The following is a 72,089-nucleotide window of genomic DNA, read 5'->3' on the forward strand; positions in this document are numbered from 1 at the left end:
CTTCACACCATTTTATATAAAGTGTCCTATACATGCTCCCTACACCAAACCTGCAGGAAGTGGAGACTATGTATCATTTGCTAGCACTAACCACCCTAGGATTTTGCTAAGGAAAGTAAGTTGTCTACTTTAAGTACAAATGTATAAATTTATCTTGACAACAGTCAAAAAGATTCCTGTTACTGGCTTTCAGATTTGCATTTATTTAAAGCAGAAACACTATTCTTGTTGCGCATCAATATGGTGGTGTATTAAAACATGCTTTCAATCCAAGGAGAACACTCTGGTGTTAGAAAGGAAATTCAGAGAGGAAGATTTTTTTTAATGTATTGGATGCAAATTGCAGAGTACATGATTGGAACTACATGTTCAAAATCAATGCCATTTCCCATACAAAAATCACACTTCAGTAACAATGGAAGGGGGGGAGAGAATAAGAAGTTATCACTGCGCAAAAATTTATTTGAAGTTCTTCTGATGGTCATTAGGGTTTTAAAGGAGTGGAGGGCTTAGAAATTCTTAAGTCATTTGCAATCATTTAAGGCTACATGTTCCTGAAATGACAGATGATTGAGGAATTCCCTTACAATTAGAATTCAAAAAAAATTTTTTTTTAAAGATTTATTTATTTATTGGGAAGTCAGATATACAGAGAGGAGGAAAGACAGAGAGGAAGATCTTCCATCCGATGAGTCACTCCCCAAGTGAGCGCAACAGACGATGCTATGCCGATCCAAAGCCAGGATCCAGGAACTTCTTCCGGGCATCTCACACGGGTACAGGGTCATCCTCGACTGCTTTCCCAGGCCACAAGCAGGGAGCTGGATGGGAAGTGAAGCTGCTGGGACTAGAACTGGCACCCATATGGGATCCCGGTACATTCGAGGCAAGGACTTTAGCCACTAGGCCACGCCACTGGGCCCGAGAATTCAAAATTTTAATAGCAGCATCTCAATTGTTCACTACTTTACTTGCTTTGTAAGCCAAGAAGCAGAAGGCATTGGTCAGCTCAAAGTTATAGCAACAAATGAATGGTTTACAGAATTAAGTACCTTCTTCCCCTCCTTCAATTTTTGACACTAGTTCCTCATCTACTGGTCATCCTCCTCCATCTGGGGCTGGAATGCTCCCTTTTGTGTCCCTTACATTCACTTCTTCCTTCCTTGTGCAAGATTGAGAGATCTGATCAGAGTCATGAGAGATCAATCTATGTCTCCTAGTCTGTGGAAGACATGCTTAAAAGTTTGGAAAGAAAGCATCTACACAGTAGGGAGAGACTATTCCCACGCCTGAAGAAAAATATGTTGCTCTCTTAACATAATAGTAATGTCTGAAAGAATTCATTTGAATTGCTTCAAACCACTGTAATCATTATATTCACTAATGTATATGATGTCACATGGTAATTGGGTGAATAACACAAAGAATCGTATATCTTTGCTTAGAAAAGAACGTTTACATTACAATTGTAAGCTTGCTTTGGAAACATTATCCATGAGATGACATAGTGAAAGTACAAGTTGAAGAAGTTCAGAAAGGTTCTCTGTAAGCTTATTTCTTACTCAAGACCAGATTACAGCCATGCCCCAAAGTGGAGGTGAAAAGTCATTTCATTACAAATAATATTCTAATTATATTCTGACTCTATTTTAATATTAAAAGTTATTCTGATGTAGTGTTAGGATGTTAATAAAATGTAAATTGTCTTCATCCTGACCTTCCATTTTATTGTCTCTTCTCAGCTTTTATTACAGAATCATTATTGCTATGGAAATGTTAACTTCCTGTTTATATTTCTGGAAACATGAAAGGCATGGAAGTTGGCCAATTTAGTCTTTATTAGGCTGCTCCTGAGAAAAATTTCTGCAGCAATTTGGTTTTGCTGCAGCTCGCCAAATGAAAACTGCCCACTAAAAGTCAACTGTGTGGTCAAGGCCAGACAAATACCTCTCTTTTCTTCCCAGGACAAATTGTATATCTTAATTTCATTTAGGTTAATTTTTACAGAACTAAAGTTACTGCATCTGACAAACATAAATGTAAAACTGCTTACCATCAGCATATATATATATATATATATGTATATGTATATATATATAGAGAGAGAGTAGTGGACTATAAGTGATGGAAGGTCAGATAATTTTTTCAGATGTGTTTCATCACAGTTGCCTCCTCTTGAGAAAAAACGTCACCATCCGGAGTTGAGGTCTTGGTTTTTCAGTTTTATAACCTTGATTTCCTAAGTTTACTTAACTTTAAGGAGGCAGGTCTTGATGCCACCTTGTAGTCAGAAATGTTACTTTATGAATTCCCAAAGTAAGACAGTTTTGGTAATCAAAACCCTCAAACTCAGTAACATTCCTTTCTCAGTTGTCCCTACACAGGGTATTACAAAGCCAGGCTACAGACACAGTTTCCTGATACAATAGAAGCAAAGTGAACTGAATGCCTCTAAAGGAATTTGTAATTTAGTTAAAGGAAGATACATCTCTTTCTAGTGGTCATAAAATGGGACTTTGACTACTCTCTTGGATGGTTACTAGGTAATTAGTAAAAGAATGCATCGCCTCTTGCTCCAACTTCTGTAGTGCCTGAATTCGTTCTAATGAGTGTTTCCTTACATTTAGTATGTAGGTCGCCATCACGAGAACAGGACAGATAGTTTTTGTTTGGCTTTCCTTTTAGTAGTGAACAAACAGAGAAATCTGTTAGATAGATTACTATTTTAAGTCCAGAAAGACCTTTCTGAATGAGGCAGTTAAAGAAAGAATAATACAAAAAGTCTGAGATGAATTACAATGCAAATGTTCTTAAAAGGGGCAATGCCAAGTAAACTTGAAGAAGAAGTAAGGACATCTGGACCAAAGCGATTGTAGAATGAGGATGGTGCAAGGTCATATTGAAGATTTGGATTAGAATGTGAGTTTAAATAGGAAACAGCTGCAAAGTTTGAAACAGAGGTATAACATGACCTGCTTCATAGCTTAAAGGATTTTTTCCAACCATTCGATGACAAATAAAATGCATGAGAATGTGGCAGGCACAATCTTAAATGGCACCCCTCTGTGGGTCCTTTCAAGTTTTAAGAGGAAAAGGGTATAAAGGAAGGAAATGACTTCTGTTCTTATCTCACATGAAAGAAGAATTTCCATGTGGACAAATCAATGAGCAAAGTAAAATTTCCTAAAGACGGAAACCTCTTTCTATAGCAAGAGAGGCTCCAAGAGGGGAAAACTGATAACTCTGCTAGAAATGGTATCTTCTAAGCATAAGTTCAGTGAGCAGAATAACAGCTAAAAATCAACCAGAGGTCAGAAAGGAAACCCATGCTTTGAAGCCAAACACACCCTTCTGCAGAGAAACTCAACCACTCAGAGATGAGTTAGAAAGAGAGCTGTGGTTCACATACGAACATCCCAGAGGCAGAAGCAAGTGTGTGATCTGAGGAAAACGGATTGAAAGGTAACAAGCATATCTTCATTTATTCTTTGGTTTACCTAAAAAAGACCCTATAAGTATTAAAATGTTGGTATCCATGAGCTAAAGAACGAGGTTGATACACTCAAGGAAGCTCGAACTCCAACTTGCTCTTCCTCAGTGAAGGATCAGAAATCCTAAGGTTGATCTTCGGCTGTTTCTAAAACAGCAATGAAAACACAAAGACTTAACAGGGCTGGTGGGAACCTGTTTGCTTTTGGACACTACTAAATCAGCTCTGTGAAAATTTGGAAGGAAAAGATGTAAATCATGAGGACAAGGGACTTTTATTTAAGTGAAAATTACACCTATAGCTAGTACTATCTTTGTGCACACTTGATCAAGTGTCTTCATCTTTTTGAGTCTCAGCTTCATAGTCAAAGATGGTTAGCATAATCGTATGAATTAAGCATAATTACATGTTATACATAATATGATAATTCTGTATTGTAGACTATAATATATAACGATATTACATAGTAATAACTAATAGCGTAGTAACATGAATTAATCATAAAGTCACTGAGGAGATGAAACCTGTATATGTGAAAAAATACTGCAACATAAAAAAAGTTACAATGCCTTATAAGGGCCTTTGAAAGGCACCAATGTGAAAGCAAGTATTTAATCACACTTGCTTTCACAGGAGAAGGAACATAAAGTCCCAAACATGTACTGACATCTGACTATGTTCCAGATGCTTAATGTATGCTACTTGTGTCATTGAATTCAAATCATAAAATAGGTTTTACTACTTACTGGTAGGACAACTGAGTCTCAGATAAAGCAAACATTTTACTTAAGTTCACACTTTTTGTAAGCAGCAAGGCCAGGATTTATTGAGAACTAGTGTGACTTGGAGACAAATGTTTTTTCCGCATCACCAATCCTGTCTAAAGCTACAGCAAGAATACAGAAAAGCTGTTTACTCATTACAGTATTCTTTTGGGCATGGAAAGGACGTTCATCACCAACTCCCTTAAAATCTTGCCCATGTGCTGACAGAAAAAAAAATACAGAAAGCACTGGAACACACAGAGAGGGACAGCTAGGTCTGGAGCATTTGTGCTTGGTCCAAGAAGTTGACTGCTGGGTTCAGCATGAAAGCACGCCCTGTTTTGAACTTCAAAACTCAGCACCAAGAGCCAGAAGTTCTGCAGTTGATCTTAGTGAAAAGGCCAAGGAGTGATATATGCTGGAGTTCTAATGTTCAAGGACAAAAGAAGAAGGGTAGCATAAAAAAAAGGTTGAAAACAGTAAAAAAAAAAAAAAGGATTCTCTTCCGGTCCACCTTTGTCTGTCGCTGACTGCTTGATGCCTGTGCTGAGCTGGGTCTTGGCCACTCTGTAGGCTCACCCACATGCCAATCTTCTCCAGCAATACTCTCATAGACACACTCAGAAAGCATGCTTCACCAGTCTTCTAGGTATCCTACAATCAGCTGAAGGTGACACCCAAATTAGTCAGTCAATATGACCAGGTTATGTTCACTATACATATAGATCAATGATTCTTAGACAAGAATAACTCATTTGTTTGTTTTTTGTTTGTTTGCCCTTTTTTCCTTATCAAGAGGGACTTAATCCGACCAGCTTCATGGTTTAGCATCTCCTACAGAGATATAAAATCATTCTGGTTACTTTGCTCAAACTCAGGAGAGTAAGTCTCCAAACACTTGTGACCTCCTTGAAACAGATACTATCATCCTCAGGGTGGTACAAAGATGGTGACCAGTAAACTTTTGCTGAGTGAATAAAGGAATGACCTCTAGATTCTCCTTCCTTCCTTCCTATGTGAAGGGCTACTACCATGTGTTAAGCATTTTACATACCATTCCAGATGGGCTAGTTTAAACTGTAGCTACAAATCACCATAAATTATCACAGTGTCTTGAAACAATAAAAAGCTTATTTCAGAACAGTTTATGCATTAGGATCCTGAGGCTTAGAATGATTAACTACCTTTATTTAAAAAAAAAAAAACATAGACCATGGATTCAATTGTAACATTAACCAAATATTTGAATTTCTCGATTTCCAGGGTTTGGCAAGCTCAGTTAGAGAGTGATGGTGTGAAACCTCAAGAATGTCTAGGACTAGAGTAATCAGGGCCATGGTCGGAAGTGTTAGTTGAACCCGATGACCTGTATCCAGGCAGTGTCTCTTTTCTCTGATTTATGCTGCATCTTTATTGGAAGAACTCATGACTATTTGTGATGTTGTGACTATTTTAGGTATTATACATCTACCTTCACCTTTTCTTATACAGCTATACTCTAAGTTATGCAACAAGGCAATTTTCTTATATCTGATGGCAGATAATATTCACAGAAAATATTGTAAAATTTATATTCACAGCAAAACAATTCTTTACCTCTAATATTTTAGCAGTCCAGACATCGGAGAAATGGAAGTTTAGTCCACAGCTCGTTTCTTTTATTTTCTTTTCATTTAGAGAGAAATAAGAAATGTTTCCCAAATGTCCAGATGAAAAGCTAGGCTTAGCTTGCTGGAAATGAAAGCATCAATTGTTTAATAACCTGTGAATTATTTATGTGGTGTAAAATACCCTTCTAAAACTCCCTGACAAAGCTTAGAAAAATTTCAGGATAATATCAATTGATTATGTAGATAATTTACTATAGTGAGCACACAATAGCCACAGAAATACACTCCATTCAATTTACATAAGTGAAAGAATATATTTTAAGGTCCTTGACAATGTAAAAGAAAAACAAACTTGGAGAAAAAATAAATAAGTGACCTCCAGAAAAATCGAAACAGTGAAGTTCTGAATATTGGCTGTACCGCATTCAGCTGTCACCAGCTCCTGACATCTTTCATTGCCACAGGTTCTAATCCCCGTGGTCCTGGGAGGAAAAATCAGAAAGATCATGTGCTCATTTTAAATCATGCCTGACAGATACTTGTAGCTCTAAAAACTGATGTTGAATGACTAAATAAGCGAATGACTACACTCTGTTCTTCATATCTCTTAATGAAAAATAAGACAATTGAGTTTTGATGATCTATGAAAACTATCCAGGCTTCTTAGGGTTGCTGTAACCTGTTAACAAAATTTTTTTTAAGTAAATAATTGTCATATGGTTTCGGAGGAAACAAATTTGAAATGGATGTCAGAGTGCTAAAAACAAAGTAGCATCCAGGCTGGTTCCTTTGGGAGACTCCAGGGAAGAATCAATCCCTTTTATCCTCCGGTTTCTACAGGCTACCAGCAAGCCTTGGCTCATGACTTCATTGCACCAATCTCTGTTTCCATTGTCACAGTTCCTCTGAGGACTGGTTTTGCCTTTCTCCCATAAAATCCCTGTGGTTAGACTGGGCTTCCTGGCTAACCCCATGGCGATAATGCCCCAACTCAAGATCATTTATTTAATCAAAGCCATATGCAGCTGGTCATACTCACAGGCTGTGAATGTTACAATCTGGACATCTTTTGTGGCTGTTATGCAGTCTATCACAGGACCCCTTCAATCCTAAGGTTCTTGGATGCTCACGATGCTCATTCTGAGGTTAGGACCCTGGAGAGTACCTGCTGCTCATGTTTGTACAACTTGCAATTTACTACTAACACAGTTGGCCAAGTTTCTCCAAAGAAGAGCAGAGTGAAACTGTTGGTCCAGCCTCTATGTCCAACAACTTAGAAATAAATACAATGATCTTATTTACAGTGTTTCTACCAGTTCTGTCCCTGAAATGGAACCACTACAGGAGGACAGAGTATGAAGAATTCTGCTTGCAGAAGTCATCTCTGCACAGAAATGAGTCTGGCCCATGGCCAACTTAAGACCTTTCAAGGGCCATCCTCCAAGGATTATTTGTTGGCCTCTCTTGTAGTTAAAACTTCAAAGGCATAAAATAATCCCAGTGAGCTGCAACAAATACCCAATTTTATAAAAATGTCCAATTGAATATTATTTGATTTATCTATATTAAATAATTTAAGGATAGTCATTTCTTATTCCTCCTTGTTAGACAAAATGTATTTTTAATCTTATTAGAAAATTCAAGCTGAAAATATTACTAACCCCCAGGAGGTAATACTGTTTAATTTTCCAAGCCAGTAATTCATAGATTTCATTTTATGATACCTGTAGTTTTACTAAATCTGCTTAAGAGTATTTTGTCATGGCAATGGCCAAAATTATGTACATTAAAATATGAACTCAGTATTTATAATAACAAAATTCTAAAAGAAGTTTCATTACGGAGTTCTGGCTTTTAAGCCTTCTATCTACTAAACATAATGCCTTTGTTTACATTCATCCATGTTTGACCTTATTTATAATCAAATGTGTATCTAACTTCTAATCTGGGCCTCTGGGAAGGCTGAGGCAATAACAGTTGGCAATATTTGAGCAATTACTTTATTTCTGTCTATCAGTGACATCAATGCTTTGTCTTACATACACCACATATCGTAGTACAAAATTAATGTAATCATTATCACTGTTCATACGATACATAGGTTAGTAAACTGAAGCACAGTACAGCTGCGTAATTTAATTCAGGACATATTGGAGAGCAGAAGTTTTGAGTCTAGGAATTGGTCTCTTAATTATTATGGTGATTTTCAGTATTTGCATTTTGGTAAAATACACTATTTGTCAAATGCAGAAACTGCCCATACAGTCTTCAGTTCTTTCACCCCATTTTATCCCATTACTGGTTTTTTTTTCTTTTGATGGTAAATAATGGTTTCCAATCGGCTCTTGTTCCTAGAGTTTTATGTAAGAATAACTCCTGTGTTTCCTTTTTTTCAAAATCATGTTTCAAGCCTGGAGATTCTAACCTGGCATGCTAAGTAAGGGTAACACTTTACATTATGTCAATAGCTCATTGTATCACTCTAAAATGAACCCCTAGGAAGATCCACTTCAATGGGACTTACTAAACACTAAAGGAAGTGCATAAATTGCTTCACTGACCTCAAAGACTTGGAGGAATCTACAAACCGCAATTAGTGTAAGAAAATTGATCAACAAAGTATAAAACAACTCAAAAATCATTATTCATGTTATTTAAGTGTAAAAAAAAATTTCAGTACATACATAGTGGTTGGCATGTTATATCACAGACAATAAATGAAGCATTTTAAGTTCATGGTATGCCAGCATCACGTATGGGTGTTGGCTCATTGGCAGCTCCAAACCAGCTCCTTACTAATGGTCTGAGACAAGCAGCAGAAGATGGCACAAGTGTTTGGACTGCTACCACCACATGGGAAGCCAAGATGAAGATTCTGCTTCCTGATTTGGCCTGACCCAGAGTTGGCTGTTGTGACCAACCAGAGAGTGAATCAGAAAACAGATAGATAACTTCCTCCCCACCTCCAATGCCTCTCCTTTTTTTGTCATCTCCTCCCATAACGTTGACTTTCAAACTAAATGAGTAATTCTTAAGCAAACAAACATGTGCCCACCCTTTTACACTCTTTGTGGTCTAGTTCACTGTGATATGCCATGGTATAGAATTCATGAGATGAAAGGTTGAGTGAAGTGGAGCTGAAGAATAAAATTCTGGATGAAAAATCATTGCAGTACCCTGGGGTTGAACATTAAAAATCCCAGTCATTAAACAATGGCTCAATTTGAGGGGCTAGTGTTGTGGCAAAGCAGTTAAGAACCTCCCTTTGTAAAAGCAGCATGTGTAAAATTTGTATCCTGGCCGTTCCACTTCTGATCCAATCCCCTGTTAATGGCCTAGAGAAAGCAGTAGAAGAGGGCTAAAGTGCTTGAGGCCCTGCTGCCCACATGGGAGACCTGGAAGAATCTTGGCTTCAGCCTGATGTAGCCCTGGCTGTTGCAGCCAGTTGTGAAGTGGACCAGTGGTTGGAAGTTCTCCCTTTCTCTTAGTCTCTTCCCATATCTCTGTAACTCTAACTTCCAAGTAAATTATAAATCTTTCTTTAAAATGCCTCAATCTCACCCTAGAAAGAGCAGAGGAGAATAATGTCATACATCTGACTAATCTCTAATGGTTTCCAACCTCCAGGCACACACTTGTGATTCTACAGAAGAATTTGACAGGCTTAAAAAGACATGAAGAAAAGCGATTTCAGAGGATCAGTGTGCTGTGACAAGGTCATATTGATTTCTAAATCTTTCGGTATTATTTCATACTGATTATTTAGAATAGTTCACGTTTTCCAACAGATGGCTGGTTTATTTATTTATTTTCTCTTATGAATACCCCTGTATGTTGCTATCATTGCTACAGTCAGAAAAATACAGCCTGTTGTTTGGTTTATAACTGTGGGAAAGACAAAGGGAATTTTAAAAAAAATGTTATTATGTTTATAGTTAATTTTTGCTGATAGTTGATTTTTTAAAAATGAACTAAGTTGATGTTCTCCAATGCATCTTTGAGTTTCTATGTGTTTTCAAAAATCACTAAGTATTTTATTGAGAACTACTTATTTTTCCCATTTCCCTGGGGTCATATCACATTGTTAATATCACATGCCCTTTTCAGCAAATTTTCATTTCCTAAGATCTGGTCTTTTTACATTTAACTTATGTTTTTCCTGGATTTTCTTTTAGATCATATAATTTCTGCCAAAGTTGACATGGCTTAAAAAAAATACCACCACTACCTCTTCTGATGTTGAATTAGTATTTTAGTTTAACCACCCACCAGAAATATCAACAGTCACCCATTCAAGTGACAAAGTTAAATTTTTTTCATCCAGGCATGGCTGGGCAACAATAATTGACTTCATTAATTATTCTCATGATTGATTTGGCATTGATTTTCTTTTCTGAGATACTGATTGCACAATCAACAAATATCAGTTGGATACCTATAATCTAGAAAGCAACGCACTGTGCCAGGATTTGTGCATGAGTCCATAAATAATTCACCTTTCCTTTTCTTGTTTTCATGAGCAATGCTAGGGGCTTATGCAGCAACCAACATTCTTATCCTTCCCCCATTCTTATACACTCTCCTTCCCTGAAAACAGATGGTATCCTTTACTACAGAGACTGAAATTTTCAGATACACATTTGTCTCCTCTTAGTTGTACTCAGAGCATGGACATGGGGTCCAAAAAATTCAACTGAGATCTGAAAATACTAGATGTCTGCTAAGCCTGGGGTAAGAAATAAGGAAAACAGCGCCAAAAAAGCATGGTTCTCTTTGGTAAACACATTTTTTTTTAGAACATTTCCCTCTTTTAGCCTCATTTATACTATTGTGTAGAAATAATAAGCCAAGAGATTTGGCAGTCATCTTGCAACCATAAAAAGAAAAGCTTATACAAAAAATCCAACATTTCAGGACATTGGTAGGAAGAGTCAGAGTCCTTGGTGATAGTTTAAGTCATCAAAATTCCATATGAGTGAGAAATGTCCCTACCTGTCTACTTCATGTGAGGTAGAAAAATAATTGCACTTATTAGATTCACTTTAGCTTGGTGGAGTATATATTACAGGTGAAAGCTCTCCATATAACATACCTGGTTAATTCTTCACTGTGCTACGAGGTCTCTCTCAACAGCCTCTGATCTACTCTACCACAACTTTACCCCTGCTGAAGGGGAACAGAATGATTCTTCTTTCCATTTGTAGCTTGGCAAATGGATACGGATTTGCCTAATGGACAACTTAGGTTCTCAGAATTGTTGCTCATTCATTAGCTCCAAAATTCAATGCCAGGGTATCTAGTTGATGTGACCATTTGCACCATCTCTTGGTAGCAAGTGGAGTTGAGTGTCTTTACTAAGATGGGGCTGTGTGTGTAGAAGGGAGTACATTCTTTACTAGAAATGACAATGGTAGTTGAAGACTCTGGAGGAGAGGATGTTCTCTGCCATATTATCTTAAATCACTCCACCTGTCAGTCTGCTTCTCAAGACCATAAGCACCTTAACTAATACATTCTTATCTTTTCTTTCATCTTAATTTCTCTAGATCTCTGCAGAAACTTTAGCTTGTCAGAAACTGCTCATTAAAACAGAGTAGTAAATTTAATATTTTAAATTTGTATAATGCATTTTAATTTTAATACTTAAAAATAGTAATAATGTAGATGCCAAGGCTCAATGATTTAAAGATTCTGTAATAATGTGCTATTATGAAGGAAAAGATAGTACGAACTAAAGAGTTGATATAACTTCTCAAAGCAGAGACAAAGCTAGACCTACCACCCTAGCCTACTGTCTGATAACTCAGGGCTCCTTCTATTTTTGCAGAAGGGACCAATACATTTGTAATCTAAATTAATACACAAGATCACATACACACACACACACACACACGGGGGGGTATACACACACATCTGTATGTGGAAACCTACACAAGCAAAGAACATAGTGTTTTCCTGTTATATCTGCAAAGTTCATGTAGACACACGTGTCATACATTGTAACCAGAGCAAAGAAATTATTTTTTCAAGATTGGACTTATGCGGCCCAAGAAGCAAAATTACCTGGATTTCATGCCAAAATTATCTACACAGTTTTCAACACCATAACTTGAAAGATAAAAGAATGAGCAAAAGGTCATCTTAAAATTGATGAAATACAATAAATGTTGTATTAGATGATCGCAAATGTTAAAGTGAATCGTGAGGGTGGACAGAATGAATCAAGAGAGTCCCCTTGTGTCTATGAATGGACTAAATTCAGTTAGGTATGCAAACTCATAAAGAATCACCACATTAATGAAGAAGCAGCTTTGAAGTCACGTGACGCATTATAATGTTAGTAGCAGATAGTACTAACATCAATTCTAGCCATCATTTTACATGTGCGCTTGAGCAAGTTCTTGAATTCCAGTTTCCTAATTTGGAACATAGGTAATGTTCAATAAAGATGTTTATTGAGCTTAATGGATAATCTGCAAATGAAGCTTTTTTAAAAAAAATTACTGTCATCATTTCATTCAGAATCCCCAGAATTGAAGGCTAGTTGATTTCCTGTTGGTTGGGACCTTAGACTTTCTGCCTTGAGTTCCCAGATGCATTCCACGCCCCTGCTTCATGAACTCTGATAGCAAGTACTCTGTGTTTGTCCTTTTTCCAACTGTTCCGAATGTCTTCCCATCAGATTATTAAGTCCTTTGGCATGTCAATCCTGATTTATTCATGTTCAGTGTCTTGGGATTTCAATATTTGCTGATTGACTCTAAGAATAAATTTGGGTAAGCCAGTCACAAAAGGAGAAACATTGCTGATAGCATTGATATGACTTCTGTATAATAATTGAACCCATACGAACAAAGAACACAGTGTTTTCCTGGGATATCTGCAATTATTTGAATATGAATTATATCTTTATAAAGCTGTAACACACAATGGATTTGCTAGACAGAGAATCTTCCAGTAGAGGGATTGCTTTCATTAAAGCCATGCTAATGGTTGTGTTAGACATTCATCCATTCAGTGAACTAAATGTCATTTGGATATTAATCGTTTCAGTGGAGAATAGTATTACTTGCTGACATACACAGGAATATCTATGGAGTGAGTAACTCAGTACTCATCTTGGGCTTTTTACCCCAAAGCATTTATCCCAGTGCTGCCCCAGCAGGTACACGGTAAGCTGTTAACCTTAAAAGGTTTTGAGGAGAATGCAAATATGGGTGTCAGAATTTATATCCACCCCCACCTTCCCTGCATTATTTAGACTACCAAGACTTGGGGAGCATAAATTTATCTGTAGTCCCCCTAGCTGACAAGTCAACCAGCAAAAGTGCTTCTTTGAAAATGACTTAGTTTCTTTGCATTTCTTAGGAACTCAGTGGAGCATTTGGAATGTATTCAAAATAAAAATTTCCACTGAAAATCTTGAGGTGTCTCTAAGCAAAAACAACCTTTTCCTGGCTTTGAAGGTTAAGAAACTATCAGAAAGAAATAAATAGCTGCCCAAGGATAGTCTCAAGTCCAGTCACCCAGGCACCAAATACAACAGCACTTTGATGCAGATGGATAGCCGGCCATAAAAGGCAGGATTCCAGTGTCAGATTCACTCTGCTTCTCTGGCCTGGGAGTAAAAGAAGTGGAAAATGGAAGGAGAAGAAATTAAGCTAAGAAATCAACAAAGTATAACATGCCCCAGCAGTTTAGCATGGCAGAATCCATTTGTGATGTTGACAAACTTTACATAGTGCAGAGAGCCAGCCCATGAATCTGGTTTACCAGTAGTCTTTCATCTTCACATCTAGCCACAGCCCTCAGTTGAGTTAGACATGAGAAGAAAATGGTTTCTAATTACTGTCAAAAATGTTGCTTGACCTACAAACACCTACAGATAAGTGATAGACAAGTCTGAATGCAGGTAAATGCAAAGAGTTAACAAATTAGGATCACAGAAGTTTTTAAAGAATCTCAATTTCAAGCTCTCACTTTAGTTCATCTCTTTCTAACTGTGCCACCTGGGATGGTTTTATATCTGAGCTTTGGGGTGGTTTTTTTTTGCCTTTATAATAAAAATATTAATCATAGTTTAACCTAGATGTCAGTTAATCATATTTTGCTAGAAGTCAAGTGATCATGTGATTAAGTGAGAGCCTGTCCACTTACAAGCATCATGTAAAGACTAGATGCTATTCTGTGGCTTAAATTTTATTGCACACATTTTAAAATTCTATACCAAAATGTCAGCATGTGCTGAAAGAGCAGAATGATGGACTCGTGGCTGTTGTTGAAGCCCCTACCATCTACAAAAAAGCAAGCAAGCAAACAACAACAAAACTCTGTTCTCAAAACTGTCCATACTCTTCCTTCAGCCTCTTCCTTCGCTGCAGCTTTTGACCTTGCCCCCTCTTTCCTGGGCTGCATATCTTTTCTCTGTTGGAACCACACTCCGTGTCTTGGTTCTCCTACCACTGAGGACATACATTCCCCAGTCCTGGAAAATCTATATCTTTATGAACCTTGTTGATCCTGATTATAACTCATTTTTTTCTCTTATCTGTTTTTCAAAGGCCTGCTGATTTTCAAATCCCCTCATTCAAGAAGTGAATCTGGTTGGCATCCTCATTCCATTTCAGAAGTGCCCTTTCCACACCTGAACTCCCAATGGCTTTATCCTAACATCCTCATGCTTCTGACCTCCTGTACCACTTCTTGTCTGGAACTTTCTAAAGGCATTAGGTAATAGTATAGAGCAAGTTCTGAGTAAGAGCCCAGGGTGCAAGGTGAGGAGGGCATGTGGGCAACCACCTTCAGTAGGTTCCACAGTGTGCAGTTTGAGATTAAGCACATTTCAGATTTTGGCACATTTACATAGAGCTGACCTGATTGACAAGTTGTTTATGTTGTGGATATTTAGTTTTGTGCTTTTCAATTGGTAGTAACTGTGGCAGGAATGGTCATTAAAAGCTTAAAATCTCCCCATGTGCTCCATGCAATGACTGTAATATCTGTACCCCCTTATGACAATCTTGCTAAATCACTCTCAGGTACCTCAAGAGTGAACTTGATCGCAGATATCGTTGCCATAAAATGTCCTGAGAAGCTCAGAAAATTTTATTGTGACTCATTTCTATTTCCAAACCCAAAAAACTCCTACTGTTCTCCAAAGTTATCCTTCTGGCTCTTAGCCACAGTCCAGGAAGCGGTGCAGTCACCAGCCACCCTGGCCTGCACCAGCAACACCTCTCTAGCTGTCTATAACAACAACTTGCTGAGAAGTAGGAGAGGCTTCAGGATGTTCTGCCAACTACCCACACTTCCTTCAAGTCCTCTGTCACAAAACCTTAAGTTCACCATCTGCAGTTGAAAAAGTGTTTACATATATTAAAGACAGAAAGAACTCCATGGTCCTGCCAGCCTGTAAAGGATTTAATATGCCTGTTTAAATTGGAAAATTTTATTACCTCTATAACTCTTCATTCTCTTTCTATCCTATCTACAACTTGGACGGAGAACTCTCTTGCTTGGATAGTTCCAGCCATGGCCTCTGGGACCTGATTGATTGGCGGCTGAAACTGCCTTTCCAGAGCTTACTGAGTTCCAGCACACAGTGAAACACCTAGTAAGTTTCCCAGGGCTCCCCTGTATGTTCTGGAAAAACCTCAAGCTTTACTTTAATGTATAATGTTCACATGGTACAGTTCCCCACTGAGAATTCTGCCAATGTTCCATGCCACTCCCTGGTTAATAGGGAACTAAGTGGACCTCTCTGGGGTCTCACAGTTTATAATAGCCTCAAAATGTTACTACCGCATGATAATCAAAAATTTCCAATGAGTTTTCAGGAAACCACAATGTATTCTACGGTCAAGGGCTTGAAAAAATATTTTATGAATCTTTCTTCCGGATGGAAACAGGTGTTCATTAGTTGGGCACTTCCTGTCAGGTGCATGTCTATTGTGCTCCCTTGGAATAGGCTTTTTGTTTGAAAAAAAAAAAAAAAAGAAAAATGAGATTGCTCATGGGCAAGCTATTGCCTAGGAAACTTCAAAATCCACCCAGTGTTTCCTTAGTACTTTCAAAAATATATATTTTATTTTATTATTTTGCGATACAGTTCCATAGGTTCTGTGTTTGCCCCTCACCTCTCACCTCCTCTCTGCCTCACACTGGTTCCCTCTGTATTATAACAATAGCACAGCCCTTCATAAACAGCAGTAAGTCCATCATTCTGTAAATTAAATGTATCCTGACATTGTACATATGAACAATTGTGGCAACTCCAGCCGCAATTGTTCATATGTCAAGATATATTTAACAGCTTCATTGCAAGTCTGTTTTTGATTTTTAAGTAGAAATGCATACTACATTGTATCTTTGTATTTGTATATGATAGTCTCTATTACACAGCTACTATAATCCCCTTAAATGAAAAGCCACAAAACAGATCAACAACAGGAAGAAAAATAGAAAATTAACAACATGAAGTTAAATAGCATGCTACTGAATGACCAATGTGTCACTGAAAAAAAAAGAAAATCAAGAACTTTCTTGAAGAAAATGATGTTACTGTATAATTTGTGTCACTGAAGAAATTGATAGGAAGAAAAAGTTTTCCGAAGAAATGAAAATAACAAAAATATCAAAACCCATGAGATACAGTGAAAGTAGTATTGAGAGGGACATTTGTAACATCAGGGACTTATAAAAATGGAAATATCTCAAATAAATGATCTAATAATGCAACTCAAGGACTTACGGGAAAAATAAAAAATGCACAGGAAGAAAGAAATGCTATGACTTGAAACTAAACAACTACAAATCGCAACAAAAAGAGCCATATTTTTAAGAAGATGAGCAAAACAAACTTTTAGCCAGACTAGCAAAGAAAATCAAGAGAGAAAAAAACCAAGTAAAACCCAAGCAGAAAAAGAAAACATCATAAAGAAACTAACAAGGTGATCTTGCTGAATGGCTCCTTTGATCATTATGGGGTTTCCTTCCTCTCTTTTGACGTTGTACATGTCAAAGTCTACACTATCTGGTGTAAGAATGAGTGCAGCAGCTCATTTTTCTTGGCCATTAGCTTAGAACATCTTTTTACATCTCTCACTTTTAGTTCTCACATATCTATTGGTGAGACGTGTCTCTGGAAGGCAACAGGTAGATGGGTCTTATATTTTGATCCAGTCTGCTAATCTATGATGCTTGATTGATGAATTTGAGCCATTATATTCAGGGTTATTATCACAAGTATTAATCTATGTCCTTTTAGCAAAGTGTTGTTTATTCGCTGATTCAGCCTTTTCTTTCTTTCTTTATTATTATTTTTTTTTATTTTGCTATTTAATTGGGATGTTCTTCACATTTGCCTTTGGTTTTGGTAGATGTTATTCCTTTACCCTATCAAGGGGATATCTTTAAGTATCATTAGTAGGGCAGGTCTGGAAGAGGCAAATTCTTTGAGCTTTTCTTTGATGTGGAAAAATTTATCTCATTTTCCAAGACGAAGGAAAGCTTTGTTGGGCACATTATTCTAGGCTGCCATTTTTTTTTTTCTTTTAGAATCTGGAATATGTCACTCCGTTTTCTTCTGGCCTGTAGAGTTTTGTGTGAGAGGTCAGCAATGAGACTGATTGGGATTCCTCTAGATACTGAATTTTTTTAATGTGCATATTTAAGGGTCTTTTCCCTGTGTTCAACTGGAGAAAACTTGATTATTAAGATCAATTTTGGACAATCCTATTGAGAGTGCTGTGCCTCTCTTATAGTTTGTTACCCAATTCTTTCTCTAGATTAGGGGAGTTTTCACTTACTGTTTCTTTGAATACGTTTTTAGACTCAGCTTTTCTGTCTGTGCCTTTTGGAACTACCAGAACTCTTATATTTGGCCTTTTAATAGTGTCCCTTAATTTTTGAGTACTTTTTTGGCTTGACTCAGATCCAGTTCCAATTTTCTTTTTATTTTTTTCCCCATTGTGACAGGAAATATCTTCCAGTTCTGAGATTATTTCTTCTGCCTTGCTCATTCTATTATTGAGACTTTCCACTGAATATTTCATTGACTTCCATTTGTGCTTCATTTCTATTCATTCAGCTTGATTTTGTTTCAATGTTGCTATTTCCTGTGTGACATATTTCCTAAATTTCTTGAACTTCTATTTGTGCTTCTCATTGTTGTTAAGAAGCTCTGTAGCAAGTATTTTATATACTTTACCCCTAGTTTATTCCTTGTCTTCCTCAGTTAACTCTGAGGTTGACAAAGTGTTTTGCTCTTTGCAGTGGAGTCATCAATAATATTCATCGTGCCTCTGTCTTTTCCTTTGCTCTTGGTCATTGCTATCCTGGTTAGCAGATTCCTCTCCTTGGGGCCATTTTCTAAGTTGTGTTGCCCATTAGTCTATAGGTTGATTTTACTGATTGTTTTGGTACCCAGTTCTTGATTTACAATCACTTATATCATTCCTTCCATCAAATTTCAATGCTGGGCTCTTGTGCTAGGCTTCCACCATGATTTCCCAGATCTTGCCTCACCCTATCCACCCACTGTGATCCTGTGCTGTGGCAGCACCATTGCCTGCATTGCCTTTGTTCCACTCCTGGCACAATGAGCAGTGCCCAGGATTAGGGAGATGCCAGTTGTCCTAAATCACTGAGTTTTCAGTGATGCTGGTCTTGCCAGAATCTACTGGCTGTTAGGTTGAAGGCCACCAGACCCATTTTGGGTGGATATTTCCTGTAGGATATCGAGTCAATACTGTGAGACCAGTTCAATGCGTTGAGTAAATTCTCTTCTGGCTCAGCACCTGTGTAGCTAGTTGTTGTTCCTTTGGCTCTACAGCCCCTTTCTCAGTACACAAAATGGTGTACAACATGGCACTGGCAGAGGTTTGAGCATGCTGGCTGTTAGGTCTTGAGGCCATCCAGACCTATCTTGAGTGGAATTTGTCTGATGCCAAGTCAGGCTGTGTTCCCTGTAGGATCAGTGCAGGTTGTTGAACCAGAAATAAGCTTGGTTTTGGCTTTTACACAAGCATAACTAACTGTTGTGCCTCTAGCCCCACAGCCTTTTTCTCACTACACAAAATGTACTTGTGGGGGGTCTGAGCCATGAAATCCATCCTGCTTCTGCACCTGCTAGTTTGGGATCTATCACTGTGATTTTGCTAATGTTTGAATCAAGCAAATCAACAGGACAGAAAGTTCTATGTCTGGATTTACATTCTGAACTCCCCTTTCCAACTGGCCACTGTGGAGCTCTGATCATTGATCACCCACTGCCACTGTGGTGTCTGGTCACTGCAACATTGTTCTGTTGTCTCTGCTGCGTCCCAGTTCCCACAGGTCCCCAGGTGTCCCTCTGCCAGTGGTCTGTTCTCTCCTATTTCCAAGGATTGTGGCCTTTCTGCTTCCTCCTGACTAATGGTTCTCTATGTGTTCAAATGTGTCCTTACCCTATTCTGCCATCTTGTTTCTCCTATAGTACCCTTATGACCCCTTTTTACACATCCTTTGAATGAGTCTAGTATTTTGGCAAATTCTGTTAAAGTTTTCACTCAATTTAATTATGGCTTCCTTGGAAAATTTCTGATGGAGTTAAGTGTTTGGTTGGTTACACTTTGTTGTATTGGTGCAGAGTAGCTGCACACCAATACATTAAGTAAAATCTGTCTGACATCCTTCCCATCACCACTGATGAAATTGCCAGGTCTCTGGGTAATGTACAGAAATCACTATGTTCCCTTGCTAGTGTAGGTTAAATAGCTGTATGGTTTTGGACTCTCTATTCATTGATAGTGTGTGTGGCAGTGTGCTGTTTCATTGCAAATCCATCCTGGAGTACCCACACTAGGAGCTTTCCCCCCGTTGAAGCTAGCACTAAGATGATTTCACCTGCAGAAGAACTTTGATCATCACACTGCAGTGCTAGTAGGTCAAGGATCCCAATTGGGCAGGTGGTTCTCTGAGTTTTCTTCTTGGGCAGTTAATGGAGTCAGATACTTTTTATCTGGTGTCCTATATTTTACCCATTCCATTTAATTACTAGTGATGGTGGCTTACATTCTGTTTCAGTTACAGATTTCTTGTTTCCACATCCTGTGTGAATCCACGACAAAGTCACTAGAGATATAACAAGAGTCATGAAAATCGAAGGTTCAAAGCTTCCACTTCAAACACCCCAGCATTGCCCTGACTCAGCATAAGACAATCACATGGACTGTCCCCTGTCTGTCTTGGAAATAGAAGGTTATAATTGATGGTGCAGAATATGTAAATTGGTAGAAGATAACACAAGCAGACGATTTTTGCTACTTACATACAAAGCCATGCCAGAAGATGGTCTATTGGGCTAGAATGGTGGCATTCTGCTTGCTAAGTCCTAAGGTACAAATTGCCTTGTTCCTTAGGTTAGCTTATTTTCTCGTTGGGGGAGAACTTATGTGAGTTAGATCTAGTCTCACTGGTGGATGTCAAGAGTCATCACAAAAAAACCAGGAAGGAATCCATTGCCATCAATCTTGTGACAAGCTGTTTTACCTGGCATCAGAGACTTATAACCCTAGTGATTTTGTCCTATCAGTAACCCGCTTTCTTGTGGTCCCTAAAGAAAGACTTCATGGAGCAGAGCAGTAGTCCTTAAGAATCAGAGTCTGTCAACAGATTAAATGTTCTCTTTCTCCACCAAAAACCTTGTTCTTGTTATTTTGCTTGGCACCATCACAAGGGCAGAATTTTTGGTACCTTGATGACAAAAGCTTTCCCTGCTACACATTCATTTTCTTCTAAAATAAAACCATTTCTCCAACTCAAAAAGATATGGCTTTGGAAAACTTCCTCCATGACCTCCTTATTTGCTGCAGATAAGTTACATTCAGAGACAAGCTACCTCTAATGCATTATCAGAAACTAGATGCACAAATCTGGGTGGGTAACAATAGGAGCAAAAAAAAAGTAGGGCTTGGCACAGTAGCCTAATGGTTAACGTCCTCCCCTTTCATGTGCCAGGATCCCATATGAGTGCCGATTCGTATTCCAGGGGTCCCGCTTGCTATCCAGCTCCCTGCTGTGGCCTGGGAAAGCAGCTGAAGACAGCCCAAAACCTTGAGACCCTGCACCCACTTGGGAGACCTGGAAGAGGCTTTGAGCTCCTGGTTTCAGATTGTCTCAGCTACAGCTGTTGCAGCCTCTAGGGAGTGAATCAATGGATGGAAGATCTTCCTCAGTCTCTTCTCCTATCTGTGTATCTGTGTATCTGGCTTTCCAATAAAAATAAAATAAATCTTTAAAAAATAACAGGGAGTGAATGTTTGTGGACAACATACTAACGGCCTTATACTTATTTCCCCATTTAATATACAGAAGGACCCTTGGAGGATGATATTGTTAGGCGTGTCTCCAATGCAGAAAGTGAGGTGCAGAGCCCAAGCAAGTAACTACTCTTCTTTCTTGTTTTTCAGTTTTCAAAATCCCCAAGTAACTTGATCACATTTACTGCTAACTGCCAGGTTTGCATCCCATGCTATCCCAGCCTTATCTTATGGTGGTTCATAAAACAAAAGGGGCAGTAAAAACCCCCTCTTCCACAGTTCCCACTGTGCTTACCCTTGGAACTTCTGCTTTTGCTTCCTTTCATCTCTCTACACCTAACAACCACTAAAGAAAGGGTAGAGCTTCCTTCAAACATAAACTGTTGGTAAGTACCAGGTTGTTTGGAGCCCAAGGAGCTACTGAATCAGGCACTGTTTGCTGCACCCTCTAACAAATATCCCTTTCAGGTTCTAGAATGACTCAATTAAACATCCCACACCTGTCAAGCAGAATCAGGGGAGATCTGAGCTGCTCTGTAAGTGCACAATTTCAAAGGGCGAGGGCATTTACTGACTCGGTTAGTGTAATGATGCACTAGCGAGAACAAAACAACACTCTCTTATATAAAACTAAAATTCAGGATTGGTATCCTAGACAAGAAGCTTAGAGATACAAATACTGAAATATGACAAATGACAACACAACACTGTTAGTACTAACTAAGGTACAAACATTTTTTTAAGTAGCTAGGAGTGTGATGTTATTCCAAATCAATTTTCCCACTGGAGCCAGGGGCCATGAACCTCCAAAACTGAATGCAAAACGTACAGGAACTGTGTACACTTTTTTTTTTTCTGAACAGAAGAGCCAATGTTTTCATGAATTTGAAATTCCCAGCTACAATGCTTTCTAAGATTTCTCAAAAAAGCACCTTTGCCACACACTGACAAGATTTAACACAAGTAAGGCAATGCTTTGTAGATCTAGCCTTAATTTTGCTGTGAAAGGCTCTTGTAAAAGATTTGGTTTAAAAGTGCTGGGTGCTCCTGCCTTGACTGGTGCTCATGGCAGCAGAAGCACTGTGTGTTTTGACAGAAGAAATCATAGCATGGGTAGCGTCCTTGCTATTGTTAGGTAGCCTATGTGTGTAAAGGCAGAATGGGGCTCAAGAAAATGGCAATTCTTTAAAGAAAATTGTTAGATGAAGAAATGTGGAATTGTAATTTGGATGCAGACAAGCACAAACCAGGGCAAATTTAGGGCAACTGCTCCTGCTGTGTCCGAGGTGTGCCTGTGAGGTCCAAGAACACGTGCTGTAAACGTTCTGGGAGGAATTTCAGCATTTTCATGTCCACAAAGCCCTCCACCCAGCAATATCCCCATAAGAAGGAGGAGGGGAGAAATAGAGTGGGAGAACCATATCCAAATCAATAAAAGACTCCAATCTAAATATAGAGTGGGCTCTCAGTTCTTTCCTTGGATGCATGTCTGTTCTGTCAGGTTCGTTCATTTCATTAAACTTGGTTGTCATGCTTACTGCTACTTAGTCTGAAATTCTTTTCTCCTTCGAAGACAAAAATCCTCTGATTCCAACAGCTATCTCAAAAGGTGATCCCCCTCGCCCTCTCTCAGGTTACATTACTCTCTCATTCCTCATTCTCAGCAAATGTCACTCAGTGCCCACAGGAACTTCCAGGAAGGCTTCAAGTATCTGAGAAGAACCACAGCAGGAAAAAGCAGGTTGCCTTTCATGCATGCCCTGTTTTTGTACCTCCCTAGCCCAACCCCACCATGTTGTCCTTCCTAGATAGTTGTCTGGTCTTCCTTCAACACATATTTCTTCTACCTACTGACCTGCTCTGGATCCCTATTATTATATCTGTAATTAATTTGAAAATATTTTTGGGCAGCCACTATTATCTTACGCACCCAGGAGTCACAGTAAGCTACTCCAGAGGCAGTTCACTCAACCTGGATTCCCACTTGCTGGAAGTGCAACTCACACACCGTCTGAAGGTCCATGTTCCAGTGATTCAGGTCTCTGTGCCCCTTACCAATATCGAAAGGTTTACAACTTACTACGGTATTGGTAAACAAGTTGCTACTGAAATCATGAATATTAAATTTAGTTAAACTAAAGCTTCCACTATCAGTGCTGGTACTAAGTTCTATTTAGCAACAACTGGTTCTTTGAAGAGGGGAGAAAGTGAATGATATTTGAGGCAAGGTGAAAATTGGGAAGCTATCCAAGCCTGATAAAATTTTGTCTCTCAGTAGTCAGTTCTCTGATTAAATTTATTCAATTTCTTTTATAGACTCACATTGTGACATAGTAGCTAAAGCCACCCACCACCTGCAACACGAACATCCCATATGAGCACCAGCTTTTGTCCCAGCTGCTCCACTTATCCAGTTCCCTGCTATGGGCTGGGAAAAGCAAGAGAAAATGGACCACGTGTTTGGTCTCCTGCCATTCACAGCTAAGAACTGGAAGAACAGTAGTTGATCCTGCTTCCGCCTAGAACAGCCGTGGTCACTGCAGCCATCTAGAGGAGTAAACCAGCAATAAAAGGAAGATTCTCTCTCCCTCTCTTTCTCTGTTTGTGTCTCCCTTTCTGTGACTCTGGCTTTCAAATAAATAATTAATCTTAAAAAAAAAAAAAGAAAAAGAAATTTATTTAAATGAAGTTTTCTCCTTTTGGGGATAATAATAATAATGAAAAAATGAAAAAGTACATGGAGAAAGAGTGGATTAACATATTTTACACTCTTGCCTGAACAGATAATTATGGCAATTCTTTGTGGAGTGTTCCGAGCCTGAACCCTAATCTCTCCTTTGATTATAAAACTATTTGTGGGGTGGAGGTAGGATTATTGCATTGTGTCATTGTTGCATTTGCCACGGTTAATTGTTATGGTCTCTGTGTTCAGAATTTCTCCAAATAGATGAATGCTGGGATCTCATCAGGGTTTCAAGTTCATACTGTGTTACTGTTTGGGGTCTGCTCGTTCATAAGGATTGTGTAACTGTCAAATTTTATCAGAGAAGCTAACCGTATAGTTTTAAACCTTAATCTTTCCCAACACACACAAAGTACCTAAGAGTTCTGCATAACAAAATTGACTTTGAGCTTTTGAAAACCCCTTAAACCTATTGTAGGTACAAAACTAGTAAGCAACATAAAATCTAGAATTAGATTATCTGGCCTCAATCCTATCCATTACTACTTACCTTATACAATTTGAGCTTCTTGAGTCCCAGTCCTCCTTGTAAAGAAAAATGGGAATGATAATGTCTATATTATAGAAGATGTGAAATACATAACAGAGAATTTTATAATTCAAAATGTTATTATAATTACCGTTCGGAAGAATAAATGTCAAGTATCTGAAAAAAGCACATACAATTTAAAAACTATAAAAAACAACTTACCTCTAATGTCCACTCTTTTTGTATATTTTCCTATCTTATTTTATTCTTTTGCATTCTTCTGCATATATTGGTCAAGAAATCAAAAGCAGAGTTCGTGGAAATGTCCTTCATTAGTGTTGATGGAAAATGGAAATGTACAGAAACTAATGAACTCCTGTACATGTCATCTGATTCTCCAGGTAGCCTTATGATAGACTCATAGTTTCATTAGACAGTGAGAGTATTCATTTCACAGATGATAAGCCTGAAAGCTTAGTGTAACTTAACTACCAAACTCAGGTATTAATGATGGAGCTAAGATTCAGTCTTCTGCCTCCCAGTGCCTGTGGGTTCTCTGAGGTTTAACTCAGGGGATGCTTCTATTCTGGCCATAGAACCATTACCAAAAATGACTCTGTAGTATGACTGAGGATACTTCAAGACTATCATGGAAAATGAAACTGAAAGTTAATTTTATTGTAAAAATTTTGAATCCCAAGCTTATGATGGGATCTTCAGAAAATCTCCTGGGCAACTAGACATAGTTTTCTGTTTTTTTTTTTTTTTCACACCAAATGTACTTATTTTTTAATTACATTTTCCACAAACTTTTTGAAATCTCCTCATATGTCAAATCACTTCACTTATATTGAAGCTCTACCAGTAGCTTTCCACCATTCAGATATCTATTGTAAAGTGACAAATCCTTACCGTAACTCTCCAGATCTTGCCCAAATGTCTGGGCACCTGTGGTTTAACATTCCCACTCATTTTCCTGACTCTAGTTTCACTGACATTGCTCATTGGGCCACTCCAGTCGCTCTTTCCTCTACCTCCATCATCTGCCAAAAGTCATTTCTTCACAGAGCCCTTCTCCAAGAAACAGCCTGCACAGTCCTTAGCCACTCACTGTTCCACTGGCTTGCATTATCTGTTCCACTTCTCTTCAATTGACTTCTCAACATATTAGAAGCCTACTTTACTTATAGGTTTATTTGGTTAAGCATTCTGCTTAACCTGACTGTAAGCTTCAAAGATGTGGAGATCTTTTCTGTCCTGGAAGTAAGTAGTCCAATCTCTGTCATATAGTAGATGCTAAGTGGGTATTTTGCCTGAATGAATATTTTTGAGAGCTGGGACTAACTTTTTCTTTCTCTGGTTGTTGGTACTGCTCTCTCATTGAACACTGAATGACCTTACTTCCTTCTGTAGCATGATACTGACCTACAGATTATCCTTCAGGCAAAACATTGTCCAGGCAAATCCTTGTTTCAAGGAACTCAAGTCAGTTAGTTCCCCTGAAAACTATCTCATCTATTTCTAAAGGTTTGTTTTAGTTAAAGGAGGGGACTTTCCCAGACTATAAAGAGAGTAATTCTAAGAGTTCTTATCAATCATTCCACCCTTGGGCAAGGGCAGGGAAATTGCTTAGAGTATGGAAGAGAACAAGAAGTTTTGAACTTGAGAGATGATCACATTTCAGTCAGGGGGTTCAAAGGAGAACCATAAACGGACTTGCACTATTCTGTAGCCCTCTGTTGATGTAGCCATTTATTTGTTCAGAAGCCCTCAGGAGAGTCGCTGTTTGGATTATGTGTCACTGTTTAATTAAGAAACCATTTCTTGGGACAAAGTAGACACTAGATGGGTATCTGAGTTTCAGGAAACTCCAGCTGAACTGACTGGAGCAACTGGCAGAAAGGGTCAAAAGTTTTGTATGAGGCTCAGCGCTTCTTTTAGCAGATCAGGACAAGAACCTGTCATAGTCTGTTGAGGCTTTAGTTGCTTATGTCCCAGCTCTCTCACTCAGAAGCATCATAAATTTTGCCATAATTTAAAACGTAAAAGTTCCCTTTTCTTACATGTTATTTAGGCCCTCGATCCTGACAAATTAGCAGAGTGGGGTTCAGAGAATTATACCCCACAGTACTTACAATGACCATGTTACGCTGTTGTGAACCAAATGCATTTGCTCAACACTTCCCAATCCATGTGTTGAAATGCTAACCTGCAATGTCTTGGTATTAGGTGGAGAGGCCTTAGGATGGTGATGAACCCTTGCAAATGGGATTAGTGCCTTAAAAGAGAGAATCCACATGGGTCCCCTCCCTTTCTGCCATGAGAACATAAAAGACAAGTCAGCAGTCTATATTCCTAAAGCCTAACCATATAAAGGCACCATGATGTGGGCTCACAGCTTACAGAACCATGAGAAATCAATTCTCATTGTAGATGAGCCACTCGGCCTATGGAGTTTTGTTATAGCAAGTGGGTCTAACACCCTCCATAACTTCTTAAAGTTCTTTGAAGAAAAAATGCAATCCAGTGCATTTTGAAAATTGGATTGTTGTCCCCTCATCTATCCAGTCTCTTCATGCCCAAGCAATATCGTGGTCTCCAGGTACCAACTAGAGCTGGCTTCTTCGTTCCTTGGAATCACAGCTTGGTTCTCTCAAAAGAAGGGTTAACAACTTCCTACTCTATCTTCCCAACTATGATTCTTCCTACCTATGATTCTTGCTCTCTAACCCCTCTGCTACTTCCTCACCACCATTTAACACACTCATTTTTCAGAGGCTACAAGTCACACACAGATTGAGGGTGATTCAAAAAGTGTGTGCAAAAAATGAAATGAAAATCAAATTCATCCTAGTGAAAAAATTTTTGAAATGCATGTAGTTTTCCCTAAAGCTCATTACTAAGAACATCTTAGACATGCCTGTGTGAATTTCTGAAGAAGTCAATTTTCAAATAAGGAGACATTTTCATGAATGGCTTCCACTCCTGCTGAATAGAAACTACAACCAGTAGCTGTTGGCCATGGTCCAATACTTTGAAGCAGATCCTTATGTACCTGGTGACTAACTCCATCAAAAGTACTAGATCACAGAGCCCCAGCCATCTGTAACTTATTTTGGTAAAGCAAGTGCACATCCATTTATATACACAGTCTACAAGACATTTAAATTTGAGTAGATTTTGTCTAGAATATTAACACAGATAGAACAAATTAATGAAGGAACTGGTAAACATTTACAAATAATAATACAAAAAAAAAAAAACCCAGATGGTTATTTGTGGGGTATTTCTGATTGTTCCCATCTGCTTTTGCCCTGGAAAATCGGCTTTTAAATGACAATGAAATAACAAAGCATACATTTGTTCATCAGGTTGGTATGGATACCTATACATACTTAGGCTCAGAGATAACATTTCCTATTTTCAGGTAAGGAAGCTTATGCACAGATTTTTTTTTTAAAGATGTATTTGATTTTTATTGAAAAGTCAGATATACAGAAAGGAGGAGAGACAGAAAGAAAGATCTTCTATCTGATGATTCACTCCCCAATTGAGCGCATTGGCCAGTGCTACGCGGATCCGAAGCCAGGATCCAGGAACTTCTTCCAGGTCTCCCACATAGGTACAGAGTCCCAATGCTTTGGGCCGTCCTTGACTGCTTTCCCAGGCCACAAGCAGGGAGCTGGATGAGAAGTGGAGCTGCCGGGATTAGAACCGGCGCCCATATGGGATCCCGGCACTTTCAAGGTGAGGACTTTAGCCGTTAGGCCATGCTGCCGGGCACTGCACAGATGTTTTTAACACCTATCAGTCACTTCACACATGCCATGTCTCCTGTGTCACCATGTCATTCATTATGCTGGGTTTCAGGAATCCCCATAATGATTAAGATCGCAAGTGACCTGGCTCATGGGCTTCCTTGCCCTAGTGAAGAAACAAGGTGTATCATCTCTGGGAGCTGCCAAAATCATACACCATTTTCCTAGACTGTAAGAGTGGCTGAACTAAGGGCACGGGGATATAGGCAGAGTGATAGTGGGGAGGATCAAAAGGACGAGCCATAATAATATTTGTCTTGTGAGGGATACCTGATGAGGCATCCCCTGGGAAGTTAGCACTACACATCGCTAGCATTCAGGAAAAGAAGGCTGCATTTACAGGACACTTGGCGTAATGTCACTGATGGCCCCTGCCAAAGAGAGCTCTGTCAGAGGAAGATGAATGTAGTCTGCTGAGTTACTGTGGAAACTTCCCCTCTTGGGTTCAGACTGGAATCCCTGGGTCCATTCCAATTCAGCTTGAAGATGAACTGCAGCTCAGAGTGGCCAGGGCCTGCTGCCCATGGTAGTGGATCACTTGGAGATAGCCCGAGGGATTGGTCAGATGGGTCCAGGAATAGAACAAATGAAATGACCGAAAACTCACAGGCTCTGTCAGTTTCCTGTCAGTGAATGATTAATGGGAGACACACTGGCAGGCCCTGAGATAAACAGTCAATACACAGTCTATTTTGTGATTCTAGATAGTGGACCTCCAAACCATCACCATTCACTCTATTATTTATCGAATGGTTACAGGGAACCAGAGGCTCAGCTAGAAGCTTTAGGAAGTATGGCTCCTGCCCCTGGAAACTTAGCTTCACCTTGTTCCTCTGTAAGGGTTCTAAGAATCCTCCATTCCCATCATCATCATCACAACATTCAATGAGCACTTACTTGACTATGTACTATGTATCCAATCTAATCCTCATAAGACTATTCAAGTTAATCCTCATAATAAATTTTTATAATCCTATGAGGTAGGTATAATTTTCAGCCCTACTCTATAGATAAAGAAATCACAAATAGGCGAGGCAAAACATCAGGCCACAGAGCTGGGATGCAATGGTGCTGAGGCTCAGATCTGGGTGTCTGCAACTGTTGACCAGTTGTGTTGCTCTCCATAACAATAATCACTAAATCATCCCGTGGGCCAGGAGCTGTGCTGCATCGCTTTCAACTAGTGCAACGAGTGCTTATCATCATTTCTAGGCTACTTGGAAACATATTTGCCTGTGTTTCCTCCCATATTTCTGTATTTTTAATCTTACAGATGAGGAAATAGAGGCAAGAGAAAATGAACCTTTGCCAGGGTTAACATTGCAGGGCTCCATCCTTGCTCAGTTTATTTCCACTTGATCGATGTTTTGCAAGGTCCCTTTCGCCCACATTGGCATCACACTGCGTTTTGAGAAAACACGCCTTGAGGTAACATTTTAGACAAATACCATCCTAACAAACACAAACACACTGCTCTGAGTATTTTATTCCTGACTTTTGGGCTTACTTGAGATCCCTGGTTAGAACAAGTGTTAAAATCTCAGGCTGTAGATGTCAGCAGTGAGGTTCAGAATGTGAGGGGCTCCACTCACAGGCATACACTTGCTCATTCATCAGTTCATGCGCAAGGCAGCATATCCCTCTGTCCTTGCCCTTGAGGTTGGTTCTGTCTTCTGTAATTGATAAGGGGAAAGAACTGGCATTCTGTTCCTCCAAGTATTTTCCCCTTGTTCTATGGATCTTTAGGGGTGACACTGCCCATCTGGAGGGGCAGATGACCCCTGTAGGCAAAATATGACCCTGGTCTCCCACTTCTAGAGGTCCCCTCACTGCTGTGCCACCTTCCTCTCCCTGAACTATGGAGAAGATTTGCCCTTCTCAGGAGACACATGTCTATAGCTGACCACTTGGCCCTGGATGAGGAAGTTGAGTCTGAAGGGACTTTTTCAGCCATGTGTAAACAGAGACTTTTAGTGACAGTCTGAGAACCCCTGGAACCTGTGATCTACAAGACCTTGGAATGGGAACACACTCCAAAAGTCACCAGCTCCAGCTCCCAGCAGTCACTGGGGGAAACAGAACAGATAGTCCCGAATCCTTGACTCAAAGTACACAACTATACAGTCAACTGCTTGGGGACAGTGAAGTGAGCTGGAAGAAATAACTGCAAAATACTCTGTACACCAGTACACCAACAGTCCTTTGTTTTTTTAATTTTATTTATTTTTATTTGGTGGTAATTACACGGTTGACCAGGGTAGGAATGGATCGAGGATCAGGGAAAAGTACGTGAAATTATTGCTTCCTATTTCTCCATTTCTTCTTGTCTCTGAGGGAAGGGGCGGGGGGGGGGGGGAATAAAGCGGGAAGCCACACCCAGCCTCCCAAATGTCCCAGCACCCGTGGATGGGGAACAGCCACCCGATACACCCCAGTGTCCCACTACAGTGCATGTTTGGAGAGTTCCGATCAAGCTGTCTGGACAGATCTGCAATGCTGTGGATTTCGCAGATCCAAGGGTGATGCCGTCCTCCCAATGCCCATTGGTTGAAGTAGTCGACCTCAAGTCTCCATTCACCCAGATTTTTGCTGTCGTGGTCTGCAGGGGTAGTTCCAAATTGCTCTGTTCTGCTTTCTCTGCGATAGCACCAAACAGGCTGCCATATTCTCCATTGTGCATCAGGGTCTGCATCCACAGCTATGCCTTTTTTATTTGCGGGCAGGACAAAGGACCAGGGTCAGGTGACATGAAACCCACCAGTACTTGGCTATTCTGCAGCTTCTCTCAGGCTGACTGCTTCGGACAAGGAAAAGTGAAGGGGGAAAAGTACAGGCTGCAGAACCAATCACATGACTCAGAGGAGTTCCTTCTGCCTGGCCTGGAACCCTAATGATTTATGACCGCAAACTCCCCATCAATGCATGCAGACAAAGGCTGCGCATCCAAGGGAGGCCTTGTTATTTGGGTTCTCAGAACCCACAAAGAGGTCAGACGGCGGAACCAGGCGGAAACTCACAACTTTCCCCCAGCCAGGGCACAAGGCGTCTGGGACATACTCCAGCTGCGTCAGGATCTTGGCCCAATCCGACGCTCAGGGTGGAGGAGACACAGTCCAGCAGCTCCCCAGCGTGCGCCCAGCCCTGTTCCCCGCCGCTCGCGGCTGCCAGGAGGCCGGCCCCTGGCGGGAAGAGGCTGGGAAACCTCAGAGCCAGCCGCGCGGATACAGCGGCCGCCTTGTTTGTCCCTCAGCCCCGTGACTCCCCTCCACCCCCAGCCGCCCAGGACCTCCCGAGGACCAGACATCCCCGCCCCTCCACTCCCTCCTCTCTCCGGAGGAGGAATCTTTCCACCTTGGTTGGGAAAGCGTTAAAAAGAGCTTGACGCACGCCCCCCTAACCCTCCCTCCCAACTCCCGCCGGAGTTTCCTAAAAAGGAACCGTGCCAAGTTTGGACCAAGGAAGAAACATGACGGATCAAAGGCAGGCCATACTTCCTGTTGGCTCGATGCTATATATAACGTGACCAGTGCACGAGCTGCACAGACGCACCTCGCGCTCGTCTCGCCGCTGCTGCCGCCGCCCGAGCGCCTGAGGTTTCCCCCGGACCACAATGAACAAGTTGCTGTGCTGCGCGCTCCTGGTGAGTCCCGGCCCGGGGACGCGCGGTCGCTGGGGCCTGGGCGCAGGGAAGCTGCCCGCCATCTGGTCCCTGGACCTTCTCGCGGATGGATGAGGGGAGAGGGCTCCGCGTGCTCCAATTGCCAACTTTGGAGTCTGGTTGAAACAAGAAACCACTTTTTTTTTTTACCCCCACTCTGTGCTTCCCCTAAAGGCGTATCTTTTAGGCATCTAGGCTCCTGCTGAGTTATGGAGTGAGCTAGAAGACGTAGATTTTTTTTTCTTCTCTCTTTCTCTCCATTTTACTTGCTGTTTCTTAACCTCAGACTGTTCAGGTCTTCTGTAATCCATCCTGGTATCGATTGAATTTGGATAATATTTTATTGATGCTCTTACTTGCAATGAAGTTGCCCTTTGGCCAATAAGAAGGAGATGGAAATCTTTTAAAAACTTTTAGAGCCAGAAGGCACGAATAGGAGGAGACACATAGTCTTACTATGCAAGCTGAAGGCGAAATTTCGAATAATTGGCGCCAGGGAGAAGTTTCTCTTTCCGATTCTTAACTGTGCAAGTTAATATTTTCATGGAATATTCCATTGCTCATCTTAAGCAAAAATGTGAAAAATATCCATGCAATAATTTTAATTGTGCTCTACAACATAGCTAAACAGTTGAAATTCAGCAGCACTGTTTAAGGCTAAAAGTTGTTCTGAAGGTGTTAGGAAAAGAAAGGACTCTGTAATTCAGCCTTTCTTCTTTTATTGTAGGCTTTTAGTCAGTCGGGCTAATGATACTTGTTTGTAGATTATTCAATCACCAATGACTTATTTCCTTTGTTTCACTGGAATGCGGATTATCTCAGAAATGCATGTGAGGTGGGAAAAGCTAGTTTTAAGCTACACGTGTGTTCTGGATGTGCTGGAGTACCTTTGCTTTCCAAACTGCAGCCCACAATGATAGTGAATGGATGGCCAGGCAGCTGTCCAGTAGGCCTTGGGATACAACAGTGTGGATAGCCAACTTGACAACAAAGTCACTAAGGAAGAGGTGGTGGACAGAATTCACACACAACTTTGTTAATTAGACAGATTGATAACTCTACTAGTATGTATAGGGACTTTTCAAGCAGTGAATCTTCATTAAACATGACACAAAGAGTTGCAGGGGCCATCAGGGTCTCGTGAAGTTGATTACGCTAGTACTTGTAAGATGCTCATAAAGCCAGACACACATGACCAGCGACCTAGAGGCACCCTGTGCCCACTTCATGCCATAGAGAGTTCCTAGCTAGAATAATCAGAGTTCTAAATTGAGCATCATGTGTGAATTGGGCTCGTATTGCACTTTATGTAAATGGATGTTTAATGCTCTTTTGTGTCCGGCTTCTTTCACTCCAGGTTCTATTCTGAGATTCATCTGTATTGTTGGAAGTAAAGTTAGTTCTCCTGTTTTCATTGCTCTATAGTATTCTACTGCATGGATATACCACATTGGATTCATCCATTCTATTTTTTGCCTGTGTCAGTAATTCTGCTAGTAACACAAGAAAACTTTTATTCTTCTCGTGATTTTTATTTTGTCAAAGGTTTACTAACTATTAAACATACTTTCAATGACTTAAATCTCAGGATTTATACCAAATAATTTGCTTCTAATAAATGCCCATGAATAATAGCATGGGACTGATCCTGTGGTGCAACTGGTGCAACCCCTCCTGAAATAATCAATATCCCATATGGCCACTGATTTGAGTCCTGGATGCTTCCTGCTAACGAACCAGGAAAAGCAATAAAGTAAGGCCAATTCCTTGAGCCCTGTATCCATATGGGAGATTCAGAGGAAGTTCCTTGTTCCTGGATTTGACGTGGTCCATGTACAGCCAATGTAACCATTTGGGAAATGAACTGGCGGATGGAAGCACTCTCTCTCTGTGTCTTCCTATCTGTAACTTTGTCTTTAGAATAAATACACAAATATTTTAAAAGGATATCTATGTATATGTATATTCACTGTACTCTATACAAATATGAGTACATGGTTAAGTGATAGAGCATCATCAGAAGAGAAGACCTCATATGTTTTCGGGCATTACTGTAAACGAGCGATTTTACTTTCCCTGTCTTTAATTTTTACAGCTTCTTTTAAAAATGATTGGAAATGAAAACTTCATCCTTACACATGGAGAGTTTGGGTACCATTTGAAGTCATTGGCATGCAGTCCAGGAAGTAGGAAACATCACTATAGTGGATTCTGTGGGTCAGGGATGCCAATAGGCTTCATGAACAGAGTGAAACACACTATTGCTGTCCCATGGTCCCCGCAGTCCACTGGGGAAGGCAGATGTTGGTCAAGTAGTTGCATATATAATTAGTTACAAATCAGGAAGTACTGGATGACTTAGGAATATAAAATATGCAACTCTCCAAGACTTATTAAGGGAAGTTGCAGCAGTATCTCTTATTGGCTGGACCAAAATTTAAATTCCAGTATTACCATTTACCTGTGAGGTGAACGTGGTCCAGTTATTTTTCTCTTGAGTTTTAGGTTTTTTTTTTAATTATTAAATGGCAGTAATGCTTTATGTATATTCCAGACTACCCTGTGAAGTTCTTGCTTCAAATAAGCACTGGCTTCGAGTACTATGTAAGATCACACCAAATTATGGATAAGTGAGTTATAAGTGAGTTAAGTAAAACTAAATGCATGCTGTTCATGTGAGAAAGCATTGACTGTTTACTGGAATATTAAAAGAAGGGTAGTGTATCTTATTGTTGGAGACATAGCTAAGATGTCCTGGATCCAAAAAGAAAGACATGGTAAAACAGCATGGAGACACCAAATTCTAGATCCTTGTGAGAGAGCTGGGGATAGGCTGGTGGGTGAGAAGAGAAAAGGTTGGCGAATATCCTCAGGGTGAATGCCAGTCATGAGCCTTCCTGGGATGCTCAGGAGTGTCAATAAGGAGAGGCTTGTCTTGCAAGGGGTGAGAATAAGAACACCAAGATATTTCTTTCATGGTGGCCCACGAATGACCCAACACTCTGGAAACATGCTTGCCTATACACTACACCTGGTCATAGCTGGCTGAAAATCCTCATCATGCAGAGCCAGAACCTCCACAGAGTTTTTGAGTGAAGCTCTAAGTGAATGTGTAGATATCAGGAATTGGGGTGGAGGAAATTTGTGAGTGTGGAGAAAAGGGCAACTTATCCCAGGACAACTGCCATGCTGCAGGAGGCTGTCCTGCAGAGCAGCTTTTTGTCATGCATGTTGGTTTCCTTCCTCTGTCTGTCATGGTGACATCGTGTTTTTGCTTAGCCTTCTTTTTTCACAGGATGAATATTCTGAAGATCTAGGAGATCTATTTTAGGTTTCAGAAAATCCCAACCCCTGACGTTGGCCTTTCTGGCCTGTGTTGCCTAGCAACCTGTGACAGAGTTTCTAATTTTAAGCTGTGTTTTGATTATACTTCTTTTTTTAATTTATTTTTTTAATATTTATTTATTTTTATTGGGAAGGCAGATTTGCAGAGAGAGGGAGAGACAGAAAGATCTTCCATCCATCACTTTACTCCCCAAATGGCTGCAATGGCCTGAGCTGATCTGATCTGATGCCTGGAGCCTCTTCTAGATTCTGTCATGGATGTACAGGACTCCAAGGCTTTGAGCCATCCTTGACTGCTTTTCTAAGCCACAAACAGGGATCTGGATGGGAAGTGGAACAGCTGGGACACAAACCAACGCCACTGGTTTGTGGGATACTGGAAGTGACAGGTGGAGGATTAGCTAGTTGAGCCACTGGACCAGGCACTAACAACCGTTTATCTTCTTTTGGCATTCAAATGACATAAAGGAGGGTACTTCAAACAATTTGTGGACGAGACCATGCTGTGGCTGGTGAAGCACTAGCATGTCATATGGTTTGGTTCCAATCTGGCTCCCATCTTCCTGCCGATGTTTTCAGGGAAGCAGCAGATGATGACCTGAGTGCTTATGTCCCTGATGTGCATGTAAGACACCTGGGCTCCTGGCTTCAGTCTGAACCAGTTCCAGCCCCTGGGGATAGCTGAAGTAAATCAGAAAATGGAAGATATTTTTCTCTTTCTTGCCCTCTGTCTTACCACATAGGTGCAGGGACCTAAGGACTTGAACCATTCTCTGCTGCTTTCCCAGAATGGGTTTTTCCACTTCAGCTCCTTGCATCAGTTGTCAAATAGGATATGTGAATGTTGTGGAATATGGGATTGTTTCTGATTATTGAGGGTATCAAGCAGCAATAGCCATAATGACAATAGAAATGTTCCTAAAAATTCTAGAAGTTCTCCTACGAGATAGCATCACTTCATTTTACTCATTTGTAGACCCAGGTCTTCAGAGTACCAGACTTTGCACATACTGGGTTGAATTTGCTAGGACATTATAAACTGTTAGTAATTTCATAGATGTTTCAACAGAATTACCCCTCTGCTCTCTCTATATATATAATATCCTATGTACATGACTAACACAAAAAGTATTTTTCACCACATTTCCACTGTAAAGTTTCACATTAATATTTCATGAAATTTCATTCTTAAGGAAGCCATTAAAATGAGTAAGATTCAGATATAGATCTGTGGAAGTACAATCTAAGATCTGAAGGCCCACATTCCTGACCTTGTCTTTTGGTTGGATTGTGTACTGGCCACTAGGATTGGACACCACATGTTTCATTTTTGGTTTGATAAATTGGATACATTTGTAAAATATTCCAATATAGTTGCCCAGTAGATGTTTATTTCCAGACAGTTTCACTGCACGTGAGAATTCTGGACTGGAGATAAAAATCTGGGTCATGGCCTAGAAAAGACTTTTTTTTTTAGAGCCAGAGAGAAAGATGATTTCACAGGATTGCAAAGGAGGGGGTGAGGCCACCCTTGGAGTTCATTTCTGATATTGGTAGATGGTGAACAGAATGTAAATGTGAATGGCAGCAGCAGCCATGGTTAGAAAAAAAAAAACAAAAGTCAAAGTAAAACTTAGCAACCCATAATAGCAGGAACTAGTGAATCGGAAATCCTAGCAACATCTGTAAACTATCCAAGAAAGAAGAAAGAGTGAAGTATGGCAACTTGAAATAGATACACGGACAGTATTTTTATGTGACATGTAATTAGCTTTTGGAACTCACTACCACAGAATATTTTGGAGTAACTCACATAGAAAGTCTGAAAAAAGAATCCTCTTAGACAGTTGTAAGAGATTAAAAATAGCATTACAGCACCTTAGGTAAGACGCTGTGTGATAGCCACTCTTGTCACATTTGACTGGCTCCCTCAAGTCAGCTGTTCTGAGGCCAAAACCTTCCACAGACACTAAAATGGTCTCTCCCAAACACATGCTGTCACACATCCCAGGTGTCTGGACAGAGTGAATTTCACACTGATTTCTCAAAAGCACCTGGATCAGTCTGATTATTAACGGATTGGGGTTGCCTGAGGAAATAATGTGGCATTCCTGCACCCCTTCCAAAATATTGATGTGCTTTGGTTTGAATTTATCACATACTTATGTGAATTTTAAAAATTTACCTCTTAGTCTGTAAATCACTCAATGATTAACTATAAAATAGAAAAATTGGTGTCAAGATGAATTTAGATTTAAAACAAGACTGTGATTCATCTTAGCTCTAATTATCTTTGGTAAATTCAATTTCTTCTCTGGTCTTTGATCGCAAACACTCAATTCCTTTGTGATTTCTACTTAAAAACGCTTCTCATCCCCAAATTTTGTTCATTAAAAAAATTCCTTCTTTGTTTTTGTCTTTATTTTGCTCTTGCTTTCACTCTTGTTGTTGTCTAATCTATAAAAATATTACTTCAAGGGCCAGTGCTGTGCTATAGTGAGTTGAGCTGCTGTCTGACCCAGAATCCCATATGAGTGCTGGTTTATGTCCAAGTTGCTTCACTTCTCATCCAACTCCATGCTTATACATATGAAAGTCACCCACGTGAGAAACCCAGAAAAATTTCCTGGCTACTGGCTTCAGTCTGGGCTAACCGTGGCCATTGACCATCATTTGAGGAGTGAAGCAGTGGCTGGAAAATCCCTCTCTCTTTCTCTTAGTCTTTTCTATTTTTGTCTCTCCTGTCCCTCTGTAACTCTGCCTTTTAAGTACATAACTAAATCTTAAAAAAAATAAGCACTCTGGCTGAATAATATTTTGCTGTAGTGGTTTAGAACCCCTTAGGATTGAGTTCAAGTTTTGGCTCCTCTTCCAATTCCAGATTCTTGCTAATATGCACTCTAGGAGGCCACTGGAAATGGCTCAACTCCATGGGTGCCTGCTACCCACATGGGAAATCTAAATGGAATCTGGGCTTCTGCTGCTGGCTGGATGCAGGTGTTTAGGGAGTGAACCAGAGGATGGACAATTCCTCTCTGTGTGTCTTTCACTGTCTTTATCTGACTTTCAAAAACAAATAAGCAGCTAAAAAATGAAAATAACACTCCAAGAGAATCTTAATATCATCTGTTTTGCTGCAATTGTCCAAGTTCCTTCTGCCCCATTGATTCCTCTTTAAAAAATTCTATTTGAGTCATTGAGGCAGCAAGTGGAAGCAGCTTTGGAAATGCGACTTACATTTAGGTGTTTACCTTTAGATATAGTTAGTATCCCAGTTTGTTCTTTTCAGTCAAACAAATATTTTCTAACCCTGATTCATCCTTATTGTCTTTAGCTCATATGCATAGAAGTTACTAATGTGCATATTTTTCATATTGCATTTAGTTAAAGCCAGGTCCAAGACATCCCCTTGGGATTTACTGAAGAGTTGTAATTATGGTCACTTGCAATCTCCTTAGACTCATTGAGCAGAATTTTCTTTGAATTTGCATTCACAAAGAAGTGCTTGAAACTGCACACTGCTCTTTGGAATAAATGTCAAACCCTCAGGCCTAATAAGCATGATAATGGGTAGCTTGGCATGACGATTAAAAGCTGCATTTGAGTGATACAAAAGCTGATAGACAGGGGACCTCTGCTCCCACACTCAGTTTCTTGTCTCTTCTTTAAATGGGCAGTAAAAAGGCAAAAAAAATAATAATCAACTGGAATGTGCTAAAATAAATGTGCAGTAGGAAGCAGGAGTTGTGTTTATGGGAGGATGGGATATTGATGCTTTTCTCAGCTGTTCTCTCATCATGTAGAAACTTTGTGGGACTATATGAGGGGTTGTTTAAAAACTTTGTGAATTTACATATAATGAAAAATATGCATGGTTTTCTATATGTTTGCAACAAAATAAACATGTCCTTTACTTCAATTTTCCATTAATTCTTTAAATGATTTTTATTTATTTATTTTCACTTAAAAGGGAGAAAAACAAAGATAGAGAGAGAACTCTTCCATTTGCTGGTTCACTAGTTCTTAAATATCCATCATAGGCAGGGGCTGAATACAAAGAGTAAGCAATAGATATTTGTTGTTTAATCCACTGAAATTGTGAAATTGTTTACAATTTCGACCTAGTGTGACTTAAAACACAACCAGTCCCGAGTCGTTCAGGAGTCACACCGAAGTTTTAAGTGACTGTGGAAGGGAGGGAACTTCAAAGAACATTTAAAGCTCACAACTGACCATGGGCAAACTACTGCCACAGTGCTCAGGTTGCCACCTGAGACACCTGTCTCATATTAGTGTTCCTGGGTTTGACTCCTAGTGTTGGTTCACATACCCTGCTGATGTAGTCCCAGGACAGCAGCAATTGATAACACAAGTATTTGGGTCGCTGTCACCATTTTCGGACAATCAGGTCGAGTTCTTATATCCTGGCATTCATCCCAGCCATCCATCCTAGCCACTATGAACACTAAAGAGGAAAACACACAGGTGTAAGAGATCTGTCCTTCTCTCTCCCCCAACCCCGCCTGTCTTTCAAATTAAAGAAGAAAAAGCAGGAATGATCCCAAACAACAATTTTACATAAGTCGTTTAAACTCCCTTTTCATCAAACATCCCATTCTTTGTGACAAGAGATCATAGGTTGTATCTTCATCATTTCTGATCTTTCTTTGTAAAAGTTAATTCATCTTTACATCTTTACCTGCATCTTCATCTGCAAATAAAAAGAAGGAAATTGTAAGATAGACCTAGTCATTTTTAGAATAGTTACCATACATGTATGTCACACAACAGTTTTCTCATTTATTTTTCACAAAAATCCAATGACTTATCAATGTTGTCTATATTTTACAAAGAAAATGAAATTTGGAGAAGTTAAGTAGCTTTCTAGGGTTGTCCAGAGGAGAATGTTTTATTTCTTCTCTCAAGTAGTTTATGTCTAGTAGTTGAGTCAGTGAAAGGTTACATAAATCATAGAAAAATAGAAGTGGGTACCCTGAACCCAGGGTTTTCTACTGGAATTAGAAATGTCTAGGATAGTGCTTGTGAGAACCATGTCCACAGGGTAAGTGATCCCTGTGAGTCTTTTTTCTGTGTCACCATATTTTCTTTCTTTTGTAGTTAAATATCCTGGTCTTCTTATTCTGATGTAAAGAAATCATGAGATGAAAGGCTTATGTTTTAGTAAATCATTAAAAAGTGTAATTCTGTAAAAGCAGGAGCAAGTGTGCAGTGGATAAGGTAAAAAAGAAAAAAGAGCAAATTTTGGGGGGAGAAGATGATTTACTGAGAATTTACTGATTAGTATAAACTGCAACAAATTGCCCCATATCACAAGACCACTTTTTAAAAGAGGCTATGTGAACACTGAATTTCCAGAAAAGAGGGGCAGGGAGAATAATTTATTCACTAGGATGAGTGGAAGGATGGGAGGATTGACAGATATACGGGTGCATAGTAGTTTGGTCATATTAAATCACTTCTTTAGTTGGGAAACAGTGACCCTCTGCTAGTTTTACGTCCAAGAGAAATGAAATCACTCTGCTAAAAAGATCCCTGCATACACAGTGATTGAAGTATTATTCATAATTGCCAGCAAGGGGAAACAGACTAAACTCCATCAACGAAATAATGACAGTGTGGTACAGATGCACAATGGAAGGCTATTCATCCATAAGAAAGGATTTAGTTTTGTTATTTGAAACATGAATAAATTAGAGATCATAAATCGTGTTGCAGTTTCCCATGTATGTCTGTCTCTTTCAAAGGATTATAAATACCCTAAGGAAAAAATCAACGAGCCCCCTGTAGAGTTGGTAGGATTGATTCTGAATGTGGACTGGCACTGTGGTCCTTAAGAAGTCAACCAGTGAGTTCCATTTTCTTCAGCAACAAAATGAAGACAATCACACATTCTTAGAAGTGTTTGAAGGGCATGGATGATAATAGCCGGTGAAGAGAGGGCTTATTATAGACTGCTGGATGTTAAATGTATGATATATTATACTACTATTATTTACCAAGTTACTTGGGAAATTTAGCATGTCTCTGTGTTTCTTTTCCCTGGCTAACCCAGCAAAGCTGTCATCAGCAAGTCAGTTCTGCACAGTGATAAATGGATTGGATTCACACGAACTTACTTCCTGACCTACAGACAAAAGTCTTAGCCAAATGACTGGCTGTTGTGACAGTTACCAAACAGGGTAGACCCTCAGCTGGAGAACAAGCAGTGGTAGCTAAACCTCCCAAATGAACTTCCAGGTATTTTCACGTGTTCATATTTAAAATGGAAGCTAAGTACAAATGTACATGAAAAATGCCATTTAAGATGAAAGATGCTTTTAAAGGTATCATCTTTTAGGCGATTTCTGTCATCATTATCATTTTACAGATGAAAAATGTGTAAGCTTTGTACCTGTCTTTACAAATGTATCCATTATATGATGGGTATTTATCTGTGTCTTTACAACCCCAAATTACTATGATTACACATAGTAGGTACTCCGTATCTCTGTTCAGTTAGGTACAATGAAATCAGATGTATTGAGTACCTGTTATGTGCTAGACCTTTAATGGCAACATTTTTTTAGAAATCTGATTCTTCAAAACATAGCCATTGGAGCTATCTCCAATTATTTGACCTGGACTAAAAAATAAAATGGTACCAGTGAAGAAGACGTTGAAACTAACTTCATGAACAAGTCAGAAATACTAATTCTGCCTGTAATAAAGAGTAGGGGATATAATCAGCTTACGGCACATTTTAGGGGTGTTTCCTAGGAGTAAACAAGGAACATCAAAATGTCTTGAAATGGGTGTGATGCAAAGCATCCTTAATTTCCTTTGCCTGATGTAAGTAACACGTGTAAAAATGTCTCTGACTTGCCAGGAAGCTAATTTTTTTTAGTAAGTTTATCTGTATGTTTGTACTGATTTGCATCATGACAATTATACAGAGACTGATAAAGTCAACTTATTCTCATTTTAGGGGTGAGATGGTGGTCAGTGTTACCTAGCTAGTGGTGGGAGCCGAGTTTGAAACCCTGACATGCATATATCTTAACCCAGGGTTAACGCATGCGTCAATGCACATTCATTGGACATTCAAGCTGAATGCGTTTCCTAACTTAATATTCATTACCCATTTAGGATCGTTCTTGAAATTCTCAGTGAAACTCTTGATTTTTAATCTTTTTTTTTCATCTCATTGCACAGATATCTGTAAGTCCCCAAAGTTAATGCTTTATATCCTTTTTGCTCTTGTAAACTGTTTTCTTGAATAAGACTAGCCACACTCTTCATCTACAGCCGCTACATACTTATATGTTTGGGAGATGTGTATTCAGCTGTGTTTCTATACTGAATTCTTAATGCACGCTTCCCATTACCTGCAAAATGTCAGCATTTCCGTTTCATACATGGACGGTGCTTAGCTGCTAAACCAATTCTGTTCATTACTGTCTGCTGTCAGTCATTCATGGCGATACCACATACCTAATGGGCATCCACCGCAATCACTTCCACTACTGTAGTCAGCCAAAGCACCATTGCTTTCCCTTCTTCTTCTCTCTTACTGACCCTCATACTTTCTGACCTGTTTTTCTGTTGAGTCCATCCTTTATCTTGTTTCTCCTTCCTTTTTCCTCCAGTTGCTTTACAGTGATTGGCTTGAGAGTGTTTTACATCATGGTAAGCTTTTGGATGAGCGTTAACTCTTTTTACTTCATCACTTAGCTGAGCATAGAAGAGCATAGAAGTTATTTCAGCGTTTGTCAAGTGAGTATATAAAATAATTACTTAAGGAATGCGAAAAAGAGATGAGATACATTAGAAGACTTCTTTTTAAAAGATGTATTTATTCTTATTAGAAAGTCAAATATGCAGAGAAGAGGAGAGGCAGAGAGGAAGATCTTCCGTCCACCAATTCACTCTCCAAGTGGCTGCAATGACCAGCACTGAGCTGATGTGAAGCAAGGAGCCAGGAGCTGCTTCTGGGCTTCCCACATGGGTGGATGCAGGTTCCCAAAGCTTTGGACCATCCTCAACTGCTTTCCCAGGCAACAAGCAGGGGGCTTGATGGGATATGAACCTGCACCCATATGAGATTCCAGGTGCATGTAAGGCAAGGACTTTAGCCACTAGGATACTGCACTTGGCACTAAAAGACTTTTAGATGTCAAATAAGCTAATTTATTTATCTAAGAGTAATTACTTTTACCCTACAAGAAAGAAAATTGAGGAAATTCAGTGTGATATATAGCCAGTATGCTTCTTTTCATGGGTAAGATGAGCTATAAAACAACATTGTTTCCAAACTGACCAGAAGTTTAGCTAACTCTGGATAGTCCTCAAATAGTTTGTTCTGTGGCAAAGATCATGACGAAGAATTACAAAAGGAACTCCCAAGCCAAGTGGTTATTTCAGGCTTTGTGTGGGTTGCCTTTAATGAATCTTCCATAACTGGAAACCCACTAGTTCATTCATGGTTCTGCATGCCAGAGAGCAAGCCCAGTACTATGCGACTGGTTACATTGCGTAATGTAAGAATAAACTCACTGGGGGAAATGTATTTTGTCCTCTAGGAAGACACATACACCAGGGAAGGAATCTAGCCAAGTCACTATGTGAGAATTTTCAGCTTAGTAGCTTTGTAGAAGAGCTAATCTTAGCAAGACGCAGTGAAAGGCATAATGAGTTCAGCTGGACTTCTGGATCCCTACCCATGTGACCACCTAAATATATACCTTTGAACCTGAATGAAAAAAATAATCACTTATTTTTGGACTAGCATCAGGATGATAATATATGAATAAACATTTTCTGGTAATAAGGGATTTGACAAACATTAATCCTCTTACATGCCACATGATCTAAGATTGAATTCTGCTTGTACTAACTAGTATAAAATGGACAAATTTATCATCCTAAGACTCATTTTCTTTAGGGGACAGAGAACTAATGATAAAAATAGTGGTAAAACATAGAAGGAATAAGCCAAAATTATATAAATTTTAAACCACTTTTGTGAAGTAGGTTTAATACATTATGCCCTAAAGATAGAAATACTCATTACAAATTTATATAGTTTGGGGACCAACAGGTGAATAAGTTGGTTATTAGCAGCATAAAGCTATATAGATAGTTCAATATCAAAAAATATATACATGTCTTATTTTATTTGACTTGAATATTTTATTTGACTTGAAACATTCAATAAATATCAGTTCATCCATATTTTGCAATATGGTCAAGATTCTTGGATCCCATAACTGATAAATAGAACCTTATGTTACGTTTTTTACAAAGTCTTTTTACAAATTCCCATTTACAATTTCATTTGTTTACTTGAAAGGCAGAACTACATAGAGGGAGAAAGAGATAAATGTACTCCTTCTGTTGGCTTACTCCCCAAAGTGCCACAGTGGCCAGAGTGGGGCCAGACAGAAGCCACAAGCCAGGATCCAGGATCCAGAATCCAGGAGCTTCTTCTGGGTGTATAATGTGGATACAGAGGTCCACACTTGTATCATCTTGTATTTCCTTCCTATGCCATTAGCAGGGAGCTGGGTTGAATCCAAGCAGTTGGGATTCATACCAGTGCCTTATGACTTGCTGGCATCACAAATGGTTCCTTTACCTACTGTAATACAAATGCCAGCCCCTACCATTCAGGTGTTTTTTTTTTTAAGATTTGTTCATTTTGTTTATTAGAGAGACAGAGGGAGAGAGAGAATGTGTGTAAGAGAATTTTCCATCTAATGGTTCACTCGTTATGTGGCTGCAATAGTCTGGTCTTGGCCAGGCAGCAGGGACTGTTGGTGGCAAGGGCTCAAGCACTTGGGCTATCTTCTACTGCCTTGCCAGGTGCACTAGATGGAAACAGGATATCTGTGGAGGCATCCCTCAGAATGGTGCTCTGAAAGTGCATGCTGACAGCACAAGTGGCGGCTTAACTCACTGCATCAATGTAATTCTGAAGATTGAATGCACTTAAGAAAATGATCAATGCTAAAATCTTCTTAGATGTTTTCCACATTCTGTTTTACTCTTGTCACATGTTCTCTAAATTTTATAGATGGTTGTTTTTTGTTGTGTTTTTTTTTTTTGAGGAGCAAGATTTTATCTTTATCAAGGTATTCTGAGAATATAGATTTTGTGACAAAATAATTCATTTTTCTATACCCTTGTTTGTTTGATTACATAACATTCAATTGGATTGCCTAACTGTAGCTGTAAGTACAACTAGGAAGCAAAAAGGATTCAAAAATATACATTCAACTGACTTTTTTAAAAAGCATATGCTCCACTGGTGTGCTAGAGAGAAGAAATAATTAACATCAAATGATTTTACAGATGGAATGGAATAAATGGGTAAATCTAAGAATTGGAGATTGGGAAGGTGTATTTCTGTATAAAGGGATATTTCAAAAATAAAACAAAGTTGCATGAGAAGTATGAAGGGAATTAGAGCAAGACATTTGGTTCTAAGTTTCCTGGCTACATTAACCATCATTTCAAAAGGTGGTATGGCGGAGCAACAAAAGTCATTGGAGAGAAACATATTCAGGTCATCATGATCTTTACCTGCTACGATCATCTGCAGAAAATTGATAGGTGAGAAAAGGTAATTACACCTGAAATTAATATATATATATATATATATATATATATATATATATAGTACAGTTCTCAACATTAAGAATAGAAAGTGAGCGAAGGGAGAACATGTTATAGATGGAACTTTTCCTGTCCTCCCAGCAGGCAAGGCATGGGGACTTCAGGGAAAAATCTTGAATGGGTAGGAAGTATCAGAGTAGGAAACTGTAAGATTCCTGTCAAGCACAAATATTCTCTGTATCCATCAAAGGATGGATACAGAAAATGGTAGAAAGCGACAGTAAAAAATACAAAGGTTACAGGAGTAATTCTAGTTAATTTCCCTTTAATGTTAAGCATTCACACACACACACACACACACACACACACGCACGCACGCACGCACACACATGCACAAGTGCCTTTCTCTGTAGAAAGCATTTTATACTTCTGTAGACAGCGTTTAATGCTTTTCAGTGACTATTTGGGGACTTACATCTCATACGGAAATTTATTTTAAAACGCATGATAGGTTTTAAATATCAGCTGTCTCAAAGAACCAATACCTGATACAAAATGCTTGAAAGTATGGCAAATGTATCAATGTTTCTCCAGAAAAGGAAAAAGGACACAAGAATATGGGCTCAGAAAAAGTTTTCTGTTCATCCTGTTCATCCTCTGTCCAGTAACTGATTCCAGAAATTCTACGTGGGAATTGGGGCTAACCAAAAATTGAGACCTAAGCATCCAATTTTGGCCACACAGAGTTCTGTCTTTTACCCAAGTGGAAAATTTTCAAATAAAACACAGAGGCCTCTTATTTGTTGAAAATAAGTTTATAGCTCCAGAAAGCTTTCTGATTTTTAGAAATTGCATGTAAATCCATATGGGACCTTAGAAATCATCCTCACTAGATAATCCTTAAGTCATCCATAATTATTTTTCTATGTGGAGTTCTTTCATCCAAATGTATTTTAAACAAAGGACAACTCATTTAGAAACAGCAAATTTCATGCTTAATAAACTAGAAAAGTATAATTTGTATCAATATATATTTTTTTTTTTTGCAAAATATGTCTGTATCTGTGAGGCCCCTTCTTATAAAGAATATGGGCACTACTCCCTTGGGTCTTTCCATCCCATCCTGATTTCTCCAGAATAAAAGAAGCAGTACTGTTGAATAAACGCCACCCCTGAGTCTTGTTAAAGGTGCGCCAAATGAGAGTAGGGCTCGAGAGGAGTCTTGAAGGAGTGCAAGCTACCAAGATGGGACTCACTTACCAGTAGCATTCAACACAGAGGACTCCTCCTGGATGTCTGAATCAGACTTCTTGAAAGCAGATGGAACCCTCAAAAGTGGCTTTCCAGGAAATCTAAAGCTAAAAGGCAGAGGGGAAAAAAGTTTTTCCCATTGCTGTTAAGTGTCTTAACAACTTGTGTAAGAAAAGCATTGAGGATGTTAGAAATGTTGGGGTTAATTCAGTCAAGAAGCTTTGAAAGATGTCCACAATAGATAGTCCAATCACCCTTGAGTAAGAATTACATCAAATCATCTTTCCCGCATTAGTCATACTTTATAATAATGTGTGTTTGGTTCCTTCTCTTTTTTCTACTGCCTGCCTCTTCACCCAACTGTGAGGTGCCTGCAGACAAAGCTCCTGTCTGTTATGCACCATGATTTGCTAAGTTTCTCCTTTGCTGTGTGGTATAATGTGGATGCCTCGTAGATTCTTATTGACTTACCCTGTTTCTGAAACACACAGGCCAAATCAAAGTTTCTGCCAACTATTTGTCCATTTCCTTCTCTTCATGGGAACCCACTCCAACTGAGCTTAAAGATTCCAGGCCAAGGTGCAAGCATCCAGAACCCATCAGATCCACAGGGATTCCTGAAACGATCAGAAGTAGCTTCAATGTTGCACTTTATTTTTTTCTGCTTTGACATTGATTCAGAGTCCCTCACATCAAAGCACTGTCTTGAAAAAGTCTTTCCCCTGAAGAGAATCAAGAACTAAACCAGGCAGGTTTAGTTCCTTTCCTTTGTTTTATTGACTCACATGACGTGCAACCAGGCCAGATACATGTCACTCTCCTGTAAAAAAATCAAGTTACCTATATGAAAATGTCTGAACACTTGTGAAAAAGGGCATTCTCTGTCTTTGCCATCTTCAATTCCAAATGGAATTCTGTTAACTTAGTGTAGCACACTTTTTTAGTCAGGGGGTTTCTGTGAAATTTCCGATGTTCTGCAAAGAACAGTACTTGGAAAAAATTATGATGTTTTGGCTTGCCACCTCCCCAGAGCCTGAAAATAGTCAGTGTTGATCTCTACACCAAAGTAAACAAGAAAAGCCAAACAAACTACCCCATGTACACATAAAAAAACTTTTTCTGAGCATGTATTTCCTGTAATTAGCATGTGAAACTATTTGGCTTCTCCCTGTAAGAATTTTTGGGATCTGTCCATACGGAGCTGTGCTCCCAAGAACTGTCTATGCCTGTGAAATCCTTTCTCCTGCCACACAGAACTCTTCCTGACTTTGTAAGGAAGCCAAAACACTCTCTGGACCCTGAAACGTTTCCTTATTAACTTGGAAAAAGGCTTAATTTTCTAGACATGGGTTCTTAACATTCTTTGAATCTTTCTGGAGGATTATAAGTCTACGAGAGCAGGGTCAAGTCTCTGGTCTGCATGTTCCTGCTTCTTGATTCCTCCCTCAGTGGGACAGTTGGCACTATCTATTGCATGAATCGATGAGTGATAAGAAAGACTGTTGATGTAATCAGGCACCTTCACGTATCAACAGATTTTTACTGCGATATTTAGAATCATCAAGTCTTAGAATGGGAAAACTTAGAGACTTTAGCAAGTCCTAAATAGGGCTTCGTGTCCAGTCATGCAGAAATTATAATCTCCTCTCTTCATTTTTATGTTTCTCCTCTCATTTATCTGCTGTTTACTTTTTTATAATATTTGTGTTCTAATCTATAATTTATTTATCATGTTACTTTTATTGCAAAATGCGTAAGTTTAGAATCATTTGCCCACCTCATTTTTATTTTTAAAATTTATTTGCTTATCTTGTCATTGATTTGTTATGTCAGAGAGAGCGATTCCTCCAATGCCTGCAACAGCTGTGGCTATGCTATGCTGAAACTAAGACCTAGGGGCACAGCCCAGTCTCCTGGGTACTCTCCCACTCATATAGTGGCAAGGACTCAGTTATTTAAGTCACACCTGCTGTTTCTCAGGGTTCAAGTTAGCCTAAACTGAAGTTGGAAATGTAGCCATGATTCAAATCTAGGTACTTTAGTATGGGGTGTTGGGGTCCACATCGTTGGTCTTTGAGGTTAAGCTATTGGAGGCAATTAAGCTTGTGGTGCAACTCAATAGCAGGAAGACAGGAAGGGCAATAGGGCTAAGGAGGTCAGAGAAAAGTCCCATTCCCATGCTAAGATGCTGCTATTTCCTTTCTCCTTCTAGTTCCTGGACATCTCCGTTAAGTGGACCATGCAGGAAACCTTTCCTCCAAAATACCTTCATTCTGACCCAGAAACCTCTCGTCCGCTTCTGTGTGACAAATGTCCTCCTGGCACCTACCTAAAGCAGCACTGTACATCAGAGCGTGAGACTCTGTGTCTCCCTTGCCCGGACCACTACTACACAGACAGCTGGCACACCAGTGAAGAATGTCTGTACTGCAGCTCAGTGTGTAAGGAGCTGCAGCACGTCAAGCAGGAATGCAATCGCACCCACAACCGTGTGTGCGAATGCGAGGAAGGACGCTACCTCGAAGTGGAGTTCTGCTTGAAACACCGGCGCTGTCCCCCGGGGTTTGGAGTGGTACAAGCTGGTATGTGTCATTTTCCAGCATGCAGCAACATCAGTGAGGCTTGTGCAAGGTCTGACGGCCTTGAAAGGGAAGGGGAGATACGTTGTCCTGATAAAAATTAAAGAATAGAAAATTACCAACAGGAAGGAGAAGAGCAAGGTATGTCCTGTGTGTCTGGAAGACTTCCAAAAGACCACCTTCTCGGAGGAATACTTTACCACTAGAGGGCAATTTAGCGATAAATCTCAAACGCAGCAAATGAACGAAAAGCAGGATGAATTGTTCTTTAAGAGAACATACCCTGAGTCACACGGCTGGTGGTTGATATATACCTCTATGTTTCACTACAGTACGGGCGGCTTCAAACTGCAGTGCTTTCTGACAAACATCAGAAATACTAATTGATACCAAGGGAGTAATTATGCTGGTATTAATGAGGCTCTGGAGTGCTAACAATGAGCAGTTATAATTAATTATATTTTTTTAAAAAAAAGGAGAATAGCTAGGAGAAATGCATGTCATTATTAAAAAATGAAGCTACTTCTTCCTTTGGCCTGGGAATTGAATGCCTCGGAGGATAAAGCCCATTGAGGCCTCTCTTCAATGCACCTATTTTTTTTTTTTAAATCTTGGACAAAGCAGATCATCAAACAAATGGTGGGTCTTTGTCTATAAACAAAGCGCTTTCTACTTTTTGCATTTTGAACACTGTAGTTTTCAGATCCAGTAATTTTTTAAGGCCACAACCTGCCTTTTCTGGAAGCCTCAATGGCGCTTATAACTTCTTATGGCTTGGGAAAATTAAGAGTATTCACTCATTGAGCTGGTAGGAGTTGGCATCAGCATAGATTCCGGTTCTTTAGTATAAAGCCGTGGTTCTCAGCTTCAGCCCTGTAGACAGCTGGAAACGTACAATCCCAGACAACTGTCCTGTGTAGTGTGCAGAATCTACCAGGATCTCTGGCCTCCGCTCACTGGATGCCAACAGTTGGCATCTTCCCCCGTGACAGACAACACAGGCTTGACATGGGCTGATAAAATCGCCTGTGTTTGGGGAGCACTAGTTTACTAGGTGTTAATTGTTTTTGACTCATCACTTGCAAATGTGACACATATGTCAAAAATACTAAATGACACATCTCTTAGGTTTAAAGGCATGCAAAGGAAACATCTTCAAATGTTAAATCCCCTATTCCATTTCCTAAATAATGAATCATATAAAATCAATAACAAGAGGTGAAAATTGTATGGGAGATCCTTAAAATATCTCCAAGATGACCATTTGAGGAAGGACTTGGTGACATTTGCTGCTTTTCAGGAGATGAGAGCTTAAAAGCCCAGTGCTAAGCTATGGTACAGCCCACAAAAGCAAACCCATTGAATTCTATTTAGTAAGTCCTATACTTTAAAAAAATATATCAATTTAGCATGGACTAATGCAACTTGTAAACCAGACATTTTTTAAAAAATGGGAATAGCAAGGATTTTTTTTTTTTGCATATAAACATGAACATTTGTGGAATAAAGTAAGCAGAAATCAAAAGACACAAAGGCGCCCTGTCTTGTCTCTGGCACTACAGTGCAGTTTATTTATTTTTGCCTCCCTGAAATTTGACATGGTGCTTCCTCTTGAAAAACAAGAGGTTTCCAGCACCAGAAGAAGGGAGGGTTGTGTGATGTTGCTTTAAGAGGTATTTAAGAATCACTCAATCATTTCTTATTTTGTTGCTGCTGTTTGGAAATCAGGCTGTTGCCTCTTCATATTTTATTCTTATTCTGTCTGCTAGTTAGATCTATAATACCTATGAAATCACTTACATCGAGTGTGGAAAATTCTTCACTAAAAGATGAAATCCTCTCATCATTTTAATATTTCACATGTTGCCTGGTAGATGGTATTTTTTTATATTCCTACTGAAACTAATAAGGCAGAATGACTACCTTATATAAAATTCTATCAATTATTAAGAGGGAAGTCCTATTGAGAAAAACCATTAAATGAAGCCTGAAAATACATTATGAACTTGAGTTCTGTCATTCTTGGATTTCTGTTACTAAAGAACCCTAAAACCTAACGTACCTAAACGGATAATTGATTCTTAATGCCTTCTCATGAGAAGACCTAAGCCACAGCGGTGGGTATCGCAAGAGTGACATACAGATTTTTGTACAGAACATGTGACAGCTGGAAACAGTGATCTTGGACTATATGTTCTGCGATTCCCAATAAATTAGCAATGCAAGATGACAGGGAATCCCTGCTCAAATATGTCCACTTGTAATACAGTTTTGTGTGTAGAGTTCAAGGAAAGGGATGTGGTAAAAGAGTTATTTAAAAAATATTCTGTTTGCTTTACATGGTGATTCCTAAGAAAATGTCACTAAAATCCAGGAAATACGGAAAGATTTTAGGTGGTGGTTTTGCCATTTTTACGGATCAGTGAACCATCAGCTAGAGAAAAGAAATGGGAGATGAACTCAGACCCAATCCATTTTGCTCCTCCACCCCAACTCCCACCCCCCCCACACACACACTTTTTTCTGGTTTGGGTAATAAATGCATTGATTTGGGATATTGACATTTTTAGCAAATGAGGTTTTAATAACTTTTTTTTTCATTTTGTATTTGTTATCTTGCAAAATAAAGACAAAATTGCCCCTGTAAAATGTGCATTTGCATATTGAAATAGAAATCTGTTCTACTAACTCACACTAGATGGAGATATTTTCATATGCAAACACACATAATGTATGGTCTATTGTAAGTCAAGTGTTTGAAGATATCTTAGTAGCGTCTTTAGTTGATGCTTAGTCAATATTTTCCTATCAATGATTTCTCCGAATTTGTCAAATACCTTCCTTTCATGAAATAAAATGTCCTCTCAATCGCCCATCTTGAAGTTTTCACTGCTGTGCTTTCACTTGACAGTTTAGGCAAATAGTATTTTACCTTCCATTTATCACGCAGCTTTATTGCAGTATTTCACTTTGGAGTCGGCAGTCAACTTTACTACCACCTTCAAAAGTTTATTATAATGCTGTAAATTTTTACTTCTCAAGGTTAACATACTTAAGAATCGCTTCACAATTAGGACTCAGGCAAGAAAGAACTTCGGTGGGAACTGATTGGAACTTAATGATGCAACATTCAACGGATACTGATTTCGAAGAACGATATTACAGCAGACACACAGCAGTTATCTTAATGATTTTTCCAGGAATAATTGTGTGAAGAATATGGTTGACAGCAAGGCCTTACTGCCACTTCGAGAGAGGCAGGACTAACGAATCCTGTTTTTCTTGCCTTTTCTATTTTGTGAGCGCTTTTAGGTAACAGCAAAACAAACTTGCACTGTATTTCAAGGAAGGGAGACTGCCTCGGGGGTTGAATGCAGAAGTTTTGTTCTCTCTGCTTAATGCAGTGAAACATGAAAATGCTTGAAGTTTTGTACAAACATAATAGTAGCAGTAAAGAAAAAGTAAAAATTATTTCAAAAGTGTCTTAAGAGGCTATTTGTTGTGAGAGTATTAGGGAAGGTGTTAAATTGCTTAATACTTCTTATAGGAACCCCAGAGCGAAATACAGTTTGCAAAAGATGTCCAGATGGGTTCTTCTCGAATGAGATGTCTTCTAAAGCTCCCTGTAGAAAGCACACAAATTGCACTGCACTTGGTCTTCTGCTAACTCAGAAAGGAAATGGGACACATGACAGCGTATGTTCTGGGAGCAGCGAATCAACTCAAAAATGTGGAATAGGTAACTACATTTTAAAACATCTGCCTTGCTACCATTTTGTGCTATCGTTTCTCATTAAGTGCAGCTTGTATGTCTTTTCACCTTAGCTTCAGTTAAACTCACATTTTTTTTTCTTTCCTTATGGCTAGCTAAAACCATTCTCTATGCCACCATTGTTAAGTCATAGCGTAAAAATTCCCAGGAAGTTCTCATTTTCTCATAGATGGCACCCTAAATCCTGACTTTATCCCTTTCATTTTGCCTAGCAGTTAAGAAGCACAGAGCCTCCCCCCCCCCCAAAGTCCCTCTGGTTAAATCATGTAGCTGCTGTTCATTCCAGCTTCGTTCCAATGCAAATCCTAGGAAGCCGCAGTGATGGCTGAAACGTTATGGAAGGGCAAATGCAAGAAGTGACTTGGTACTTTATTGCATATTTAATTTACTTTTAGTCAATCATGAGCACACTTATTTGTGCCAGGTGTATCACTATATCAGCCTTAAATTTTATGCTAACCTATGTTTAAAGTCTGTAAGCAAAGTAAATGGCAGAGCCAGGATTTAAATTCAGGTCTGGTGAATCCAAAGACAAATTGGATTTGCCCTACTCCCAGGGTTGAACTTTCCCAGACACTGGGACCTCTGCAACTCTTTTTGAAGTGACATCTTATTACCTTTGACTATTTTTTCACTGAATGCAAACTGTCCTATCTGTCTTTATCCCCTGGTTTGGTTTTATGTTTGTAAAAAGACTTGCAGGAATCTAGCTGTTGAGTAAATCATCTTGATTTTCACTTTTCTTTGATGTTATCCTGAGTAAGGAAGCATTCTTCAGGTTTGTTCTTGCTCATTTCCCTAAAAGGGATAGACACAGATAGAACAGGATACACACGTAAGTCATATGTGCATTAAATAATATGTTATTCCAATGATTAATTCTTCTCCAAATAGTTTACGGGTCTAATTGATCTCTGCCACATTGAGCAGCGGAAGGATATTTCAACTTACACTCTCATGGTGGCGTAGCATATTCTGCCTTTTGTTTCATTGTGGTGTTTGTCCCATAGACGTCAAGGGATACAGCTGTTAACTCGTCTTGATTTTGCCCCCTTCCTTTAGATGTCACCCTGTGTGAGGAGGCGTTCTTCAGGTTTGCTGTTCCTACAAAGTTTACGCCAAACTGGCTCAGTGTTCTGGTAGACAGTTTGCCCGGAAGCAAAGTAAATGCAGAGAGCGTAGAGAGAATAAAACGGCGGCATAGCTCACAAGAACAAACGTTCCAGCTGCTCAAGTTGTGGAAACATCAAAACAAAGACCAAGATATGGTCAAGAAGATCATCCAAGGTAGGAACCCAAATCAACATTCCAACCAGAAATCAAACATGCTCCTTTATCACAAAACAGCAGCAAGACTAGCTGCTTGCTTAGTTGTGTGGAAATGCTTCCTTTGCGTAGTTCTGGCTGGACTGAACAACTTCATCGTGTGATAATGAGGATATAGTTCACACAGCCACAGCACACCTGTACGCCCTAATTTCTTTCCAGATCGTACCGAGCACTCTAAAAGAAGAGAAACATACTTTAAACACAAGGCTACACTCCAAGGAGTCTGCTTTCTGATCCTTTTTTTCTTTTATTAATGTCTTGTATATTTTACTAAGCAAAAAATTTTTCACAGATTTATTTTACTTGTATTAGAAAGGCAGATATGTGTAGAGGAAGAGAAACAGAGAGGAAGACATTCCATCCATCGATTCATTCCCCAAGCAGCCACAGTTGTCACAGCTGAGCCAATTCGAAGCTAGGAACTTCTGAATTTCCTACATGGGTGCAGGGTCCTAAGGCTTTGGGCCAAATGTCATTGCTTTCTCAGGCCACAAGCAGGGAGGTGAATGGAAAGTGGAGCTGCCAGGATCACAACTGGCACCCATATGGGATCCTGGCATGTTCAAGGCGAGGGCTTTAGCTGTTAGTCTACTGCACCGGGCCCAAGAAGAGAAATTTTTAACCATTTTGGCTATCTCCTTCATTTCTACCAAAAAACTATTGTACACACCTGGCAGTTTTGTCTGGGAGGCTGTTAAGTGTCTTCAGATAGCTTTCCATTAATCCTTACAGCATAGCCCATATAAAAATGGCTGTTTAAATATATGTGGTAAGAATTAATGAGATAACTTCTGAAAATCACTTGAGTTTTCTGGAATAAAGGGCTACTAAAAACCAAGTACTCTTATATTTTAATGGTCTAAAAGGAATCACCTTTAGAAAGATTGTGTGTGTGTGTGAGAGAGAGAGAGAGAGAGAGAGAGAGAGAGAGAGGAGAGCAAAGAGAGGGAGAGATGAGGAAGATTTCTGTAAGGTAGACACTGCCCACAGTCTCACTTTGAGGTGCTCAGGATAGTGTAGAACTAAGTCACATAACTAATGGTAAAGTAAACGCAGAGAACAGGTTCAGAAAACTAACATCTTTCATAACTGAATGCTTCCATTTATGCAGAGAGCAAGTTTTTTTCTAGTTCGGCAAGTCAAAATCTTCTTTGAGTGCCTAATGACCCCTTCAAGTGATAAGAAATGAAAGTGGAGAATCCAGGACTGTCATAATCAAATTCCTTTTTTTTTTTTATAAATGAGGACAATGTCACCCAGAAAAATAAACTGACTTGCCTGGGGGGGGGGGGTTCAGATACAAAATGACTTAAGTCATTAATAGGAATGTAAGTTTCTCCCTCTTAAGTTTACTCCCAGGATCATTGCCAAAGTGTCTCAGCTGCGTGAATCGTTTAGTTCCTCGGCCTCATATGATGGGATTTTCATATATCCTCCTCGGGGTAGGACCCCTCCAGTGCTGTATATATTTATTAAGGAGAGGTTAAAGCAACCCTTCAAATAGTGCCTCTGTCAGATGTTAACTAATGAAGTATTCATACCTCATTTGAATACTGCTTCCCTTTTTATGAAATGTTAGTTTCACTCTCAACCTTTTGTTAGAAAACTAAACTGATACGTCTGTACTTTTACAGTGTAAATTTTCAAAGCTCGAGGCGTCTCAGAAAGTTGTAATGGATGCCTAGAATAAATAGCATATTATCCCACTGTAGCACACACATTATTTATCTCTGTTCCAAGAAATGACTGGGGTCACTCCATTTTCCTCCCTCCAACAAACACACAAACAGAAAGAGAAAATTTACCCTTAGAGTAAAGCCATGGAAGTGCATGAGACGGTCTTGCCTCAGGTTGGTTTTGGGACGGCATCCGATGAACATAAACGACATAAATTCTTTTTGGGCTCTTGTGTTACACAGATATCGATCTCTGTGAAAAGAGTGTGCAGCGGCACATTGGGCACGCAAATCTCACCTTGGATCAGCTTCGCAGTTTGATGGAAAGTTTGCCTGGGAAGAAAGTAGGCTCAGAAGACATTGAAAAAGCAAGGAAGGCTTGCCAGTCAAGTGAGCAGCTCCCCAAGCTGCTCAGCCTCTGGAGAACGAAAAACGGCGACCAAGACACCTTGAAGGGCCTCATGCACGCACTGAAGCACCTGAAAACCTACCACTTCCCCAAAAGCGTCACTCAGAGTCTGAGGAAGACCATCAGGTTCCTGCACAGCTTCACCATGTACAGACTGTACCAAAAGCTGTTCCTAGAGATGATAGGGAACCAGGTCCAATCTGTAAAAATAAGCTGCTTATAATGGAAAATAATGGAAACTAGCCACTGGGCTCTTCCTTTCCAAAGGGGCCAGATCTGACGGCTGAGTAGGCTGTTGCTCAGGCACTCGAGAGGAGACAATGATATCTTTCTCATCACCAATGGCTAATTTGGGGCAGGGCACCCGAAGGAACTATGATGTGAAGAAAGAAGTAGCAGCTCCTCCAAAGTTCAGTAAATCCCAAATAGTTTATTCAACTGTTAGATCTGGCCCCGTATCTACTGACTGTCTTCCTTTTATTACTGCTTGCAGTAATTCAACTGGAAACCACAAAACATAGACTCCATTGTGCTTTACTAAATAAGGGAATGTGTAACTTAAATAGCTTGGAGATTTCAGCTGTGTTAGTGGCTTTTATTAGAAAGCCATTATTTTTTTTTTTCTGTAAAAGTTACTAATGTATCTGTAACACTATTACAGTATTGCTATTTATATTCATTCACTTAGAAGATTTGTACATATTCTCCTAAAGAGAAGCAGTGTGTGACTTAATTTCAGAAAGAAAAAAATATATTGTTTATTATTATGAAAAATGAGAGAGATAAAATATATATTTTTAATGGAAAGTTTGTAGGATTTTCTAATAGGTACTGCCTTTTTTTCTATATGGAGTGTTTTTTAATAATATAATTTTATCTATAAGCTGTAATATCATTTTGTAGGAAATGCATTATTTAGTCAATGGTTTAATGTTGGAAAGTATATGAGATATAAATTATCTGAATATTAGATGCTCTGAAAAATTGAATGTACCTTATTTAAAAGATTTTTATAGTTTTACTATATAAATATCATTAAACTTTTCAAATTATTTTTCATCGCTTTTCCTCTTGCTTTTATTTGGGAAGAATGATAATAGGTCTAAACTTTCACAAGTTCTTTGCTGTGTTTTTCTTAATCATGATGGATATCTGCTAGTTGTTCAAGATACAGAACCCTGATCTAATTTATTGAAAAATTGGAAATAAGATCAGAAACCTGCATTTTTGCAAGTCTCAGTGTAATTTTTATTATATTCAAATTGAAGAACATCTGAAATCAGCCTTAGTATAATGATTGTATAAGACAGACAAATTGCTGTCACTAACATTAGAAGACCAAATTGTGAATCTTTGTTATAAATGCTGGAAAGCAGTACAACTTAAGAAGTGGAAAAACCCAATTGGAAGGATAGTATATTACTTGATTTAAATGGTTGCCTGGAAAGATGTACTATTCATCAATCATTCTCAGAGCTTGTAAATGGTACCTTCCTTGGAAAAGGGGTCTTTGCAAATATAATTAAGTTAAGGATCTGCAGATTTGATCATCCTAGAATTTTCACAATGGTTATAAACCCAAAGACAATGTCAATACAAGAGCCACACAATACAGATGTATAGAAAAAGGACATGATATGAAGAGAAGGTCAGAAAATAGAGGCAATGTAACCCTACATACAGGGGGCTAGCAGAAGCCTGTCACAGGTGCCCCGATCTCATATCCAAGGCCTTGGTGGGGGTGTGAGACAACAAGCCTGTTGACATCTTGATTTTGGAATTCTGGCTGGCCTCAAGAACTGGGGGCAGAAATGTCCTCTTGTTTTACGCCTCCCTGGTTTGTTGTGATTCAGGACAATAGCCACAGGATTTAGAGTGAGACGTTGACCTGTGGTTTATAACATCTGATTAGTGATGTCTAGTCTGATAGACAATCGAGGCAACTATCATGCAAATTGCAATCTTTAGCAATGCCGATGGAAGGTGGGGTCCAAGAGGCTCCTCCGAGGGCACAGCATCCCCCCTCACTGTACGGATATGAACAAGCTGTAAATTAATTGCTGAAGGCTTAATGACGGCCCCAGGAGGACAGAAGCCTGCACGTTTCCTTCAGAAGTTCCAGTTCTTTCAACAAAATTCCTATTTGCAGGAAATGAAATTATCATACAAGTTTGTTTAAGAAGAATTTCAGTTATTAGCTGCATGGCAAAATCAATTAATTTTTTTTCCTCTTTGCTCCTCTTTTGGGTTCAGTTACTTGGAGCTTCTCTTCAAAGGGAAATAAAATTAATGAAAGTTATAGTATTTTTTTTCTTTTCAAGAAAAGTTTTCTAATTCTGAAATAATTTTAGTTTCAAAGTTCTTTAGGAAGATAGCTCAGCATTCACCTGTACATCTTTCAAAGGGCTTCCTCTAAAATTATGATCTTTATGACTATTGTGGCACCTATACAAGCTTACATATGCACATTTAGATTTCTCTGTTTTTCCTAGTCACAGCAGGCATCTTCTCTTTCATGGTCAGTTTAGGACACTGCGTGGGATTGACTTGCCATGTCTCCTCCCACCGGATGTCATGTGTCCGTCTTCACCCCCCTTCAGCTGGACGTTAAGAGAAGTGATCAGCTCCTCTGTAAACTGTTTCTGTATTTCAGTTCGTTTGATATTTTGTCATGTCTGGGGAACAAATCACAAGACTAATAGCTCTTCTCATCACATCGAGTTGGGGGCAAATGTTATCAGCATCACTAATTACTCTTGATATTAATCTTGGCAACTTGGTTGAAATGTTTTTGCTGGGTTTCTCCACTGTAGCCACAATATTTCCCTTTCTATGGTGTATTACTTGCAGCTAATAACAGGCCCAACCCACACCAAAGCATTTGGGAATTAAGGCACTCATGTTCAAACAAGAACATGGAACCCGAAGCAATATATTGAGGTTACCACAGCAACCCTGGGAAGATCTCTTGAGATTTAACATCCTCTGTTTCTCCATAAAGTTTCACTCACTAGTCTTGGCAAGTTAACAACAACCTGCAAGATAGTTCCTGAGCAAATGGAAGAAAAGAACTCAGTCTTCAATTATGAAATCATAACAATTTGATCATTATTCAATGTATACAATTATTGAAATGTCATCGTGTTCTCCATAATGATCCACAATTCTTATTCATAATTAAAAAAAAAAGCTTGAGGGGAAGTTCTAACCAACCTGATTTGATCCTTACACTTTAAATTCAGATGCTGAGGTTATCACATTGTGTCCTCCAAATTCTGAAAAGAAGAACATGAGAAGCTTCTCTTGTTCTCCTCCTTTTTCTGTTGAGGTTTATGACCCATTTTGAATTAGCTTCCCACCACATTTGTTGAAATTCTATAATTTTTCTATATTAAGTCTAATGTTTTCAGTATGATGTTTTAAATAAAAGAACACTCTCCCATTAAATTGCATTTGCATCTTTTGTCAAAATTCAGTTGGTAACATCTGGGTGACTGTATTCCTGCAGCTTTATTCTATTACATTAATTTTTAAATGAGGTATTTGCATTTTATTTATTTAATTTTTATTTAAAAAAAAACAATGAAAGAAGGAGGGAAGAGAGAGAGAAAGCAAGACAGAGAGATTCCATCCCAAATGGCTGTAATGATCAGAGCTGGGCCAGACTGAAGCCAGGAGTCAGGGATTCCTTCCAGGTCTTCTATGAGGGTGCAGAGGCCCAGGGACTTGAACCATCTTCTGCTGTTACTTCCAGGCCATTTCAGGGAGCAGGGTTGAAAACAGACCAGTCAGAATTTGAACCGGCACTCTTATGGGAAACCAGCATTACAGGTGGAAACTTAACCTGGTTCATCACAACCCCCAGCCATATATTAATTGATTATGTCTGTCCTTCCTCTAATGCCATAATTATTTAATTATTGTCACTTCATTGCAGGTCTTGAAATTATGCCTGTAACTACTTTTCTATTGTTGTTGTTAGGATTTTGCTCTACATAGATGGGTTTTAAGGTTGTAGCCATACATCAAAACAATGTCCCTTGAGTTGCAGCGTTCTGTGCAGATTCTTGCTGTTCTACCAGCAGAGCTCTGTGACTTGTATTTGAAGATTTTTAACTTCACAGGAGAAGGGGTGGGAATTACCTTCTCTATAGTTCTGATTCAGGCTCTGTCTCTATCCTGGTTTCCCTGGGTATGTGGCCTTTCCATTTCTTCCATTTCTTGACAGCAATCGTGCACTCAGCTCTTAATTCTTCCTGTCTTCCTATAGAAAGGCTTTCTTTTTTCTTCCTCCTGTTCTCTTTCCCTGATTACAATGAGTCACCAATAACTCAAAGCTGGCAACTTCTACAAGTGTTGTTTCTTGCCCTCCCCAGGGCTTCTGCTTTTTCTTCCAAGGCAATACTCTTTCTCCTAACGACTCTTGTGTTAAATGGATTCCTACAGAAAGATCCTGCAAGAGTATAGAGTTTTGATGGAGCAGCAAAGAGTTTCCACATTATTTCTTCTGCTCATGATCATCCTTTCTGTTCATACTGTTGATCAATTTTTGAACTTCACTATCAGGTGAAGGCTCTTACTGGTGTCCAATTGCACGTATTCTGAGTAAGCATGCGTTATGTCATCACTATGCAGAATTACTGTCTCCTTAGATTTCTGATCACTTATTGTTATGCTAGGTATTTACTTTGTTTTAATCATAGGTTTGTATTTATTCAGTTTTTTGGTCGCAAGTTCGAGAGTATCCTTATTTTAATTTTCAATATCGTCTGACCCTATAGTTACTAGCTTGGAAGCCAATTTACTAGCTTAACAGTCAATTTTGGTGCTTCAAGACTTGGTGAGGAGGATTAATTTGGAGCTAAAACTCCCTTAAGTCCAGACCCATTGTCTTCTCTTTAAGCAAAAACGTCCTATGAAATCTTCATGCATATAACCATCATTTTTTCCTTCTCTTTTCCTCACTTATTGCCTAGTCTTGTACAAAGTTGCCTGAATCATGATCTTCGCTGCAGGGCATATTTTCATGATTGCAACATGCGTAGCACATACTCACTTTGCTCACCACTTATTCTTATTAATTTTAATAGTGTAATAACTGTCTGAGAATCCCCAAGCAAAAAGACAATCCAGATCACTGAAATAACTTATATCTATCTAACCATATAGAACTCCTAACCCAGTCATCTACATGTTAAGATTTGGTTGTATTTTCCTTGTGCCAAAAAAAAGAAGTCATGCTGTTAAAATTTCTTTGCACAAATAAAATTTAGATTGTTCAAGCCAATTGTATTTTATATCAATTTCTAAGCAAGAGACACAATTATAAATCATCAGAGCACTCTCTTTGGTTGTTTCAACTTACTGTTCTTGAAACATGTTTGTCAAAATCGTCTACACATTGTTTTAGCGATGAGTGGGTGGCTTCTGAGGAAAACAAACTCTTGGTCACTGCAGGGCTCTCCGGCCCTTAGAAGTGAGTCCTTTCCAACATATTTTACCTCTTGGGGACTTTTTCATGAACTGTAACTCAAACCCAATCAATACTATTCTGTTTCATCAACCAAATTTCCCAGTGGCTATTACCTGCTTCATTAGTTGTGATTATGATTGTTTTTGTTGAATATAACTAAGTTCCAATTCCTTGTTGACCTCCTTGCTGTTGTTCTCCAAACTTTTCTTCCCAAATCTAAGAAATTACAAAATGCAGACTTAATTGTAGTAATAACCAGCAGTAATTTAGGCCTATCATTAACTATCAAGGACATAACTTAAGCTTAGTGTCATGGCAGACTACACATAGAGACAAATTGGTAGTAAGCTGAGGCATTAGGGAATTATATTGGAAAATCCCTAATATTCCAGATGAATATTAAGTGTTGAGGAAACATTGGTTAGACCTAAAGATTGGTTGGCCTAGAAATTCAATGGATTGTATAAAATAAAATTGCAGAACTTCACTCTTAATATATTGTGAGTTCTTAATAAAGTTGCTTTGTTTGCCCAACGCTGATAAAAGCTTCTGAAAAATGCTTTCTTTTAGAAAGTTATTCTTCCCAACTCTAAAGCTCAGCTCAATCATATGGTACCAGAGTTATCCCACTCCTAACTCAAAGACATGCAGAGACTTTTCTTAGGCTATGAACAGTTGGAATTACCCCGAGAGGACTTCTTTCTGCTTTGAATGTGTTTGATGGTGTGAATGGAAAGCTGCCGGAGGTTCAGACGAAGGGCTTTAGAAGAACCGTGAATAACAGACCAGAAAGAATCTTGATGATGTTCAGGCCCCTAGTTTTAGTCATATCTTTTCTTCTATTATTTAGATATGTGAATCATTGGATTTCCTTTTTTACCACATCTGTCTCTATGTTATAAATAAGAGTTCTGACTAACATGTGACATGAATAAGACATGTTCGAATATCAGACAAGCATGTTGAATTTGTAGAGCTCACCGCCATGGTTTGAGATACCATCCTTTTTAGTTACATTAATTTTACAGCATTTACCTATCAACACAAAAGGATCCATTGCAGTTTTAAAAACAGTACTGATTGTTCATAAAAAAAAAAAAAGCCTTTCAGAAAGATTGTTCCTGCTCACAGTGAGAATCAGTCTGGTTATAAATTAAACTGACTGGTTGATGCTTAACATGATGAGGTCAATGGTCAGCTCAGACTGGAGGTGGAAGACCAGAATGGAAAGGAAAGTTCTAGGGAGAGAGTCATCCATCTCCCTGGAAAAGTCACACAAAGAGCACCCCCACTGGGCATTGGGTTATGACAAATGGACTGAGACTTCTGTTTTTTTCCAAGTATTTGATACAAACTACATCTTCCAATTCTTTGGGTTTTCTTGAGTCTTTTCCCAGGGAAATCCACCTCATCTGTTGAGACACAAAAACTTAAGTCATAGTTCCACAAAAATCCTTCTAACTAAAAACAAAGACATCTTCTAAACTGACATTTCTATTGCAATTTTGGTTTATCATGACTCATTGCTTTCAGACAAGTGAAACTAAACGGGGAAAATTGTGCATAAAACTTATATCATTCTCATGCAACCACTGGTTTCTAAGAGACAATAGGAGGTCATCTATTCATCTCCCATCTTTGGTCCAGCCATATGTAAACCATTCTGAGAAGTGATGAGTTGGGTTTATGGATTTACTTTTTTTAGTATCATGAATATAGTGATCTCCCTTACCTATTTTCTCCTTAAAGAATAACACACACACACACACACACACACACACACACACACACACACACACAAAACCAGTAGAATAAAATTCCGTAACTCAATAGCTCTCACACTAACATTAAGTCTACGTAAAAAAAAATGTGTTCCTAATTAGTAACAACTTACATGTTCTTGGGATTTTATGTAATCATTTTGGATGCAATACATATCATCTTAGTCTAGTATTTTTTAGACTTACTTGATCTTAAGAATTACTTGGGATAATTGCTAAAAATGCAGATTTGCAGCATTTTCCAAGATGAGCATTTTTCAAAGATTTATTTATTTTTATTGGAAAACCATTTATACAGAGAGAAGGAGAGAAAGATATTCCGCCTTCTCTTTCACTCCCCAAGTGGCCACAATAGCCAGAGCTGAGCTGATTCAAAGCCAGGAGTCAGGGGCCTCTTCCGGGTCTCCCATACAGATGTAATGTCCCAGGGCTTTGGCCCATCTTTCATTGCTGTCTCAGGGAGCTGGATGGGAAATGGGGCAGCCGGGATTAGAAATGACACCTATATGTGTAGCCCCTAGGCTACCGCACCAGGCCCTCCAACATGGTTTTGAATCTACAGGTGAGGGCCTTGGTTTTGGGATTTGTATCTGGCTATTCTGTGAAATATTATTCTACTTTGCCTTTAAGCATCTAGAAAAGGCTATGAGAAATGAAATTTCCCAGGAAGTGATAGCGGTCAGAGCTCTTTGGTTTTACTATGACTCTTTCTGCTTCACTATCTGCATCTCTTCATAAAGACAGAGCACAACAAATCTTCCCTCCCTGAGGCCATTCAGCTGTCTTGACACTTTATTATCTGCCATTGTAATAGCAGCTTAACTACTTCCTTTGATGTTAATTATAACAATAACAAATCAGTTTATATTTGTTAAATGTTTTCCTTTTTCCATTTAGATTTCTAGAAAGCAATGCTACATAAAACCAAAATCCTTTTTACCAATTCATCTCTTACTGATTTGCTACAGCTCCTTCGTTGACCTTGGTACTCATGGCTAATGCCATTTATTGAAACACGCAGAGATCAGCCCTGCATTTAAGAACATTACAGAAATCATCTCATTAAATCTCAATGTTCCAATTATGCAGCTCTCACTGACCTCCAGTGCTCATTTATTGTATCTCCATCATTTTACTAAATCCTAATAGCCCTTGTAGTCGACCTCTTCCTTTTGTTGGAACCTGCCCTACTGTCTACTGCTTGGATTGGGTATAAAGTTTGCCTGAGCTCCTAGTCCCCACTATGCCAAGCTTTAAATGACACTACTTAGCATGTGCAAGGGAATTAAACTATAAGTTTATTTGGGAACAAATAAATTTTGAAATTAATTTTTATCAAGGGTCTGGAAAAAGTTCATGAAAAATATATATTAGGAAAAATTATGACTGAAACACACCTAAAGCCTATAATTCTATTTTCCACAAACATTTTACAGTGCAGTTTTGCATCTTACTAATGGTCTGTTCCAATTGTATCTTTGGGATTGAATTTAAGAAGCCAAATTACCCCGAAAAAAAGAGATAAAATCAATAGCTAGGGAAAAGTCACAAATCTGAAAAAGTTTCACTAGCAAGGAATCCAAGCATGATGGTTCTATATGAAAAACTCCATCTGCTATTTATGAGGCTTGGATCAGAGTTTCCTCTCTAGCCAGAAGAATATGCCACTCAAAAGCATATGCCTCAACTAGTGACAATATGTACTCTGCCATTAAGCATTTGTGGCAAGTAAAGCAGCCAGGATTTGCTTACTAAGAGGATACAGTGAAAGAAGCCAATCTTGCTAAAGAATGCAGAATAAATTTCTATAGAGTGAAAATCCGAAAAGTTAGGAACACACACACACACACATATATGTATAAAATCTGAAACTAGTATCTTGGCACTTACATGTGGTTGGCACTATTTTACTTCCCAATAACTTGAAAATATATTCTATTGACCAGGGCATATTTAAGGAATAGGAAATACGGTAACATCTCTGGGAAAATAAGATGTGATACGATCTGAAAATTTAAAAAGAAAATAGGAGTAGATTTTATCTAGGGTAAGTAACAGATACTTCTTTTAGAAGCAGTTCTACCTTAAATAGCATATGATGAATAAGAGGAACATATATTTGGAGCGCTGTAATTGATTTTAAATTCTGCTTGTTCTCCAAAATAGTGGGCCTCTGGGTGAGTCAACTGATTGCTTCGGGGCTTAGAGTCTCTAGTCATTTAACAGAAGGGACAGAACTTCACCTGCCCACTTGGGATACCCCTCATCACAGTTTTTCACATCACAAATGGGTTTTTAAAACACGTTCCATCACAAGGCATGGCATCCAGCCCCTGGACCTAGTTATCTTCAGGGAAATGACAATAACTGGTAATTACCCCAGTTTTTTGACTCTGAGCATTAACCTGCCCACCGTAAAGTGGAAGAGGATGGTCAGAAGGCTTCTGAGGCTACAAGAAATTTTCCCCAGTCCCAGATCTTGTTCTCTTCTCCAGACTTCATTGGTCTCCCAGACAAGTCATGCGTTTGCATTTATGTCTACTACAGCGGTGCCTGTCAGAAGCTCTTTGACTGAAGCTCAAAGGGTCTGTGACAAATGTGGCACCAACAGTTGCAGGTACTGCAGAGATGTTCTCACACACACCAGAGATTGTGAGTTTTCCATTATGGCAAGATCCGCTTTGAAACAAAAATCTGCCAGCCATCCATTGACATTTGAAGAAATGAGTCAGTACATCCCTGCCAAAATCAGATGTTTCCTTGGGTGCTCACTGAAGCCACATCAATCAATTTGACTGTCTCTTGATAAAGCTGGATAAAAGAAAATCTCTCTCAGAAAGAACTATTCCAGCTGGAAATAATCTTAAAGGACAGCAGAATATATCACTGCTTGAGCATTTCTCATGTGCTTAGATTGACTTTTTGATGTTAATCCTCTTTACAACTTTACAAATTATGCATTAATACTCTCATTTTTAGACAGGGGACTCTGTTGGATAGACATCGTGATGCAGCAGGTTAAGCTGATACTTTGGACACCTGCATCCCAGGTGACAGTGCTAGTTTGCATCCCAGCTGTTCTGCTTCTGATCTAGCTACGTACTAATGTGCCTGGGGAGGCAGCAGTGGATGGTCCAAGTTCTTAGATTCCTGCCACCAACGCAGAAGAGCTGGATGGGTTCCTGATTTCTGACTTCAGCTTGTTTGAGTCTCAGCTGTAGAGCAGAGACTTCTTGGCAATGAGCCAGTGAATGAAAGATCTCATCATCATCATCATCATCTTCTCTCTCTCTATATATATACACATATATACACACACATATATACTCTCTACACACACACACATATACTTCTACCTTAAGTAAAAAAAATTAAAAACTCTAATCAAGATGAAAGATTATTACCTAATGAGAATAAGTTAAATATTCACCATTTCAAAGCTAGTGATACAGACAGAATTTGCACTGGATACTTTTTATCCTGTTGAAGGTAAAACAGTTTAAACTCAATCTTCTGTTTTGTTGAGGGGCAACACACTTACTTGAGCATTCTTAATTCTTTCCAAGAAATTCAACTACTTTTCACCTTTCGCAGCCTGAAAACCTGGAGTTTTCTCTACCTTTCCTTTGCCCTTTGTTAGTGGAATAATCGCTGGGTTTGTTTCTTTTTATCTACCTGGATCCATTCTCTCCTCTTCCCTCTTACTGTCACTGCTGTTCAAATGTCAAGGCCTTAGGAGGCTAAGTTATCATCCAACCTGAGCACAGATCTGCTGTCATCAGCATCATCTTGCACAGAGATATTAAATCACTCTCCTCTAAGCATCCCTGATTTGGTTCTTTTAAAAAGCTGCACAAGAGGCTTTTTCTCTGCAACATGAGGAGCTCCAGAACATGATGCTTCCTTGACTTGCATTCGAAGCAGATCAGAGCAAAATACTAGGGCCTCAAACATCTTCAGCCTAAAGGATAAATGCACAATATGGTCATTGGAATGGATTGGTTTTTGAGTATAAAAGGCCTGGGTTTCAGTCCTGGCTGCATTATAACATAAAATGTGTACATTGTAGAGGCATTGCATAAAACAGATGTGTAAGGTCCTGAGTACATAGAAGACCCACAATATGTTATGGTTCTTTCTAAGCTTCAATACACGTGCTGTTATTATAATAGGCACATTTTCTGCCTGGATATCCAAGACCTCATGTGTTTCCTGAAATTTTGCATTTTGCTCCAACAGAAAATTTAATCAGCAAGTAAATGGGCATGTTTCATTCTCATCATATATTTCTCTAAATTGTACCTTCCTAAAGGCACTGTAGTAATTTCCTGCTGAAATAAATACAATCAGTATTCGTAACAATTCAAGCTTGTTTCACAGATTTTTCAAGGTCAAAAACCCAAAATAATTCTCACTGAAAAAAAAATTCAAGGTGTTGAAAAGGCTTGTCTGAACATGGTTGCCTTGAGAGAAAAATCTGTTTCCTGAACTTTCTTGAAGCTTCTAGACACTTGAGTTCATTTCCCATCTTCAACTTCAGTAATGTTAGACCAAGTCCTTCTTAGGCTACTCTACCTCAGATTCTTCTTTTTCCATCTCCTCCTTCCCCTGGTAAGGGCCCATGTGATTACATTGGGCCCAGTTAGATCAACCAAGCTAATTGAGTTTTTATAGATTTACTTTTATTGCAAAGTCAGAGTTACAGAGAGGAGATACAAAGAGAAACATCTGCCCACTGGTTCACTTCCCAAATGACCAAAATGGCCAGACTGAGCTGATCTGAAACCAGGAGCCAGGAATTTCTTCCCAGTCTCCCATATAGGGGCAGGGTCCAAAGGCTTTGGGCTATCCTCTGCTGCTTTCCCAGACTGTAAGCAGGAAGCTGGAAGGGAAGTGGAGCAGCCAGGACATGAATTGACTCCCATATGGGATACTGGTGAATGCATGGCAAGGACTTTAGCCACTAGGGTACTGCACCAGCCCCCAGGCCAATTAATTTTAAAGTAGCTGATAAAAATTCTTTATTTATGAGCAACATTGCTTCCTCTTTGTGACATGAAATTAAAGGCATCAGAACACAGATATCACTGCATGGTGGAGAGCACGCTGTTACAAACCCTTGGCCAAATTTAACTTGCATGTTACTTGGGAAAATTTCCCTATATTGCCTTCTTTTCCTGTAATCCAGTAGTTTTCAAGTTAGATATGCATTAGAGACATTCTTGGGACATGTTGAGTAAATTAGTCCATGGTCTGACCTGATCAGAAGATCTTTTCCAAGTTCCCCTAGTGATTCTTTTACGTAGTCATGATAGAGAGCCACTGGCTTAAAACATTTTTATAGTTTTTTTTTTCCCTTATTGTAGAGGGAATGTATGGTATGATAGTGAATAGACTATAATTTAACTGCTTGTATGTAAATTTCCCATATTTACTTCTGATTAGTGGTTGAGTTTTGAGCTGATTAAGCAATTACTTTATGCCCCTATTTCTCCACTTAGAAATGGAGAAAAATAATAAAGTTATATAGAGTTGTGGAAAATATTAAATGTGTGAAATTGTCTATCCCAACATATAGTTCAGTGCGTATCCTGAAAAACTATTATCTCTAAAAGTATATCATTACTGTTTATCTTACCTTTGCAACACACCTAGAGTCTCACCTGTGTACAACCAACTTCTTACTTTCCATGGTTCTCAAAAGAGTTGTTATTTGGCAGATAGAAAACAAGAAAGTGTGGCGAAACCACAGAGCAGCACCTCACTGAGGTGGAAGTGTTATTTTATTTTTAGGAAAGATTTATCCTATCTTTACTTTCCAATTCTATCCAATAAATGTAAAGTATATATAAAAAATCCACCATGGGGGGAGGGGTATGGGGAGGGGTGGGGGGAATCCCCAGCGCCTATAAAACTGTACTACATAATACAGTGTAAGCAACAATAAAAAAAAAAAAAAAAAAAAAAAACATCATTTTTGAAGCTTCTTAAAAGTAATGTCTAGTATCTAGCTTGCCCAAAGGTTTCATTAGGACCCTGACATCTTTAAAACTCTGCAGATCTCTATAAACCATAGCAAGACATGAGGCTCTTAGACCTGGATTAACTGCGTACAACTACTTATGATCTGAGTGCTTCTAATGAAGTGAAATGACAGGCCATAAAATGTCTATTGATGGAAAAAGAATGATATTGGTAAAGAAATGAAAAGGAAGGCATATAATAAGAGAATAAAAGATATAAGAAAGGAAAGAAAGATGATATCAAAGAATTCAAAGGTATTTCTCAAACAACTTTTTCAGGGCCTGACAGATAGCTCAATTGGTTAATTCTCTGCCTGCAAGCATGGATATCACATAGGGTGCCAGTTTGTGTCCCAGTTCCTCTGCCTTGATCCAACTCCTTGCCTGTGGCCTGGAAACACAGTGGAGGATAAGGCAAGTCATTGGGAACCTGTAACCTTATGGGAAACCCAGAAGTGACCAGTCCACTTTCCATCCAACTCCTTACTTACAGCCTGAGGCAGCAGTGGAAGATGGCCCAAGCCTTGGGACCTTGCATCCACATTGGAACTCAGAAGGCTTGGCTGCTGACTCTGGATTTGCTCAGCTTGGCTGTTGTGGCCGTTTGGGGAGTGAACCAAAAGATGAAAGATCTTTCTCTATGTTTCTCCTTCTCTGTGTAAATCTGCCTTTCTAGTAAAAAATAAACCTTTTAAAGACACAACTTCTTGGTATTCAGATTGCATGTTCAATATTCTCTACCATCTCAGCTGAATCTCTAGGCTAACATGAGTGTCCTTGCCAAGAATCCCATTAGAAAAGGAAGATTTTGTGCCCTTTCTAGAGTATATTCCTAAAATATATCTCCACATATCTGAATCGAGCAGCAGCAGAAGCACATACTTGTGTATGGCTATTCAGGTAGACATCACTGGAAGATGCATTCAAAACCAGGCAAACATGAGGGTTAGGGATAGTCTTGAAACAACATCAGAGAGAGGAAATTTCTCACTCACCCTGGATAGTACACAAGTCACAATAAGGACTGTAAGAAACATGAGTCAGAATGTCAGTTACTCAACAAAGTTGCCCAATCTGCTTCCATTCTGGTGGTGGAAATATGCTCTAAGTAACCCCAGGGTGACTCCCAGCCATGTCACAAAGCCTACCTGTTGCAAAGGGACCTGTTACAAAGCTCATCTGTTGAATTATCCATATTTTCTTAATTCAAACCCTTGCCCATGTGCGATCTCACCTGATTTTGTTCAGGGTAAATAAAACAAAATGTCTATAAATTACATACATAAACAGTTAACAGCCATACTGAGGCAAGGAAATATTGGATAGTGAGAGACTGAATCATGGAGATAAATGCTTGTGATCTTAAATACCCTATAGATAATTAAGATTATCCATAATAATCTTCTTTGGGAAAAGTATCACTAAACATGGCATCATTAACTGCAAGATATTTAAGTATTTAAAAACAACACGTTGTGGGGGCCCAGCACGGTGGCGCAAGTGGTTAAGGTCCTCGCCTTGCATGCCCAGGATCCCATGTGGGCGCCGGTTCTAATTCTGGCAGCCCCTCTTCCCATCCAGCTCCCTGCCTGTGGCCCAGGAAGGCAGTCGAGGACGGCCCAAAGCTTTGGGACCCTGCACCCGCGTGGGAGACCAGGAAGAGGCTCCTGGCTTCGGACCGGCATAGCATCGGCCGTTGCGCTCACTTGGGGAGTGAATCATCGGACGGAAGATCTTCCTCTCTGTCTCTCCTCTCTGTATATCCGCCTTTCCAATAAAAAAAATAATAAAAATAAATCTTTAAAAAAAAACACGTAGTGAAGGGACTGAAAGTCAGACAGTAAAACTTTGTAGGTCAAAACTCCCTAGGGATATAGAAAGGAATATAAACAATGGTTTTTAAGCAAAAAGAGTAGGACAATACATCTACTTTAAGAGTGAAAGTGAAACCTCATTTGTCAAATGTGATTGTGTTCCTAGTAAGAT

At 39.2% G+C, this 72,089-nt stretch overlaps 1 protein-coding gene across 1 annotated transcript; it reads left to right on the top strand.

The window, feature by feature from the left end:
• Positions 1-31,655: 31,655 nt before the first annotated feature.
• TNFRSF11B (TNF receptor superfamily member 11b) lies at positions 31,656-57,143 on the top strand. Its single transcript, XM_040979463.1, has 5 exons — positions 31,656-31,833; positions 49,274-49,643; positions 53,188-53,379; positions 54,475-54,699; positions 56,661-57,143. The coding sequence occupies exons 1-5, from the start codon at positions 31,804-31,806 to the stop codon at positions 57,047-57,049; spliced, it is 1,206 nt and encodes a 401-aa protein (XP_040835397.1). The 5' UTR covers positions 31,656-31,803; the 3' UTR covers positions 57,050-57,143.
• Positions 57,144-72,089: the final 14,946 nt, after the last annotated feature.

Source organism: Ochotona curzoniae, unplaced genomic scaffold (genome assembly GCF_017591425.1).
Source record: "Ochotona curzoniae isolate NIBS_2020 unplaced genomic scaffold, NIBS_Ocur_1.0 contig_3190, whole genome shotgun sequence".
Classification (NCBI taxonomy): Eukaryota; Metazoa; Chordata; class Mammalia; order Lagomorpha; family Ochotonidae; genus Ochotona; species Ochotona curzoniae.

Coding starts and splice junctions, on each gene's coding strand:
- TNFRSF11B (XM_040979463.1), top strand. CDS start 31,804: ATGAACAAGTTGCTGTGCTGCGCGCTCCTG. Junction 49,644..53,187: donor GTTTGGAGTGGTACAAGCTG/GTATGTGTCATT, acceptor TACTTCTTATAG/GAACCCCAGAGCGAAATACA. Junction 54,700..56,660: donor GGTCAAGAAGATCATCCAAG/GTAGGAACCCAA, acceptor TGTGTTACACAG/ATATCGATCTCTGTGAAAAG.